At 37.8% G+C, this 72,089-nt stretch overlaps 2 protein-coding genes and 1 long non-coding RNA gene across 5 annotated transcripts; all 3 read left to right on the top strand.

The window, feature by feature from the left end:
* The first annotated feature begins 3,800 nt into the window (after nucleotides 1-3,800).
* Nucleotides 3,801-9,495, top strand: LOC110783802 (protein C2-DOMAIN ABA-RELATED 7). 2 transcript variants are annotated; one of them, XM_021988183.2, is made up of 3 exons: nucleotides 3,822-4,058; nucleotides 7,279-7,374; nucleotides 9,057-9,495. In XM_021988183.2, the coding sequence occupies exons 1-3, from the start codon at nucleotides 3,951-3,953 to the stop codon at nucleotides 9,354-9,356; spliced, it is 504 nt and encodes a 167-aa protein (XP_021843875.1). In that variant the 5' UTR covers nucleotides 3,822-3,950; the 3' UTR covers nucleotides 9,357-9,495. The 2 variants fall into 2 exon arrangements, with proteins under 2 accessions (XP_056684441.1, XP_021843875.1); XM_056828463.1 differs by lacking the exon at nucleotides 7,279-7,374 and having other exon boundaries at nucleotides 3,801-4,058.
* Nucleotides 9,496-10,409: 914 nt separating this feature from the next.
* Nucleotides 10,410-15,127, top strand: LOC110783810 (uncharacterized). Of its 2 annotated transcripts, XM_056830094.1 has the most exons (4): nucleotides 10,410-10,859; nucleotides 11,159-13,409; nucleotides 13,497-13,845; nucleotides 13,938-15,127. In XM_056830094.1, the coding sequence occupies exons 2-4, from the start codon at nucleotides 11,160-11,162 to the stop codon at nucleotides 14,585-14,587; spliced, it is 3,249 nt and encodes a 1,082-aa protein (XP_056686072.1). In that variant the 5' UTR covers nucleotides 10,410-10,859; nucleotide 11,159; the 3' UTR covers nucleotides 14,588-15,127. The 2 variants fall into 2 exon arrangements, with proteins under 2 accessions (XP_056686072.1, XP_021843889.2); XM_021988197.2 differs by lacking the exon at nucleotides 10,410-10,859 and having other exon boundaries at nucleotides 10,886-13,409.
* Nucleotides 15,128-51,614: 36,487 nt separating this feature from the next.
* LOC110783801 (uncharacterized) lies at nucleotides 51,615-53,015 on the top strand. Its single transcript, XR_002532178.2, has 2 exons — nucleotides 51,615-52,072; nucleotides 52,515-53,015. It is a non-coding gene; the product is annotated as an uncharacterized lncRNA (long non-coding RNA).
* The last annotated feature ends 19,074 nt before the right edge of the window (nucleotides 53,016-72,089 follow it).

Here is a 72,089-nt window from a genome sequence, read left to right as displayed (position 1 = left end):
AATGAAATGAAATGAAATGGAAAAAGTAAAGAGACCACTTAAATGAATGGGTAAAAGTGTTGCATATTAAATTAATGGATAAAAGTATGTATACAAAGTGTTATATAAGTATTGTCAACGTTTGCATAAATACTGTCATTGTTGTATTAAAATACGGTCATTGTTGTATTAATAACTGTCATTATTGCCGATACTTTGTATTTTATTTGACTTTTCAACGCATAGAGTAAAATACTATTTTCACCCCTGGGTACGGAGCAAAAAGCCGCTGGTGACCAGCGGTGTTGTCAACCTCCATTTGTCACACGAAGATAAGTTTTATACTTGTTATAACCAAACACGTGCCACAAACGATTGGGAACAAACTTTGCAAATACAATATAGAACAAATAGAAAAAAACAATAATAAAAGACACAAGTGTTTATGAAGAAATTTAGATTTCCTCTCCTCAAATATTATCGTATTATTAAGTTCCTGCAAAATAACACAATAACCCCTCAATTGATGATTCCTCTCACCAATGTATTTTTCCCTCTTATTTTCTAGCTAGGCCTAAACCCCTTTTTATAGGCTAAACTAGAAACCCACGTCTACTAGAATTATATTTGCTCCCCAAGTCTAAATAATTCTAGAGATTGTTACATACCAAAATATATCTAGTTTCCTAATTACAATTCTAATTAAACTAGGAAACAAGATATTAAATCAAACAAGTATGTTTCGTATATTTGTCAACTTAACTAAGTTGTGTTTATTTCCTAACAAACCTTCCCTTAAACTCAACTTAGTCTCTTCGCGAACTAACGAACAACTTTCGGAGCTTGCCTTCCTTTGAGCCAAAATTTGCCCCTCAATACTTCCTTCAAGTATGAAGAGATTTTGTTTGTTACGTTGTCCCTTCAAGATCACACTCCTAGCCTTGGTGACCTCCAAACGACCTCCCTCAATATGAATAACATAACCCAAGCCATCCAAACGACCCAAATATATAAGATTGCGATCAAGTCACGAAATGTACCTCACCTCTCGTAATTTTCGAGTCTTCCCATCACGTGTCTTGATCTCAACCTCACCTATACCCTCATCTTTAGCCTCTTCCCCGTTAGGCAAGGTAACACACAGCCCAACACTTTGTTTATAGGAAGTAAACCACTCCTTCCTACAACAAATATGTTGTGAGCATCCCGAATCTAAAATCCAACCCTCTTTTGGATCTTTACTCTCCTCCACCATTAGAGCCATATCCTCATCAATAGCAATAGTAGCAGCACCTCTAACCCTTCCGTTCCTCAACGCCATCAAGTCTTCCTTGTACCTAGGACACTTTGATTGTATATGTCCTACCTCGTCACAGTACCAACACTTGATGTTATGGTTGAAGGAAATATGTCCTTCACCCAAGGTGCATTAAGTCTAATACCAAGGTTCAGATTAATTGCGAATAATTAATTCAGTGAGATCAAGTGATCGGAACAGCTAGCTGGAGCAATGCTTCCGACCAGTGAGTTCTAATGAATATTAAACTCACAGCTTACTCTTGACTGAACCTACAAGGTCACACCAATGACACGTAACAGATCACCGTATTAAATGAATCGGAAGTTCATTTAATAGCTTTTCGGGAATTAGTTGGAAAACGTATTATACGATACGACCTTGCATCGGAATCGTATATCGTATCGCGAATATTCGTAAGCTGGGCGATACGAATAAATCGTATCGTACGACGGTGATTCGTCGTATACGAAATGATAAATAATATCGGAAAGAAATTAATCGCGAATACGAAGGGTATCAGAGTTGCCGGCCCGTCGAGCCAAGCACGCAAGCGTGCAAGGCCCAACGAGCCAGCAAGCTTGCGAGCAAAGGCGAGAAGCCAGCTCGCGTTGGGGCGCGAGCACGCAACAGCAGCGCAAGCAACACAAACGACGAGCGAGCAGGCCCATGGCCCAACTGCTCGGCGCGCGCGCGCTGTGGGCTTCGGCCTGTAGTGTGTGTTGTTGGGCGGTGGGCTGTGGTCCGTGTGTTCGTGTGTGTGGCAGGTCAAGGCTCATTAGTCTTGGCCGGTTACATCATTAATACAATAGGTTAATTGTATTTTTCAAAACACAATTAACACATACTCAAACCCTAGAGACTCAGAGAACCCTGATTCTTTCTGTGCCTCCAAAGTGAGTTCTTCCCAAAAGCAAACTATCTTGATCGATTGTCTAAGCTACGATTATCAAGACGGATCTGATCGTGTCGGTGAACCAAGTAGAGGAACGACAAGTGGAGTTCTAAGTTCGTGTTCGTTGACAGATTTGTGGAAAACACGCTTCAAACGTAAGTATGCTTAATCTGTGCTTTATACATGCTTCCTGGCTTTGGGGATTGTTTCCGCACATGTTATTATGTTTAACTGCATTCCCCAACAAGGTTTTGTATTTCTCGCCTTCTTCTTGCCTTTCCAGTTATTGCTACTACCCTCCGCTACCAATCCTACTCCTCCATGGATTGATGATGATCCCCCTTGATTCATGAACCTCTCCGCCTCGAGTAACGCCACCACAATATCGTCCAAAGCAATTGTTGTCTTTCCTACAAGTAAACTAGTTATCACCGAGTTATACCTTTTAGGGAGAGATGTCAACAATAAAATTGCTTTGTCCTCCTCCTCGATTTTCACATCTAAACTCGCCAATTGGGTGATCAAGCCATTAAACTTATTCAGATGATCTTGTAGTGTGTTGTCTTCCTCCATCTCGAGTGAATAAAGGTCCTTTTTCAAGAACAACATGTTGGCCAATGACATAGATGCATACATCTTAATTAATTTGTCCCACAACTCTTTTGGATTATTATCCTCTAAGACGTTGTACTTGATCTCCGGTGCAAGAGCCAATCTGATCGTACTAGTAGCCCGTAGTTGCATATCCTCCCACTTGTCCTTGTCCACCGAATCGGGTTTCTTATCCTCCAAAGTCTTGTGAAGACCTTGATGTATAAGAATATCCTTAATTGTACTTTGCCATAATGAGAAATTCGTCTTCCCATTAAAAAGTTCTACCTTGTACTTGTTCCCGAAATCATCCATGGCTAAAAAACTCAGCTCTTGATATCAGTTTGTTATAACCAAACACGTGCCACAAACGATTGGGAACAAACCTTGCAAATACAATATAGAACAAATAGCAAAAACAATATAAAAGACACAAGTGTTTATGAGGAAATTTAGATTTCCTCCCCTCAAATATTATCGTATTATTAAGTTCCTGCAAAATAACACAATAATCCCTCAATTGATGATTCCTCTCACCAATGTATTTTTCCCTCTTATTTTTTAGCTAGGCGTAAACCTTTTTTTATAGACTAAACTAGAAACCCACGTCTACTAGAATTATACTTGCTTCCCAAGTCTAAAAAATTCTAGAGATTGTTACATACCAAAATATATCTAGTTTCCTAATTACAATTCTAATTAAACTAGAAAACAAGATATTAAATCAAACAAGTCCATTTCGTATTTTTGTCAACTTAACTAAATTGTGTTTATTTCCTAACAATACTTATTTGTCATACTTGACAACTTTTATACCAATCTATCTAATGACGGTTAAGTTTTATACTCATTTGGCTAATTGACCCATGACATTAACCCTTATTTAGTTATTTGTAATGTTGCTATACACAAAATGTCTTTTAAGGATGACACAAGTGAAAATGTGCAACGCACATCGCCGCATCTCCCCCACTAGGCCACTACTATAATATATAACCTTTCACATAAAAATATTAATTTCTTAAATCTAACTTATTTTTGAAAAGTCGACCTTCACCTAAAAAAATGATTTAGAAAAAGTGTCATATAAAAGGAAGCAAATCGTTGAATTACTCAAACTCTTAAAAACTCACAAATAAATCATATATAGATCATCAAGGCATCTAAAGAAGCAAGGAGAGGGAGAGAATGAATATATTAGGCGCTTTGAAGATCACCGTGAAGAAAGGCATTGATCTCAAAGTTTGCGACGCTTTTAGTAGCGACCCTTATGTTGTCATCTCCTCCGGTTCACAGGTAACCATTTTCATCAAATTATATACCCAAGTCAACGTTTTATTAATGTATATTTGTTGGTTTTCTATTGATGTTAAATCTATCCTAGCTAATCTACTTGATCGACTTTACGTTGTATGATCCGGCATGTTTAATCTGATAATCCGTATTTATACTAGACTCCGACTAATTTAGATTCGATTAGTTAAGATCGGACACACAATCATGAAAAACGTAGTCTCGAGGCAATTCCTCAAGGGCTTTTATGCAGTTAAATGCACTCCCGTATATGTTTTCTAGTACGAGTTATTACCGTTACTCATGTTAGTTACATAGCTACTTTTGTTCGGGTCAATACAAATTTCGAAAGGAGAAGGAGGATGTCGAACTTATGACTTATACATGGTATACATGGTATAAGTCTCCAGTCTTAACCATCTAAACGACTAAACACCATTGGTACTTTGGTTTCTAAATACTCCATAGTTTGTTCTCATTTGTGTTATTGTGAGATCTAAATTTAGTTATAAAGTGCAATTAACCGATGGAACTCAATATATTTTTAGATCTAAATCCTTTATTCCCAAATGAATAGTCAAGTTAGTTATCCATTTTCTATTACTGGATCTCTCTTTTTAACGGTAAGTTATTCCTTTTACATTTTTTCGGATCACACTCGTCCGCCTTATTTTACCCTCTCTATTTTTTCACCCCTCTTTAAAATTGTGTAATATCTTATACTTTATGTTATCTTGTTATTAAGCATGTACGAAGTATATATTATAATATAATTGTGTAATACTTTCTCCGTTCTTTTTTAAATGACATAATTATTTAGGCATGTTTGACAATGCATGATTTCAAACATTAATATCTCTAATGGTGGATCGGAAAAAATTATAAAAAGTTGATATTTAAATAATATTTACTGATACGAATCAAATAAGACCCCACGCGACTATATTTTTTCTTACGTATAAACCACAAAAGGAAGTCAAAGGTGTTTGTGTGAATAGTGTCTAAAACCTCATTGTGTCATATAAATAAGAACAGCGGAAGTATCTTATACTTTATGTTACTGTAGCTTTTTATTAAGTATGTACGAAGTATATATTATGTTAGTTTGTTTAGTAAATCTCTATTATATAAAGGAACAACTGAGATTAAAATGGTAAACACACTTTTGGTGTCCCCTAAGAAATAGTCCATTATACCCATCCCTTCATAATTAAAAAAAAAAAAAAAACCAGAAATAATCCAACAAACGTAGCTACTGCAATTAATTTTATAAAAACGGAGGAGTTAAGTTTCGGGTTAAAAGTTGGGAACTTATATTCCTTCCCATTGCTCCCCTTTATTCAAACCCAGCAATTTTAATTTTTTAAATTTAAAAACAATAATCCTGAAGCTAGAATTATTATCAAGTGCAACACAATTTCTGATAATAATCATAAGCTTTTTGATTAAATGGCTGAGGATTGTTCCGTTGATGTTGATGATGTTGGTTTCGAAGAAGGATTGCCATGGTTACCTGCTCATATCCTTCATGACGCTTGCGGTGGCCAAAATTAATTTGATGTTGTCAGTGTTTATGACATTCGTTATGCAAATTCAAAATCTCACTCTCCTCTTCTTTGTTGTATTGGGAGGGTTTGGTTTCGAAATATTAGATAATTTACGGTTTTCAATGTTGAACTGTAAATTTCATCATAAATTATAATCGATATTATAATATAAAACCCTCCAAAAATAATTTCATGGTTATTTTTTTCAGACATCGAGAAATTTTTTAACGGAAATGATAAAGGTCGCAACATGCGACATTTAAGCCGTGTCACAGTGATGACATGGCAAGCCTACGTGTCATAAATATATTTGGAAATTAAAATATTTAGATTATTATAACCTATTATACATGTTACAAAAAAGGTAGGAAAATCTTAATATTCTACTTTATAAATTGAGTAATGTAATTTCTTATTCTAGAAAAATAATTCTCATTTGTATAGAAAATTAGAAAAAAATACTTTTAATTATTTATATGATATAGGAAATTAAAATAAAAAATGCATTTACTATTTTGTACTTGGAAAATAAAAAATACAGTATATTAGAAAGTAGAAGATTAGAAAAAGGCATTTCGTCTTAATTTGGTATATTGGGTTTGTTCTACCCTGGATCGCCAACATAATTGCTCGTTTATCAAGTCCATGACTCAATTTCTTGTGTTGATCAAGTCTATGACCCAATTCCAAATTAAACAAATATTTGTAATTTATAAAATAAAAGGAAATATATATCTACTATAAATATAATAAATATTTGTTTACTTATTTGTATCGACTACCTTATTTATATAGTTTCATAGTAAAAATATGGAATTGATGGTAAAAAATATAATTAATGACGCGTAGCTTACGTGGCGCCTATATGTACCAATAAAACGCCGACACGTAAGATTGCGACAATATTTTTTTGTCGCAACTTGCGACCTATATCATCGTCCATTTTTTAATGGTTAAAGAGTACTAAAAATGTTAAATATCGACCCGTCACTTACCATTTTTTTCTGATTTTGAGCTTTCTATTACTATCTCAGTTCCTAAATGATCTTTATGTTTACTATTTACACGGTATTAACAATGGAAAAATGATTGATTATAAATTGTCCAACAATGTGAGTGGATGAAAATTAAAGTATTGTGAGTGCGTAAGTTAGTAGGTCAAATGAGGGTATAAATGAAAAATTTATATGCTAAAAATGGAATAAAATAGAGTGTAAAGAAATTTCAGGAACAAACTGTAGGGGAATACATTTAACTACATATAACTTGTGCGGAAGATCCCCAAAGCCAGGAAACATGTATAAAGCACAGATTAAGCATACTTACATTTAAAGCGTGTTTTCCCGAGTTTACGATTCACGAACACGAACAAAGAACTCCAATTGTCGTTCCTCTATTTGGTTCACCGACACGTTCAAATCCGTCTTGATAATCGTAGCTTAGACAATATTCAAGAGTTTGTGCTTTTTGGGAAGAACATATCCATGGAGGCTAAGAGAGAATTAGGGTTTTTCTATCTTCCTTAGGATTTGATGTGTAAACTGAATTTTGTGTGTTGGAAAAGTGTACTAAGGTTATTAGAATAATGTAGTATTGTATACTAGATCCAGATACACGTGATTCACACTTCTTGGCTTAGACGGAAGTATCTAAATTTTGTTGTTTGGTTGATGCAGAAATTGAAGACTCGAGTGATAAAGAATAATTGCAACCCTGAGTGGAATGATGTTCTAACTCTTTCAGTGACTGATCCAGATATGCCCATTACACTAGTACGTTAAATTATTGGGAAATTCTCTCTGATAATTTTAAGTTTCTTATTTTTCACTTTGGTAAAATAAAAACAAGAATTTTCTGTTTGGTAACCTTAAGTTTCTATATATTATCAAAAAATGGTATAAATGATGGTTTAACTTATTATATTTTAAAAGGTCTTGCGCGTACAAGGTGTACAATAAATTTATTGTACACCAAGATAACTTTAACTCTTTTTTTTGTAACTTTAACCTAGTTTTGATTAATTTTTATATTATTAAAAATAAATTTGATAGATAAATATTTTAAAAGGTTAAATGATTAATTTTATACATTATTAGTTATTTTGAAGAAATAAGTTTTACTAAAATGAAAAAATTTATCATTGAAAAATAGATAACTTTTACATATATATGCTTAACTTTTAAGCATTTTGAGTTAACTTTTACACCGGTGTACAATATTTATTGTACACCTATTGTAAATAAGAATTTGTTATTATATTTATCTTGGTTAACATTTGAATGTGCAAAAATACCATTTTTAGTGGGCTAGTACACCATTTACGGTGCAAATATACTCATTGATTTCTCATCAATTAAAGTGTTTCAAACAAAAATCATTATATATCAATTGAAGTATTATCTGAATGAAAATGTAGGAAATTAAAGATGATTATTTGAAAACATTGCTTAATGTAAAAAAATTTATTTGAAATTCAACAATTCTGATAATGTAAAAAAATTTAACATTTAAACATTGCTTAGAGTACTTGGTTTCACAATAACGAGCTGAGTGTTAAGGTTTATCGATTCGGGTTTATAAGAGGTGGAAAGGGTTTCGAGGGAAATACTATTTTCTGTTAGGAAGGTTTAAGGGTATTTAGGTAACTTAATCGTTAACTAACGACATTAACTACAATTAGTCTAATAATATAGCCGATGACCAAAAAAATAAGATAAAACCATCATTAAAGCCATTGTTTTTTTTTGAAGGTAAAGCCATTGTTTAATTATGGTAGAAATTTAAGGTTACGGTAGATAAAATTCTGGTTTTCATTTTACCAAAAAGAAAAATAAGAAACTTAAGGTTACCAAAGAGAATTTTCCTAAATTATTAGCCAAAAGATGTTTTCATTTGCTTTTTACTTCTCAGCTGTTTGACTAAAATAAGTGATAGAGTTTTGATAACTTTTAATAAGTGAAGATAATTCTAGATAAGTGAAATGAGTTGAATAAAAAATGCATTGAAAACTGTGCAAAAAACAAATGGACTTATCTGTAAAATATGCATTGAAAACTATGGAACAACCAAAATATGTTTTGATAAGCAGTCCCAATAACCATTTCGGGGTATTCAGTCCAAATGAGTTAAAACAACTATTCCCTCGGCTCATTCCCTTTTTATTCTTTATGTATTTCGTTTTGGGTGTCCCTTTTTATTATTTACGTTTGAAATATTTCTTTTATATTGTAACATAAATGTCCATGATATTTTGTCAAAAATTGTATCAAATGATTATTTAGTCAATCAAATTCATGAGGCATTCAATCTCTCATATTTTACTATTAGGACATTAAATCACTCGCAAACGGTTTAATCACAAATGTGTTGACATATATGTATAAGATAATTGATGTATACTCTGTACTTGAGTTTTGCCTTAATAACATATTTTGAAATTACATTTTATTCACAGAATGTGTTTGACAAAGATAGGTTCTCGAAGCCGGATAAAATGGGAGACGCAGTTGTGGATATTAAGCCGTATATAGAGTGTATGCAAATGGGGTTAGAAGATCTCCCGATTGGAACTGCTGTAAAAAAGTTGCAGCCTGAAGAGAGTAACTGCTTAGCCGATGAAAGTAAGGTAATTTGGGTTGGTAAAGGCAAAATGGTTCAAGAAATGACTCTAAAACTACAAAATGTGGACAAGGGTAAAATACTAATCAAAATCGAGTGGCTTGATCTTCCAGGTTGCAAAGGATTACATTCTTGATATATATATTAATATATTATATCGTACTTCCTCCTTTCTATTTTAGATGTCTCAATTGACTTTTTTACACTATTAACGTATATTGTACTCGTATGTGTTATATTCCAAGTGTCATTATAATTTCCAAGATTTCTTTCAATCCTTTGGATTTGTGTTTTCTGTCTTGATTTGTCATACTTACAAATCTTACAATCCGTAATTGTTTCTTTACGTTAAATTTAAATAAGCTAGGAGCCTAGGAATATAATTCCAACACACGTTTGTCACCTAAGGTGGAAACTTTGTATTGTACGTAATAACAGTTTACTCAAATAATAATAACTTGGAAAATTTTGTCAATTACTATCAGATTGTTAGCGAGTTTATTATTTACTACATAAGTTGTTAAAAGTTGTCAATTACTATCAAATTGTTAGGGAGTTTGTTAATTACTACTCCCTCCGAATCTAAATGTTATTCTCGTTTCCTTTTTTAGTGTCCCAAAATAATCTTCCCATTTCTTTTGTTTCCTTTTTAATCTCTTCCTTGTAATTCTATTGGTTTATCAATAAAAAACCTTGTAGTCTCATTGGTTGGTTTAAGTTTGGATGAATTAATGAGTTGGCATTTTTATTCCTTAAATTCTATTGGTTCAACTATTTTGTTTTCTTGTGAAAATGGAATCAAAAAGCAACAATTGCCCATAAAACTACATTAATAATAGTTAATCTTAAAATGTTTCTTTTTCCCTAATAACCGCGTAAAATGACAAACGGGAATAACATTTAGGTTCGGAGGGAGTATATAAGTTGTTAAAAGTTGTCAATTATTACACACCTTTCGAACAACTGAGATCGATTCATTGATACCTTGGTCCATATTCCGATCAATTAATCCATTAATGATATCATAATTAATCTTTAATTTCAATATAATCTTTTTAATTAATTCACAAATATTAAAATCCCAAAAAAAAAGTTCCAAAAATATTTCCAAAGTTACCAAAAGTACTTAATGTTTTTTAAAGAAAAGGTTCTCGACATTATAAAAAACGGTTTTTTCATGAAATGCCCCTGAGGTTTGCAATAATGCACCAAATACACCTGCGCGTTTCAAAATTCATAAAATACCCCTAAAGTTCCGTACTGTTCATTAAATGCTCCTGGATTTAACGGACGTTAGCTTGCCGTTAGTGACGTTTTACCAATTTGCCCTTAATTGTTGTTTGGCGCGATTTAGGTAACAATTGTGACTGAAATTCCAAAAAAAAAAAAACTTCTCAACTTCTCTTCTTTCTCTCTCCTTTCCCCTGTTCTTCAACCCTCATCAATTCTACTGTAACTGACAAAATTCTGGGTAGATCTTCAAGAATTTAGTGAAATTTGTTGCGTTCTCTTTTGGCGAGTTCGTGGGTGTTCGTTTGGTGAATTCGCGACAAAAAGGGGGCAACTTGGAGGCGATTTAGAGCTTCGGGTGCAGTGGACGAACAAGGGCCCTTTTCCTAGTTGGATTATCTACTTCAAGGTAATAATCCCTTCTTCGCTGATTTATTTTGCTTGTAAAGTACAATTTTTTTCGCGAAATTGATTAGGGTTAGGGTTTTGCGAAATTGTCAGTGATTTTTTGAAATTGTCAGTTGAGATTAATTGATTGGTTAGAAGTTAGTTATTCCTTGGATTTGTTGTGAATAATTGTTTGGTTAGTTGTAAGTTGTGATTGTGACCTGTTGAATTTCATTGTGATCATGATTGTGGTTGTTTATTGATGAATTGTTGTTGGTTGAATCGAAATTCATGTTTTTTTTCCTTAAATTTTCCCTTTAGGATGACTGCAATGTGGTTGTTATTGCATCATGGATCACATAGCTTTGATGTGAGAGTTACAGACATGGAAAAGTATCGTCTTTTGAGGTTATTTTTGGATATTTTTGAGGAATCTGTTAGGCAGGATGTGTTTTTACCTAGTACATTTGCCCTGTTTATTGAGTCTCCCTGTGGTAGAGTTGAGTTGGTAGATGATAAGACAATGAAGATAATGTGGGGATGGAATTGGGGTAAGGACACTGCTGAAATATGGGTTGAGGGTACAGACAAACCAGGAGTGGTGTTTAGAAATGCTGTTGCCACAATTGAGCATCATAGGAAGGAGAGTGAGAGAAAGCTCAAAGAGAGACAAGATGAACTTCTTAGGGCTCAAAGAAAGGAGGAAGAGGAAATGAGGAAAAAACAGGAGAGAGAGGACATTTTAAGGGAACTTCAAGAACAAATGGAGTACACAATAGCTGTGGAGGTGCCTGTGGTTGATTGTGAGGACTTAAGCACTGAGTATGTGAGGATTATAAGCAAGGATGGTGCTGATGAGGTGTTTCCAGGAGCCTCTCAACCACAACCCACACAAGAATCTTCACCCTCCAAAAAACCTACTTCTCCTAAACCAAAACAAAAGGCCAAAGTCAAGCCAACTACTCCAAAAGCTCCTAAGGTTCCTAAAGCCAAGAAACTGACCCCTAAGAGGAGACCCACCCCAACTCAAAAACAGGCCACACCAAAGGCAAAAAAACCCACCCCAACAACAAAAAAGCCCACCTCAACACCACAGCAACCCACCCCAACTCCAGAACAATCAATCCCACCAGCACAGCAACCCACCCCAACAACACAGCAGCCCATCCCACCACCACAGCAACCCAACCCATCACCACAAACACACCCCACCCATTCCCCACCACCACAGAACACCCAAAATGATCAACCACCCCATTCCCCACCACCACAGAACACCCAAAATGATCAACCACCCCATTCCCCACCACCACAGAACACCCAAAATGATCAGCCACCCCATTCAACACCAACACAGAATCAGTCTGAAGCTGTTAAAAGGAAGGGGGCCAGAACTAGACCTACAGGGTTCAGGGTGAACAAAGTGACTGCCAAGAAAGCTGGAACTTGGGTATCCAAAGGGAAGGGCATAGGTAGGAAGGGTACAGGGAGGTCAAAGAGTGCAAGGGTGTTCACTGATATTGAGGATATAGGTTCAGAAGAGGAGAGTGAGGATTCAGATTGGGAGGAATCTGAACCAGACTCTGAACTAGAGGAGGATAAACTTGATGATTGGGTTGACTCTGATGTGGAGGCTGAGGTGATAACAGATGATGTGCCTGACTTATTGTTTGAGGAATGTTTGGATGGTTCTAGTAAGATGGATAAGGCCTACAAGAATGGAAAGATATGGACTCATCAACCATATGGGTCCATCAAATTAGAACCTTGGTTGATCTTTCCAGACAAGTCCACTTTCCTAGATGTTTTGAGGAGTTTTTGCATACAAGAGGGGTTTGGACTAAGTGTTGAGAGGGCTGACAGTAAGAGGTACACTGCAGTGTGTGCAATAGAAACTTGTGACTGGAGGATACATGCAAGTAAGATGTTTGACAGTGTCAGTTGGGCTATTAAGGGGATCAGTGGGTGCCACAAAACTTGTGGGAGATTGGAGGAGAACCCTGTGGTGACCTCTGAGTGGCTATGTAAGAACATGATGAGTCTAATTGAGGCCAACACTGAAATTCCTGTTGAGACATTGAGAAGGTATGCACAGGAGACATTTCAATTGAGGGTTAAAAAGAGATTGTTGTACAAAGTAAGGAGTATGGCAGTAGAGAAGATACATGGTGGTTGGGCTGAGGCTTATGAGTTGCTTCCTAGGTATGCTGAGATGATTAAACAGACAAACCCAGGAAGTTATGCACTGATTTCATGGGGTGCTACAAGTGGGGATGTGAACCCCAAGTTCAGAGCTTGTTTCTTCTCCTTTGCTGCTCAAGTCAAGGGGTTTTTGAGGGGGTGCAGGCCTATAATTGGAATAGATGGGGCTCATCTAAGTGGGTTTTACAAGGGAATCCTACTCACAGCTGTTGGCATTGATGGGAACAATGAAATATTTGTTCTGGCTTATGGGATAGTGGACACTGAGAGCTGTGATAGTTGGACACATTTCATGAGATGCTTGAGGCAGATGTTTGAGCAAGAGGGTTGCAACAAAGATGATTGGACCTTCATCAGTGACAGGATGAAGGTATATGTTTATTTTGCTCCTTTTTTGTTTCAATTTTATAATATTGCAACAGATATGATTGGCCTAAAATGAACATATCCTGTGTAGGGAGTTGACTTGGCAGTGAGAGATACTTTTCCTAGAGCTACTAGGAGAGTTTGCTGCCAACACTTGTACATGAATTGCAAAAACAATGGATTTAGTGGATCTGCTTTCTTCAAACTGTTTTGGATAGCTGCAAATGCACACAATGAGTATGTGTATGGTAAAGCATTAGAGAAGATCACTGCTCATGATCCAAATGCTGCTGCATACTTGGACACATGCCAGGAGCAGTGGTCCAGGCATATGTTTGACCCTGCTGTTTGTTGTGATCACAACACAACAAACTTTGTGGAGTCATTCAATGCATGCACAAAACCATACAGAGACATGCCTGTATTCTCATTGTTGGAAGGTATAGCTCACCACTTCATGTTCTGTTCCTTTATTTTGTGATGTTTGTGATGTTCTGTGTATAATGTTGTATGTTGTTGTGTTGTTGTACAGCAATCAGAAAGTGGTGTATGGAGAGGGTTGGGGCAAGATTTGACATGGCAATTGATATGGAGGATGGTCAGTTGACTGAGTATGCCAAGAAAGAGGTGGATGAAAGAACAGGAGAGTCTAGGTTCTGCTATGCTACAGCCTGTGGTGGGGGGGAATTTGAGGTCAGAGATGCACATGTGAACTTCCCCATCAGGTTATCAACTAGAAGCTGTGGGTGTGGGAAGTGGCAAATTTCTGGAATCCCCTGCAAGCATGCACTCAGGGTGATTTATGACCAAAGGCTGAACCCCATTGATTTTGTCTCCCCATTCTTCAAGTCTGCTGCATACAAGCTTACATATGCAGACCACATTCACCCCATGTCAGACCCAACACAGTGGCCTAACTTTTCTCTCCCTACCATTCAGCCTCCAGTCATCAAAAGACAAGCTGGCAGACCTGCTAAGAAGAGAAAGAGAGGACCAAATGAACCCAGGAAGGGGAAGAGAAACAGCAATGTGAAATGTGGAAAGTGCAGGGAGTTTGGTCATAACTCAAGGACATGTAAGAATGGAGGACCAAGCACTGGACCAAGCACTTCAGCAGCAGCAGGAGCAAGTACATCACAAGGGGGTTCAAGGGGGAGGAAAAGAGCAAACACAGCAACTTAACCATGCACAAAGTTAAAAGTTAGTCAGTTTTTGGTGAATTGTAGGTGCACAAAGTTAAAATAGCTTAGGCAATTTACAATTAGTATCACTTTTTGGAAAGAACACAATTGCTTAGACAAGATGTTTTTGTGCAGTTTCAGTGGCATTTGTCCACTTAGAAATCAGTTTTTGTAAAGCTCATATGCTTAAACAAGTGATGTTATTGCTTGAAATTTGTTACAACTCTACTTCATTGCTATCCAAATTAGAAATGCAAACATTATTACACCAATTTTTATTGCAAACTTGAATTGTTGTTTCTGTTGTTTCAGTTTCTTCTTCAATAGCTTCAACTCTTCATGCATTCCCCTGCTTCCTTCTTGCATTCCCCTGTTTTCTTCTTGCATTCCCCTGTTTTCATCAGCTCTGTTTCCCTTGCTTTGAGCTTCATCAAATGTCTGCTCAACAAAACCTTTGCACCACTTGAAATTATCACAAGGATCACACTTGTAGTAAAGCTTTTGCGGATTTTTAGCCGTTTCCGAGCTCCTAATTGCAAATCTTCTCCCACAATTGCAGTTTTTATTTGGAACTCTTAGGTATGACAAACTTGGGATGGAAGAGGATCCGGTTTTTGAATTAGAACTCATGGCTATTTAGGAAATAGAGGGCTAAACATGGAGCAAGTCAAGTGAACAACAGCCTTACTTATAGGCATGCAGCATGAACATAACGGCTATATTGAATTAAAACTAGCCGTTGGATTCAAATTATGAAGTTTGGGTATTTGGTGCAAAGAACTTTACAAATAGGTGTATACTATGCAAAACCTTTATATTTAGGTGCATTTTATGAATTTTAAACATGACTTAACGGAGGACTAACGGAAAGTCATAATAGGGGTATTTGGTGAACAGTTTTGAGTAAATAGGGGTATTTTATGAATTTTGAAACGCGCGGGTGTATTTGGTGCATTATTGCAAACCTCAGGGGCATTTCATGAAAAAACCGTATAAAAAATGTTCCGGATTTAATGTTGGGATTTTTTTTTACGAATTTTTCATTTTTTATATTTTATCCTGAAATTACCCAAACTTTTTTAAAAGGAAAAGAAATTAAAGATCCAATATGATTGATCCATAAAAAAAAATTAATTTACTTTTGAACTTTTGGATTTTTTAAATTTAGGGTAATTTTATGTAATTTTTAGGATTAAATTTTGAGTACCTTTTGGATTTTGATTTTTATTAATAATTAAAATGTTTAAAATTTTAATTAATTGCTAATTATGATTTTATTAGTGGACTAATTGAATTAAGGTAGCAATGACGTCAATTGCTAGTAAAGTAGATAGTAATTGACAATTTTTAATAACTAACCTAGGTAGTAATTGACAAACTATCTAACAACCTAGGTAGTAACCACAAATTCTCCCAAAAGTTATAATAAGTTCACTATTCATATAAATATTAAAAACCATACTTCCTCCGGTTTTATGTACTTTTGGCACCTTTGTAATTGCATATTTGTTAACATTAATATTTTGAATTATGTAAAAGAAAATTTTATAAAAAGTTTGTATTTTAGAAATATTTATTGATGTGGGCTTGGATATCTACACAATAAGGCCCAAGGGCTGAAGGGTGAGTACAGCCCACCTCCAGGTGACCCATGGGTCCAAGGCCTGGAAGATGGCTCAAACCTACATACTTAAAAGAACGATGTCTTTACCAAAAGCCCACTTTCTTTGTGGCCAGGCCCAAATTGCAAAGGGCCCATCTATTTTTACCCCTGGACACGTGTCTCTCAAATCCCAAGTAGGCAACACATCTTGCAGCTAGGGTTGTGGGATCAACTCCCAAGAAACCCTAGCCTTATAAATAGCTCAGATCCCAAGGTAAGAGGATCAATCAATTCATTCCCACCTACCTTAAACTACTTTTGCTCTGCCTTATCTCTAAAATTACTTCTCTCTCTAACCTATACTTACTTAGGCATCGGAGGGAATATTCCTACGGGAATATTCTTGTTTTGCAGGTTGCCAGAGGATTGTGCGAGCTCATACTTGATACCTCCGAGGAACGCGTGACACGTCATCACAGTAAAAGATCCCACAACATTTGGCGCCGTCTGTGGGGAGGTATAGTATCATGGACGAACAGCAATCTGAGGAGAGCGCGGAAGGAGCACGATCTGCTATCAACGAAGGGCAGCCCCCTGTTAAAGGCAAGACTAACAAGCATTGTGACGCCACAACTTGCCGTCCAGCTTCCGCGAGGTCCCTGCGGCACCTGTTGAATGGTCCCCATCATAACATCACGGATGAATGGCAAGAAGGATTTCAGCACGTCCTCCAAGAAGAAATCACCAGATACTTCAGCGAAGCCAACCCAGTGCAGGGAAGCGGCAAAGTGGTGGAGCCAGTAGCAGATGGCCGTGGCCCACCCAGGGAAAGACGACTCCTGAAGGAAGAAAGTCAACATGTAAGAGAAGAGCGTCCGGGATGGCGGACGAGCCTACCACCACGAGGGCCAGCTTGCAAGCCTCAGGATCGTTACTTCACAAGTACGCCTTCCACCATAACTCCCAGAAGGCGGCACGCAAACCTCACACGGAAAGAAATTGGCCGATGCAATGAAGTAGGAAGGAAACTAAAGAGGCCGTCAACGGGAAACCTGTTTATATACAACACAACTCTTGAAGATATTCTATTAGCTGAGGGACAGAATCTGGGAATAGAACAGTGGTCCCCCAAACGGCCGACTGCATCGAAACAGAAGACCCCGTTCTGTGCTTTTCACAAAGAGGAGGGGCACGACACCCAGAGATGTCGGATGCTGAGAAAGATACTGGATGGCTACGCGGCTAAAGGTGAAGGAAATATGTCCTTCACCGAAGGTGCATTAAGTCTAATACCAAGGTTCTGATTAATTTCGAACAATTAATTCAGTGAGATCAAGTGATCGGAACAGCTAACTAGAGAAATGCTTCCGATCCGTGAGTTCTAATGAATATTAAGCTCACAACTTACTCTTGACTGAACCTACAAGGTCACACCAATAGTACGTAACAGATCACCGGATTAAATGAATCAAAAATTCATTTAACAGCGCTGGCCCAAAGCCGAGCGGCTGCGTGTGCGCGTGGCCCAAGACTACAACGCAGCAGCAGCAGCGCGCGGCCCACGGCCCAGCTGGCTGCGTGCTCGCTTGTCGTATGTGTCGCGTAGGCTTGCTGGCCGGTCATGGCCTTATTGGGTTGGCCGGTTAGTAGGTTATTCTAATAACCTACACACCCAAGTTTTCCTAACACAATTCAATCAACACTCAAACCCTAGAGACTCAGATAACCCTAATTCTCTCTGTGCCTCCAAACTGAGTTCTTCCCAAAAGAAAACACTCTTGATCATTTGTCCAAGCTACGATTATCAAGACGGATCTGATCTTGTCGGTAAACCAAGTAGAGGAACGACAAGTGGAGTTCTAAGTTCGTGTTTGTTGACAGATTACTGAGGAAAACACGCTTCAAACGTAAGTATGCTTAATCTGTGCTTTATACATGCTTCCTGGCTTTGGGGATTGTTTCCGCACATGTTATTATGTTTAACTGTATTCCCCTACAGTGGTATCAGAGCCTTATGTATTCAAAGAAATTTTTAGCATGATTTATTTGTTTTTGCTGTTGTCGAATTTTTTGGAATTTTTGTTGAATTTTCGGATTTATTATGGATTATTGGAAGAATTGCGGAATAAGGTCTGATTTCAAAAGGATTCTATTTTTCGACTTCTCAAACCCTAATCTGACTGAAAATGATTTTCTAAGATCAACTCATGAGAACGGAAATGCAAAAACAGGCCTCAAAGTGTCGTTTTTTGGGCGTTTTTGCTAATTTTTAATAAAAATTAAAAGTGTCCGAAAGTAATTCAATTAAAAGTTCTACCTAAACAACTCGGAATTCCTTGAAATTTTGACACAATGTCACTGGGCATATTCTTGATCTATGGTAAAATTTTCCGATAAGTATAAACCCTAATTTTGCTTTCCCCAAATTCGTAAAATTTAGATCCTTAATTGATTTTTAAATAATTTAGAACTAATAATTCGGTTGATTTGGAAAGGGAATATAATTTCATGGGTCAGTGGCAAATTTTAAAAAAATATTGGATTAAAATTTTGAATGGTTTCGTTAATTTTAATCGCACTTAAACCTAATTATTAAAATCTGAAATTTAAATGTTAAAGAACGATTTAAAGTTTTGGATTTTATTATTTAAAAGTTCAAATTTTGGTTGATTCGTTCGTTCTCAAAATTTGAATAATGTTAGCCTTAATTTAATATTTTACGAAATTGGATTGTTGTTAAGTTTATTAAATCGTAAAAACCGTTGTTTTTCGAAAATAAAAATCGTAACTTTTTATGAAAAATAACATTAATGCAAAGTTCGTGAAATTAAAAATCTTTTTTTTTTTAATTAAGTTGGTCCGTAGTACGAACCAAAGGCACGAACACAAGGGTGTTAGAATTTAAAGATAGAAAAGCGCTCAAAACCTACCTGCCAGGTTTTGGAAAACCGACAGGTTTTCCCAAAACCTGTCTGCCAGGTTTTCCAAAACCGGCAGGTTTCGAGCGTGAGTTGAAAAACGGACTTAAAAGGCATTTTTTGAAGTGCACCGAAAACCGGCCGGTTTTGAGAAACCGGCAGGTTTCGAGATCGGCTCATAGTGTTGTCCGTTTTTGATCTTCTCTTTGGATTCCTCTTTTATGATAACCTTTTAAGTATGATTTATGGACAATTATCATTCTGATTATGATGATTAAGTTGGTCCATTATTTCTCTTGATTTAATTGGTGATTCAATACCATTGGATTCTTTTGAGTCCTTTGGTTTCTTTGGGCTGTTTTGTATTCTCCACTAATCCTATAAATACATGCTTCATTTCTTGATTTGTTTACAGAAAATCATTCCCTTATCATCTCCTTTTCTTCTTCTCTTTTGGGCATAAGTTCTGGTAACTCCATCTCACACCCAAGAGTGCCATTGTGTGTTGAGAGTTGTGTAAACCTTAGGGAACGAATCGGAGAATACAATTGTGCACCCCGGTTGCACCGAATCTCGTTTTCAAGGCAGTGGTTTGGTTACCACGGCACAACAAGTTTCGTAAGTCTTACTTTCTTGTTCTTCATTTTAGCCTTGAAAACTCTTAAACTACAACAATTTGAAAACGAGATATTATGTCTATTGTTATGGCTAACTCTATGATGAACAAGACCCTTCCCGACCTCTCTAAGTTGGAGCCTCTTGATGGCAAGAACTACAAGAGATGGTCACAAAAATTATTGATCTTTTTTGAGCAACTTGAAATAGATTATGTGCTCTATGAGGATGTGATTGAAGCAATTGAAGCAAGCAAGGCGGTAGCACTGGATCCCTCCCTTTCGGCGGAAGATGTCAAGAAGGTGGGCGAAGCATTGACCAAGAAGGAGAAAGACAACAAACTTGTTCGGGCTCACATTCTCCATCATGTGAATGGAATCTTGTTTGACTTCCTCATCACCAATCGGTCAAGCAAGTCCATTTGGGACACCTTGCAAAAGAAGTATGGAGCCGATGATGCCGGTAAGAAAAAGTATGTTGTTGGTAAGTGGATCAATTTCAAGATGACGGATGACAAGTCCATCATGGATCAAGTCCATGATTACGAGAACATCGTCACCGACATCTTGGGTGAAGGTATGAAGATGTGTGAAACTCTCCAAGCCAATGTACTCTTGGAGAAATTTCCACCATCATGGAATGACTACCGCAATTCTTTGAAGCACAAGAAGAAGGAAATGAACCTTCAAGAACTCATTGGTCATATGAGGACCGAAGAGGCTAACCGCCTCAAGGATAAGTTTGAATCCCTTTCTTTGAATTCTTCTAAAGCTAACTTGGTTGAATCTAGTGCTCCTATGGCTAAAAACAGGTTCAAAGGGAAGAAGAAAAATCATTCAACCAAAGGAAACTTCACTAACAACCACAAGATTCAAAAGACCAAAGGAGCTTGCTATGTGTGTGGAAAGATAGGACACAAAGCCTATCAATGTGACCACCGCCACAAGAGCAACTCCAATGGTGCCTCCCAAGCCAACCTTGTTGAAAAGAATGAGGTGATAGCCGCGGTGGTGGTTGAAGCAAATTTGGTGGAGAACAAGGTAGAGTGGATCTTGGATACGGGAGCATCAAGACACTTTTGTGCTAACAAGGCTATCATGACGGACTTTGAGGATGCTACCGATGGAGACCATGTTTACATGGGAAATAGTAGCACCGCCGGAGTTCTTGGAAAAGGAAAGGTCCACCTTAAACTCACTTGCGGAAAAACTTTGTTTTTGAATAATGTCTTGTATGTTCTCTCCCTAAGGAGGAATCTTATTTCGGGTGCCCTTCTCAACAAAGCCGACCTAAAACTTGTCTTTGAGGCGGATAAGATTGTTATCTCTAAGAATGGAGACTTTGTTGGGAAAGGCTACCTTAGTGAAGGCTTGTTTGTGTTGAATGTTTTGAACAATAATGAAAGTACTTCTTCTTTTGCTTACATCGTTGAGTCTATGGATGTTTGGCACAATCGATTAGGACATTTAAATGTTTCTTACATGGAAAAGTTAAAAAACATGAACTTGATTTCTTTTAATAAAATTGACAAAGCCTCTAAATGTCCTCTTTGTGTTGAGGCCAAACATACTAAGAAACCTTTTAAGCAAGTGACAACGAGAAGTACTAAATTGTTAGAGTTGATTCACTCGGATTTAGCGGACTTTAAAAATTGCACTACTAGTAGAGGAGGGAAAAATTACTACATAACTTTTGTTGATGACTTTTCAAGGTTTACTAAAGTATATCTTTTGAAAACTAAGGATGAGGCTGAAAGTGCATTTTTAAAGTATAAAGCCGAGGTTGAAAATCAACTTGACCTTAAAATCAAAAGAGTTAGAACCGATAGAGGTGGTGAATATGGAAAATGGTCTTTAAAAGAATTTTGTGAAACCAATGGAATTATCCATGAGCTAAGTTCTCCTTACACCCCACAACAAAATGGTATTGCCGAAAGGAAAAACAAATCTTTAAAAGAGACTATGAATGCCATGCTTCTAAGTTCCGGATTATCCAACAACATGTGGGGGGAGGCGGTTTTATCCGCTTGTTATGTACTCAATAGAGTGCCCCATAAGAAGTTGGATAAGACACCCTATGAGCTTTGGAAGGGTTATAGTCCTAACATGAGTATTTTGAAAGTGTGGGGGTGCTTAGCCAAGGTTGCTTTTCTAGATTTTAAGAAAACCACCATTGGGTCTAAAACTTTTGATTGTGTGTTCATTGGTTATGCTCATAATAGTGCCGCATATAGATTCATGCTTTTGAGTGATCATTCTATTTGTGAATCTAGGGATGCAGTTTTCTTTGAGCATATTTTCCCGTTGAAATCCTCTTTGTCTTCTCATGTGCATGAGTCAAGTGTTGATGTGCCTTTGGATGTTTCTTTGCCTAGTCCTAGTGTTTCTCCTCCTCCCACTATAGTGGAAGAAGTCCAACCTAGAAAGAGTAAAAGGCTTAGAGTAGAGACTACCTTTGGACCGGATTTCTTGACCGTTTTTCTTGTAGAAGACTTTGATGTGGATTATTTGAGTGAAATTGTTGTTTCTTTGTTTCTCTTAGAAGAAGACCCAAAGACTTATTGTGAAGCTATGAAATCCATAGATGTTAGTTTTTGGAAAGAGGCCATTAAAAGTGAATTAGATTCAATCATGTCTAATCATACTTGGGACTTATGTGATTTGCCTAAGGGGTCTAAACCCATAAGTAATAAATGGATCTTTACTAAGAAGAAGAAACCCGATGGCTCTATTGATAAGTTTAAGGCTAGACTTGTTATTAGAGGTTTCACTCAAAAAGAGGGAATTGACTTTTTTGATACCTACTCACCTGCGACTAAGATTGCCACCATTAGGACTTTGGTTGCTTTAGCGGCAATTCATGACTTAGTGGTCCATCAAATGGATGTTAAAATGGCCTTTCTTAATGGTGATCTTGATGAAGAAATTTACATGACTCAACCGGAAGGGTTTGTAGTTAAGGGTCAAGAGCATAAGGTGTGTAGACTTAAAAAGTCTTTGTATGGTTTGAAACAAGCTCCTAAGCAATGGTATGAAAAGTTTGATTGTACTCTTAGGAGTGATGGCTCTGTGACTAATTCTTCGGACTCTTGTGTGTATTCTAAAGTGTTTGATTCCTCTTGTGTTATTATTTGTCTCTATGTTGATGACATGCTTATTATGGGCACTAACCTTGAGGTTGTGAATTACACTAAAGATTTTTTGTCTACTAAGTTTGAAATGAAGGACTTAGGTGAAGCCGATGTGATCCTTGGTATTCGTTTGACCAAATCCAAGGATGGGTTCTCAATGAGTCAATCTCACTATGTGGAGAAAATCTTGAAGAAGTTCGATTGCTATGATGTGGAGCCATGTAAGACTCCTTATGATGCAAGTGTAAAGCTTACAAAGAATAAGGGTTCAAGCGTATCTCAAGAGCAATATGCCAAGGTAATAGGAAGTGTAATGTTTTTGATGAATTGCACACGTCCCGACATTGCCTATGCGGTAAGTAGATTAAGTCGACATACTCACAATCCTAGTAGTGAACATTAGAAAGCACTTCATCGATTACTTGGGTACCTAAGGGGTACCATGGAGGTATGTTTGCATTTTAATCGCTTTCCTAATGTTTTGGAAGGTTATTGTGATGCTAATTGGGTGTCCGATAATGATGAAGTGGTTTCTACTAGTGGTTATGTGTTTATGTTGGGTGGAGGTGCTATTTCATGGAAGTCCTCAAAACAACCATGTTTAGCCCGCTCCACCATGGAATCTGAATTCATTGCTCTTGAGTTGGCAGGTCAAGAAGCGGATTGGTTAAGGAGCCTCCTAGCCGATATCCCATTGTGGGGGGAGAGAACTTCCCCGGTATCCTTGCATTGTGATTCTCAAGCGGCGATTGGTGTGGTTAATAATAGCAACTATAATGGTAAGAAGAGGCACATACGCCTTAGACATAGTTCGGTGAGGCAACTACTCAAAAATGGAGTGATTGCATTGAACTATGTAAGGTCCGAAAGAAATTTGGCGGATCCTTTGACTAAGGGGTTGGAAAGGAACCAAGTTCTTGACTCGTCGAGGGGAATGGGGCTTAAGCCCATGAAGTGAATATGATAAGCATTACTAATATTCCATTCCTATGGCAGTTTGTGCTTGTAATGCTTAGTGTAGGTTGAATTCGTTGGAATTCTTAATGGATTTATACTTACGTGGTAGGTGCTCTAGCTAAGCATTTGAGAAATCCACCGTTGTAATTTATGTGGAGGTTGAGTTTGTTTAAACTCTTAATGAATCCTAAGAGATGGTTTGTGCTATTGAGAAGCACAGGGGATTCACCTACGTGGTTGTGAAGACTCGCCATCTTCCATGGAAACTTGGGCGGTTTCCTAGAGCTTCCATGAGAACTAAGGTAAACGCATGGCTTAAAACGCGTTCACTTTGCGGAGTTTACTAGATCTTTGGGGTGATGTATGTGTTGTGGGGGGCTTGACTTAAATCTTAGAGTTTCAAGGTTAGTCCACTCTTTGATCAAAAGTTTAAGGGTTTCAAGGTTAGTCCACCCTTGGACTTGTAAGTCATTGTTCCACTTCACTAAACATTTGGTTTCAATTTACTTAAATGTAACACCGAATGCTATGTATTGATCTCCTCTTATGCCCAATATTTTCCTCTTCCATTTGATATCTTTTCTCATCTTTAGTGGGGGATTGTTGGAATTTAAAGATGGAAAAGCGCTCAAAACCTGCCTGCCAGGTTTTGGAAAACCGACAGGTTTTCCCAAAACATGTCTGCCAGGTTTTCCAAAACCGGCAGGTTTAAAGCGTGAGTTGAAAAACGGACTTAAAAGGAATTTTTTGAAGTGCACTGAAAACCGGCCGGTTTTGAGAAACCGGCAGGTTTCGAGATCGGCTCATAGTGTTGTCCGTTTTTTATCTTCTCTTTGGATTCCTCTTTTATGATAACCTTTTAAGTATGATTTGTGGACAATTATCATTCTGATTATGATGATTAAGTTGGTCCATTATTTCTCTTGATTACGGGGGTTATAAACCCTTCATTATCATGGATTTAATTGGTGATTCAATACCATTGGATTCTTTTGAGTCCTTTGGTTTCTTTGGGCTGTTTTGTATTCTCCACTAATCCTATAAATACATGCTTCATTTCTTGATTTGTTTACAGAAAATCATTCCCTTATCATCTCCTTTTCTTCTTCTCTTTTGGGCATAAGTTCTGGTAACTCCATCTCACACCCAAGAGTGCCATTGTGTGTTGAGAGTTGTGTGAACCTTAGGGAACGAATCGGAGAATACAATTGTGCACCCCGGTTGCACCGAATCTCGTTTTCAAGGCAGTGGTTTGGTTACCACGGCACAACAAGTTCCGTAAGTCTTACTTTCTTGTTCTTCATTTTAGCCTTGAAAACTCTTAAACTACAACAAAGGGTAGGGTGGACGTGTGGCTCGACGAGCCACGCGGGCTGCCATGCCTGTGCCGAGCCGCAGCGACGCGGGCAGCAGTAAGCGAGCTGCGTGCCGCGCGCGCGCTGGGCGAGGAAAGGCCGAGCAAGGCAGCGCCTTGGCTTGCGAGTGCTGCGAGCGAAGCGAGGCACGAGCCTTGCGACGCGCAGCGCAGCGACAAGCACGACGAAGCGCGCAGGGTTGCGACGAGCTGTGGGGACGCGCGCGCCAGGCTACGAGGTGTGCGAGCTTGCTCGTGTGCCTCGTAGGCCACACAGGCGCAGGAATGGGCTGGGCGCAAGCCTAGCCCATGCATGCACTTGGACATTTTTCTTAAAAATTGTTTATTTCGTTGGGCTTGACATGTTTGCATTAATTTGGGCTAACGAGATATTTAATTTCATATTTTATTTACTTGGGCCGGGCCGCGAGTTTTAATTTAATCTTTTATAATTAATTATCCGGAATAATTATTAGTTTGAGTGGGAGCCACTAAATGAAATTAAAATGAAATAATTAATTTTAATTATTTTCGTAGGTCGCATTATTTTAATTAAATTCAACTTTAATTAGAATAAAGTCTAAAGATTAATAATTTGAAAATTGATTAATCTTTTAGGACGCGTTTATGTTAACATGAATTTTAATTAATTTACGTAAATACTGGCATAATTATATGGGCCATTCGTTTTAGCATACGGATGGGTGAATGCATAGAATATATATTTTATGTAATGCAAGTACTCCAAATGACTAGTATGGCCATTTAGGATAGTTAAATACGGTCTGCGAACCGTTCTATCTTTGAATGTAAAGTTTTAAATATGGTCTGCGTACCATGGAAATTTTGATGTAATTTTATTATTTTCAAGTATTTCTAAGTTTAGAACTTTAAGTTAGCATTTGAACGAAGATTCAAGACGATGCCAAGCTAACAAGATGGTGATGAAGATTGGATGCTTCAAGACAAGATGTTTTGGGCAATACTAGTTAACCAATTATTTATGCATTTTGATATATATTATGCTTGAATGTATGTACGTATACTTTGCATGAATAGGTTGTTTCGCATGACTCGATTAGATTAAGTTCACTAAATAATCGAACCAACATAGAAACAACTAGGTCCAAAGTAATATTGAGTTTAAAAATTGCCTTCCAAATCAAGCACTTGCAAAAATCTAAGGATCTAAGGTAGTAGGTTTACGCCAAAGCGAGGTGCTATTTTAGTTGACTTGGGTGGTAAGGCGTCCCAAAGGAGCACGTTGATAGTGGTTTCAACTCAAACAACAATGACATTATGTTGTGGCAATGGGATAAATTATGGTATTAATTTGTTAACCACGAGTAATTTGGATATTACTAGCAATAGGTTTTGCTTACCTAGAATCTTAAACTACTTAAGACATGCCAAAGCTGCTTAAGGATTTAGGACTTTTAGGGTCTTGGAATCGTTTCATTCATTTTTGGACCATGTTTTGCTTTTTGCATGAATTAAATGTTTAATAGCTTTAATGATTGCATGTTAGCTTTTCTTTTAAAGTTATTAAAGTTTATGAATGGTTATTTATTGAAAATTCTTTTCGATTGTAGTAATCAAATGGTCGGAAACAATAACACTTTCAACCTGCGTTCAATTCTCGACGAAGAGAAGTTGAATGGCAACAATTTCCTCGACTGGCAAAGGAACTTACAAATAGTTATAATGAATGAGGAAAAAGAATATGTCCTCGAGGAAGAGTTACCGGAGGCCGCCGGGCCGGACTTAACTCAAGCTGCCCTTAATCGTTGGATCCAGGCCAACAGGGATGTCAAATGTGTGATGCTTGCATCCGTGAGTCCTGAACTTCAGAAAACGTTCATTAACTCGGATTCTTACCAAATCATCTCGGAGTTAAAGAACATGTTTAAGGACCAAGCCAGAATCGAAAGATTCGAGACTTAGAGGTTGATCCTTGAGACTAAGCTCAAGAAAGGAGAACCAGTGAGCCCACATGTTCTTAAAATGATTGGACTCTTTGAGAATATGAGAGCTCTAGATTCTGACGTCTCAAATGAAATGGCTATTGATATCATTCTCCATTCGGTTCATAGTGGATATGATCAGTTCAAGTTGAATTACAACATGAACAGCATGGAGAAAACTCTTACTGAGCTTCACGGTATGCTGAAAACCGCTGAAAAGATACTCAAGCAAGAGAATAAGCACGATATGCTTATGGTGCGTAAGGGCAAGAACTTCAAGAAATCAGGCAAGAATAAGGGAAAGAAGGGTAAGGGCAAGGGTACGCCCTCATCCAAGTCCAACGACACCAGTTCTGGTAAACAGAAGAGGGGTACTCGTTCTCCTGCCGACTCTGAATGCTTCTACTGCAAGAAGAAGGGGCATTGGAAGAGGGATTGCTTGAAGAGAAAGGAAGATGAGAAGAACAGGAACGTTGCTTCTACTTCAGGTATATATTTTATACATTGTAATCTTGCTAATTCTACTTCTTGGGTATTAGATACTGGTTGTGGCTCACACTTATGTTCCAATTCGTAGGGACTAAGGAGAAGTAGAAGGCTTGATAAAGGGGAGATGGATCTACGTGTGGGATATGGAGCACGGATTGCTGCATTAGCCGTAGGATCTTATTTTATTTATTTTCCTAGTGGTTTTGTTTTGGAACTAGAAAACTGTTACTATGTTTCTAGTATCACCAGAAATATTATTTCCGTTTTAAGTTTGGATTCTAAAGGTTTTAGTTTTCAATTTAAAGACAATAGTTGTTCTTTTTCTTTGAATGGAATGTTTTATGGTTCAGCACAACAAGAAAATGTTCTATATGTGCTAGATACGAGCAAACACATTTATAACATAAATACTAAAAAGGCGAAAACTGGTGATTCGGATCTCACATTTCTGTGGCATTGTCGATTAGGCCATATAAACACAAAGCGCATGGAATTGCTTCAACGAAAGGGAATTCTAGAATCATTCGACTTAGAGAAGATTGATCAATGAGAATCTTGTTTACTTGGCAAAATGACAAAGAAACCTTTCTCAAAGGTGGGAGAAAGAGCAAGCGAACTACTAGGGCTAATACATACGGACGTATGTGGGCCTATGAGTACGAAAGCTAGAGGTGAGTTCAGCTATTTCATAACGTTTACGGAAGATTTCAGTAGATATGGCTATATTTACTTAATGAAACACAAGTCTGAATCGTTTGAGAAATTCCGAGAATTTCAAAATGAAGTAGAGAATCCACATGGTAAGAAAATCAAAGCTCTAAGATCGGATCGAGGAGGTGAATATCTTAGCCACGAGTTTTATGACCATCTAAAAGAATGCGGTATTCTTTCTGAATTGACTGCTCCGGGGACACCTCAATGGAATGGAGTGTCGGAACGGAGAAACAGGACCTTACTCGATATGGTCAGGTGAATGATGGGTCAAGCCGAACTTCCTTTGCAATTTTGGGGACATGCGTTGCAAACTGCAGCACTCACACTGAATCGTGCTCCGTCAAAAGTTGTTGAAAAGACTCCATGCGAACTATGGACTGGGAAACTTCCAAAGTTGTCTTTTCTGAAGATTTGGGGTTGCGAAGCATATGTCAAGCGATTAATTTCGGACAAGCTCGAACCAAAATCTGACAAATGTTTCTTCGTTGGGTATCCAAAAGAAACAAAGGGGTATTATTTCTACAATAATTCAGACAACAAGGTTTTCGTTGTTCGTGACGGTGTCTTTTTGGAAAGAAATCATATTTCAAATTGACAAGTGGGAGAATAATAGCCTCGAAGAGATTCGAGACGAACAACGAACTAAGAACTCTTTAGAAGCAGTTCAGGTTGATGAACCTCCAAGGTCTTTAGAAGAGCCAGTGGGAGTAGTTCCTCAAAATGTTGTTGCCCCTCGTAAGTCCAGTAGAACTATATTTCAGCCGGACAGATGGACAGGCGTCCTCTTGTCTGAAAACTTAGACGTTCTCATATTGGATAGTGATGAACCAATGACTTACAAGCAAGCTATGACGAGCCCAAGCTCCACCAAATGGTTAGAGGCTATGAAATCTGAAATAGACTCCATGTCTGAAAATCAAGTCTGGGATTTGGTTGATTTGCAGGATGGGTTTACACCTATCGGATGCAAATGGGTCTTCAAGTTGAAGAAAGACAAAGTTTGAATTGTATACATATACAAGGCTAGATTGGTAGCAAAAGGTTACAGGCAAGTTCACGGCGTTGACTACGATGAAACCTTTTCTCCAGTCACGAAGCTTAAGTCTATTCGGATAATCCTTGTGATTGCCGCATTTCATGACTATGAAATATGGCAAATGGATGTCAAAACTGCCTTCTTGAATGGTGTTCTAGAAGAGACTGTGTTTATGACGCAGCCGGAGGGTTTTGTCGATCAAAAGAACCAAGGAAAGGTATGCAAGCTTAAGAAGTCCATTTACGAACTAAAGCAGGCATCAAGGAGTTGGAATAAACGATTTGATGAAGCAGTCAATAAGTTTGGCTTCATCAAGAATCAGGTTGAATCTTGTGTATACAAGAAGGTCAGTGGGAGTAAAATTGCATTCCTAGTCTTGTATGTCGATGACATACTGCTTATTGGAAACGACATTCCTATGTTGGAGTCTGTAAAGACTTCGCTTGGAAAGTGTTTCTCAATGAAGGACTTAGGAGAGGCACAGTACATATTGGGCATCAAGATCTATAGGGATAGATCTAAGAGGATGATTGGACTAAGCCAGAGCACTTACATTGACAAAGTGCTAGCTAGGTTCAATATGATGGAAGCCAAATGAGGTCATCTACCCATGTCACATGGCACATATCTAAGCAAGAATCAGTGTCCTAAAACATCTGATGAGCGTAGAAATTGAGTGGAATTCCATACGCTTCGGCTATTGGATCCATCATGTATGCTATGATTTGTACAAGGCCGGACGTTTCGTTCGCACTCAGTGCAACAAGCAGGTACTAGTCAAAACCAGCTGAGGCACATTGGACTGCTGCCAAGAATATACTAAAGTACCTGAAAAGGAATAAGGATCAGTTTCTGGTTTATGGTGGTATAGATGAGTTAATTGTTAAGGGCTATACGGACGCAAGCTTTCAAACCGACAGAGATGATTTCAGATTATAGTCTGGGTTTGTGTTCTGCCTCAATGGCGGAGCAGTAAGCTGGAAAAGTGCTAAGCAAAGCACTATTGCGGATTCTACAACTTAAGCCGAGTACATTGTTGCCTCAGAAGCAGCAAAGGAAGCTGTTTGGATTCGGGAGTTCATCGAAGAACTTGGGGTTGTCCCCTCCATTAAAGGACCAGTGGCTTTGTATTGCGACAATAGCGGAGCCATTCCCTAGGCAAAGGAGCCTAGGAGCCACCAGAAGTCCAAGAACGTACTGCGGCAATTTCATATACTTCGAGAGATCGTTGAAAGAAAGGAAATCGAGATTCGCAAGGTTGGAACTGACGACAACGTCGCGGATCCATTGACTAAACCGTTGCCACAAGTAAAACACAACGCACATGTAGCAACCATGGGAATCAAGCATGTTGGAGATTGGCTTTGATTTTCTAAGTATTGTTTTAGAACATCTGTTAGATCTATGTTTAAAACAATTGGTTTAACCATTTCATATTTATGAATATTATTATTTCATATTCATTTAATTTTGGTTTAGTATTAAATGATAAGTCCATATGATTCAAATCATTCAAGTGGGATGTCAAGATGGATTCTTCGACAAAGAAACACCCATAAGTGAACTTGAATATTCAAGTCACAAAGGATCCCTAAGCCAGGTCATTGAAAGGTGGACGGCCAATGACTAATGAAGATTAGATTGCAAGTTCTGTTTTTTGAAATAGAGTGACTGAATGTCAGAATCTTTTGCATAGATACTTATTGGATCTTGTATCGGATTGACCATGAGAACACTTTAAGAGATTAAAGTCATGTCATAGGTAGTTCTCATTAATGGTAATTAGAAACCGTTCCTCAGAACATGAGCGATTATGTCTGCTCGTTTGAGAATTAGTTCGTTTTGATACTAGCTAAACGTCGCACCGTAAAAAGAGGCTATAAAAGCAGTTATTGGGCGTACTATGAATCAAAGTGAGTGTTCATAGATTGCAAGAGTGGATTGTCCTCCTATCTTTGATAGGATATGGTGTTGTTGTGTAACAAGGCCTATCGGAGAGTTAGATACTGTAAAATGCATGGCCGTGCTCAGAATGGTGAAGGCTTAACCTTCTGTAAAAGTTTAACAGTTGAACTCTGTAATCCGAGAAACACTTCTGGACCTAATAAGGATGGCTTGGATCTTACTATGTTCAGTAAGTAACACTAAGTGACAAAGGAATGTGAATGCACACTTGTCTGAATGACAAGTGGGAGACTGGAGGAAATATGTCCTTCACCCAAGGTGCATTAAGTCTAATACCATGGTTCAGATTAATTGTGAACAATTAATTCAGTGAGACCAAGTGATCAGAACAGCTAGCTGGAGCAATGCTTCCGATCAATGAGTTCTAATGAATATTAAGCTCACAGCTTACTCTTGACTGAACCTACAAGGTCACACCAATGGCACGTAACAAATCACCAGATTAAATGAATCGGAAATTCATTTATTAGCTTTTCGGGAATTAGTTTTGGAAAACGTATTATACGATACGACCTTGCATCGGAACCGTATATCGTATCGCGAATATTCGTAAGCTGGGCGAAACAAATAAATCGTATCGTATGACGGTGATTCGTCGTATACGAAACCATAAATAATATCCAGAACGATATTAAGTCGCGAATACGAAGAGCAGCCCACGAGCCGAATGCACGAAGCATTCGAGACCCATGGGCGCTTGGTGCTTAGCAACACGAGCACAGCATAGCTGACCCAAAGCCGAGCGGCTGCGTGTGTGCGCGCGGGCCAAGACGACAATGCAGCTGCAGCAGCAGCAGCGCGCGGCCCACGGCCCAGCTGGCCGCGTGATCGCTTGTCGTATGTGTCGCGTGGGCTTGTTGGCCGATCATGGCCTTATTGGCTTTACCGGTTAGTAGGTTATTCTAATAACCTACACACCCAAGTTTTCCAAATACAATTCAATCAACACTCAACCCTAGAGACTCAGAGAACCCTAATTCTCTTTGTGCCTCCAAACTGAGTTCTTCCCAAAAACAAACACTCTTGATCAATTTTCTAAGCTACGATTATCAAGACAGATCTGATCGTGTCGGTGAACCAATTAGAGGAACGACAAGTGGAGTTCTAAGTTCGTGTTCGTTGACAGATTACTGAGGAAAACACGCTTCAAACGTAAGTATGCTTAATCTGTGCTTTATACATGCTTCCTGGCTTTGGGGATTGTTTCCGCACATGTTATTATGTTTAACTGTATTCCCCTACAAAAGGATACATACGTCAGTACCTCTGTTTGACAGATGCGAATAAAGCCAACAAGAAAACAGGTGAGGAGTCGGGTGCCTCTCTCATCTCTAACAACAACAACAGTTATTTAGACGAAGGGTTCGTAGCAGTGATATCAGGAGGGATTGCGGCAGGAGCACCATCTAGAGAAGGACGGAAATCAAGTTCGTCTCATCTCTGCCCTAAGCAAATGGATTTACCTCCTGTGGAAATTGCCAAAGATGATCATATACAAGAATAATCCGTAAGGTTAATGTTATATTTATATTACTCGAAGTATATTTTTTAACCGTTAACAATTTATAATTAAAAATATATGGTACTTTTTTTTTCATCTGTATGAAATCTACCCATTTAGTTGATTTATAATTTTAACTAGTCTTATATGCACGCGATGCGTGCGAGATTGTATAAAAAACTAAAAATTGCGTTTGAGAAACTCATCAAAATCTACTTAGTATCTAGTTACATATTACATTGATCAAATTACAAGTGTTACGTTGGTGAGTTTCTACATTTAGCTACAAATGTGTAATTGGTAAGATATGGTTGCTCATGATCCGAGATTGTTCTTATTTTAGAAGACATGTTAATGCATAATAACCAGCAACATTGTACAGGTCCTCTGCAAACGTGCATAATGACATAATGACTTGGTACAGAATGATAGACCACGCACCAGTACGTGCATATTCCACATCATTGAAAGATGTGGAAGACTACAATTTATCAAGACATAGGACTAAGAGTGGTTGATAACTCAAATTAACCTTAGAAGCAACTTGAATTCATCAGCTACATACTAATGCAATTACACCAAGCAAACTCTTCCAATGACTGAAAGTCCTATAGCAACCTAGCTAGAAAAATACAACATATTTCCTTCATATATGAACTTGAAATTTCCAATCCCACGTTTAACAAATTTTCACTTTTCTTTTCTTAAGTAGGGAGGTGCGGTACACTCAAACACACCTCAGCCCAGTTTCTAACCCAAGTCCTAAAACCACTTGACAATTAACAAATAAACACATCACATAAAAAGTTTAGAGTTAATAATAAGTTTAGGCTCGGAAATAATAATCAACTTAATAATAAACCAATTTGAAATATCATACGAAGTATATAAGTTCCAATATCGTATGTCAAGATTATGGTAAACTTGGTCTTAACTTTGTTTAAACTAAAAGCAAATCAAAGCGAAGCGAAGCACACAACTGGAAACATAAATGCCACCTATAACTAAGGTTCAACAGTACCAAAGCAAGGAAAGCGGGCATTCCAAAGATCACTGAATTCTAGAAAAAGGCCTTCATTCATGGCTGCTGCAAAAGGTAAGAGGAATGAAATGCATTTCATATTACTCAATCAGTCAATCTGATACAGAAGTTAAAAACAGAAATAAGATCCACAATCTAAGCCAATTCCTTGAAAATAAATGAAGGACCAACAGCAACTTTCTACAGCTTCAAACACAGAGTTGTTGGTTGATCACCATGGGGTATCGCTTACGTTGAGAAATTTTGTAGGATATAAAAAATAGAAATAACTGGGAGGTGGAGAAGTACCTTAGACTGATCATGATTCTAACGAACCAGAAACCTACAGCGACAACCTCTTACATCATGTCTCCTCCTTTAAGCATCAAGGACATGAGCATCAAAGTAAAGTGTATGCTCTTTACCTTCCTGGATAAATAATTGAAGTACAAAAGGCAAAATGTTAGAATATTACCATGTAAAAAGATACATCCAAATCTATGTCAATTGAATGATCACGTCCTACCTGAAAGTAGAGAATGAAATCTCCAGGAAGAGCTGCAACACACTCTGATGATTCACATGGAAGAGACCTCTGTAAACTTCTTTACTAAACATGCTTAGATGAATGATCCCAATAAGGATGGGCAGCAACTGATCTCCTTGACATGGATGAAATGATCCTCTAGAACAACTTTGGAGTTGGGCTTGGGCGATACATTAGTTATGAAATAATAGCACGCGATTGGAAGTGCTTATGAAAATACACATAGTCCTGCATTCACCAATCCCTATCATCAGACTAAACCCACTCAAACATCCCACAAAAGTTCACACTAAAAGAAAGATAAATTCAGCACAAAATTAATTTAAAAATTCAGTACCCAGAAATGCAAACCAACTCCAAAGCACATAAATTTTGAAAAGTAAAATTACATCAACTAAAAAATTGATAAAAATACAATTTAACTCTTTTAATCAGTCAAAAATTCCAAAACCCACATAAATTATCACAAAAATCAGCACCTAACCAACTCAAAGCGACATAAAGTCGGAAATGTATATTGAGTAACTCAATTCATACGCATTTATAATCATTCAAACAATCCAACGCCTAGGTAAAATCCAACAAAAAATATTTAAAAAAAAATCATTACCTAAAACTTCAAATTACTTCAAAATCACATAAATTTGGGAATTTTTGGATTCGATGAATTCAAATAATTTCCAAATTAATAAAATGTTTACAAATATCCATTTTAAAATTACAGAAATCAAGCAAATATAAATTTAAAAAACTCAACAAATAGTGAAAAAAATAAATTAAACTCAAAGAGCTTTGCTTAAATTGTCAAGGAGCTTTTGATACGCCTGTAATCCCTAAGTCTGTTAAGGAAGTCAAATAAAATCGGAAAAAACACATCAAATCAACAAAAATCTCCATAATCGATTGGAAAAAAATGAAAATTTAAACAAAATGATTGAAATCTCACCCGTATTGAATTACGCATTCTCAAGTCCAATAGCTCGTATAGGAGGCTCTTTATGAAGAAACTGAGCAAAAATCAACAAATTACCATTAATTGTAACCTGAAAAACTGAAATAAAAAATTGAAATTCTAATTAAAACCCGAAAATTGAAATAAAACCCAGAAAATAAAAAATAAGAGATAATTACTTTGAATTTCGAGGAGGGTGAATTGGAACTGCAGGATACTCCATTGCGTTGGTGGCAGTGTATAGCGTTGAAATCGTTGCTCCGATGTGGAGGTCGTCTTTTCAACAAACTTGAACAATGGTGGCGACTACGATCTCCTCCGTCGCGGTTTCCGATGGAGGCGACGACGAGAGACGGAGGAGAGAACGAAGAGGGGAGAAGGTTTTGAAAAGTAGAAGAAATCGGAAGAAAGAGATAGGGAGATGGAGTAGAGAGAGAAAGAGCGAGGGTGCGGTTGAAGACCATCTCCGCGGGAACGGCGAGGAAGAACCCTAGGTTATTGTGGAGAGGTCTGTAATACGGGGGGGGGGGGGGGGGGGTATTTTTGTATATTAGCAGGTGGACACGAAAAGTTAAGTTACTAAAATGACCTCAGGAGCTGGCTTATATAATAGAGATTTTTCACTCACTTTCTCTCATTTTATTCATTTCCCTTATATCCACCCACTTTTTTACACTCGCTCACTTACTTGATCTATAATATTTATTTAGTTAAAACATATCAAGATAAAATTATTTATTTAGTACTCCTTATAAGATTTTAGGCATGCGATTATGTTAGATTAGTATGTCTATAAGTATGGTAACGTTGCGTTAATAATATTGTTGCTAAAAACCTAGTGATGTTCTAAGATTGCTAAGTATCCTTATTATGTGTTATTTTACTAGGGTTAAATAGTATTGTACTAGTACAGTACCCGTGCGATGCACGAGTTAAAATCTAAATTTAAATTTGCACGAAATCTGGTAGACAATTATCATAAATAATACAGAGTTTATAGACATTCTCCAAATAAAAATAATTAATGATGGATAAATTTGTTATTGCTCATTCGGTATCTTACTTATTCAAACAATTAAAACAAGTAAGAGTACATATAGATAAAATGATTTTCATTCTCATTCACCACTTGCGTCAAGCGTTAAGTTATCTCACCCGCCCTTCACTTCGATAGTAATACCCCCTTAATACTCGCACAGTCGTTGTAATACCTCGTATTTTTATAATATTTATAAGTATATTTTATTATATTTATAAAGCATTTTACGATTTATTAACATTTAAATAATATTTAAATGTATTTTATTTAAAGTATTTTAATTAATTAGAATATTTATTATTTTAATTAATTACGAAACGAATTTAATTCTTGAGTCGGGAAATTAAATGAGTTGCAAATTATTATTAAAGCTTTGGGTTTTAAATAAAAAGTCCAATTCGTTTTATTAATCGAGCCCAATCCAAAGAGTTTAAATTAAATCCTAAGCTAGCCCAATCATTTAATTCCCTAAGCCCAATTCTAATTTCTTAAGCCTAGCCCATCAAGGGATTAGGGAGCCTATAAATAGGACTCCCCCATCATTAAATGAGCCCCTAAAATTCATAAACCCTATTTTTGCGTTGCTTGCCCAACACTCCTCTCTCCCTCTCTTCTCTCGTCCGCACGCACTCATCCGTGCTCGCGCCCTCGTGCTGCTCGGCCTCACGCCCAGTGCGCTGCCTTGTGCCCTCGTGTGTTGTCGCGCCCCAGCGCCCAACACTCCCTCACTCCCTCTCTCGCCCTCGCGCGCCAGCAACCACACTCGCTCACTCGCTCTCTCTCGCGCCAGCGCGCGCTGTCCCTCTCGTCCCTCGCCCACAGCCGCAGCGTGCCCTCGTGCCTACGTTGCTGCTGTGCCTCTTTGTTGCTCGTGTGCTCAGCGCATAACCTAGCTCTCGCCCCTTCTCTCGCGTGCGTGCCCCAGCGTGTTGTGTGCCCTGTCCCGCGCGCAAGCCCCGCTGCGCCCTTCGCCCCTGCGCGCACACACGCGTGTGTGTGTTGTTCGTGCTCGTAATTTGATTTCTTTTTTTCCCAATCACATTAATTCGTGGTTGTTCCGTGCTATAGGCCGGATTGGTATAATTCTCTTCTTCCTTAGCTATTCTATTTAAATTCCGTATTTTAAATTATTATATTAATATTGTTTTGAGAAATTAAAATGCTGGGAACCGGTTATGAATACCGTGGTTTGAGGATTTGTGTGTTGTGATTCATTAGGTTGGTTTTAATTATTAAAGGAGGAATTTTCAGATTTGTTTATTAAATAAAGCATTGATTTTTATGATAATAAACTAGTTTTATTGTGATTTTCAAGTTAGGGTTTTAACCTAGACCTAATGAGTCAATTGATTAGCATAATTAGGTGATAATTTTAATTATGATAATCAATTATATTTTCAGATTTGAATAAAGGTTTAAAGTGTTGATTTTTATTGATTTTTAAGGCGGAAAAAGTATATTTTTGTACTTGGGATTGATTTTGCAAATTGAGACGATTGCATTATTGAAAAACAATTGAATTCTAAAGTTTAAAGGAGGTTTTAAATATTATAAAGTTGCTGGAAATTTAATGAACATGGAAATAATTTAAGTTTCATTATTTTGATGATAGGAGGTGATTTCTAGTTGAGTGCTCTTTATTGCAAAGTGGCCCCTACGCTTAGGTATTCAAGGTACGTACAAGTCTAGGGCGACCACACCTTTTTGTCAATGACATTATATGATTGTTGATGATGTGGATTATATTATGTGGATTCATATATGATTTGGTGAACGATTATGTGGATTAATATTATTAGAATTATTGAATTGTTGGTGGAACAAGCATGTTGAAATCATTATGAGTATGGATTCCATTGTCAATCATGTTGTTCAATATTTATGCATGTATGGTTTATTTCACATGCAAGGGATGGATTATTTATTTGTATGCTATTGTACGGGATGTCTAGCATACTTTGAGCCAATTATTCGTACCTCGTTGTACTATTTATTTTACCACATGTGAAGGGTTAGCTCACGTAAGCAACCGCACATGTAGGGTTCAGTTGGGAGTTTTATGTATGAAATGAATTAGGATTTGTCGTGCAAGGGCACAACCCTCATGTTAATATGCATGATGTGGAGTCTCACTTTGGTGAGGAGGAACATGGTAGTAATATCACAAGTGTCTTGCCTTGTTGATCACGAGTCCTAAAGCATTTAAAATAAGATTGTTTTGGTTGTTGTTTATTAATTGTATGTGTGCATGTTGTCGAGTCTTGAGTTTGCCTTTAATAAAATATTAATAAACGTAAAGTGCAACCAGAACAAGCTTCAAAACTCTTGGAACGTATATACCTTGAGTATGAACAATGGGGGGAGTCTTGCCGGAAAGCTCGTACTCCTACTAATGATACAAGACGTTGTTTCATTTATATTATGCGCAGGAATTCCGTCGGTATGGCCCGACACTCGGTATGGCTCGATTTTTTTATTTATTCTTTGGTGTATGGTTGGCTCCCATCACCTTTCCTTTATGGAATATTTCTTTTGCCCCGTTCGAAGCTTATTCTAATTAAATTGTGAGTCAAGAGTCGAGTCAAGAGTCGAGTCTTGCATTCATGATTGGTCGTTAATTATTATATGGCTTTTGCATGTTGATTAGTACTTAGTGAGTGATGCATGTTTTAGTTTCGTTTACTCTATGCTTGTAAGTACTCAACTTTTGCTGATTACGTTCTTTGTGTCGTCTGGTCATGGCCTTTGCCTTAATGACCCTATGATGATCAATCATTTGCACTTGCATTGATGGGGAGTAGAATAAAATAGCAGGTTGGTAGATCGGAATCATGTGGCTTGGGATGATCGAGAGAGTTGCATGTTTTCGTATTTTGAACTATTTAACTTTACTTTAATTATGTTTGAAACGTTTGAATTATTTATACTTTGGGTTTTGGGCCATTATGGTTCCAAATTGTAGGAGGCCTCAATATTTCATTTATTATGTTTTTAAAAGTTAGTTGACATTTAATTCCGCTGCGTAATTCTGGTAATAGCCTTAACCGTTATCACGGTGGCGGTAATGCTTTAGTAATTCCTTTATTTTAAGTTGGAAAATGGTTTTATAAAAGCAAGGAATTATTAGGGTGTTACAAAGTGGTATTTTCAGAGCTCTAGTTTGAGAGCTGCTTTGCATTAATTTATAGTGCAAAGTGGTAAATCCTTAAACTACGATTGCGGAACTTTAGGATTTTCGAAAATTATTTTCCTAAAATCAAAACGTATTATTTTGAGTACTCAATATTTTAAAGGTCAAATATCAATTATTTTGGGTCGTTTGAAATTAGTGGAAAAGTCGGATTATAATTTAATATTAATTAAATTTTATTTTTTTCGAAATTTTTTTCTTCCGAAATTTTTCGAATTAATTTCGGAAATTATTTTATTTAATTATCCGGATTATTTTAATCATTTATTTATTTTTATTCGAATATTATTTCGAATTTACGTTTAAAATTTTCTTTTTTTAAATTATCCGAAATTTTGTTTATTTATTTAATTAATTAATAATTCTTATTAATTTTCGATTTTAATTTAAATAATTTCAACAAAGTTGGGAGTTATTTCTTAATTAATTTCGAAAATTAATATTATTTTCAAGTGAGAAATGGGTAGACTAAAAAGGGCATATTAGTCTAAGAATGCATATTATGTGACAATGTGATTATTAAGTGCCATGTATATGTTCTAACCATGTTTTATATTGCTTCATGTGATTAATTGCATCATATTTCATGTTGAGCATATATTTGTGCATTGAATTTGTATGGCTCCACGAACTATTTATTGTATCCTTTTGGGGTTGGAATTTCTATGGAAACGCGTTAGTAAGACTTTTGAGTTGTGAATTTTCAGGAATTAAGGATGCTACCTTCTAAGTTCACCAGTCTAGGATACTTAGAGAAGATGGATAATGAGACTCCTCGCACGTATGTTCAGAAGATCGTGTTTGCTTGTGACTATTTGGCTTCGACCAAGAATATGCCCCACCTTAGGCACAAAGATATGATGGCTAGTATGGTTATACATTGTTTACCCCATAAGAACCCTTACATAGACCTTAAGAACAAGTTCAGTGACATGCATTTTGGTGATGGTACCCCTAATTGGTACAAATATGGGACTAGTGATGGTAGGTGGAAGTATGACTCTGAGGTTCTTGCTACTATCTTAGAGGTTGCAGAAAATAGCTATGAGGATGGGAAGTATTCTGCGGGTCTAGGTATAGCCTATGGAGGAGTAGAAAGTGATGGTGAGGATGACATGATCCATGATGAGCCAACTAGTGAGGTTGAGGAGGATAGTGATGATGATGTGGTAGAGATTGAAAATCCTAACCCTATAGTTCCTGAACCCACTATTGAGATATCCAGTGGATCTGAAGATGAGTTTGAAGAGAATAATGTGGTTGATAGTGAGCCACAGCAAAATGATGAGGCTATGGATGAAGACTCGGATCCGAAAGAAGATTTGGATGATCCTAATGATCAAGACTTTACTCTAGAGCAATACAAGGAAAGAAATGATCGTCGTGATGACGTTAGTCTCTAGAGAAATGAAATCCATAGTTTTATTTTCGTTGATTAATAAAGTGGCAAAGCTACTATTTATGGTTTTAGTTTTTATAGTTGGAGAATAAATGCTATGGCATTAGTGGATGTAAGACTTATTCATTGGAGTTTTAATAAAAGAATAGAATTTCCTTTTCGTTATCCTTTAAGTTTAATTCTCAATTCTAAGTCTTGTGGGTATCGCAAAGGGATTATTTGTTATTTCTTCAATGAAATTTTATGTGCAAGGTGGTTTAGTAGCAACCATCTAAATTTACTTGCATCGAATAGTGGGGTGAGAAGGCCCAAGAATGGCGCCAACTCTTCCCCTAGGTTGCGCTTAAATGTGTTCTTGTTGTGAGTAGGTTCGTTGTCGAACTAGTGCCTTAGTGATGTCATGTCCAACCAATATTAAAGTTAGCCTTTTTATTTATTCAGGAGAAGGGATATGGCTAACCAAGAGATTTCTGATGTGGTTAGACAACTAGCTGAGGTAGTTCGAGACCTAGCTCAAACCAGAGCCAACCCAATGCATGATCCGGCTGGGGAAATGTTTAAGAAAATAGCTCAAAGCAAGCCTCCACTCTATAGCGGAGAGATTGAACCCAGTGTGCTTGAGAACTGGTTGAGAGAGTTTGATAAACTCATTGTAGCTGTGAATTGCCCCGAAAACCCTAGGGTGAATAGTGTTGTGTACTACCTGAGAGGTGAAGCTGATTTATGGTGGCAACGATGTGAAAACACCCTTAGAGCCACACCTAACTTTGGATGGGAAGCATTCAAAACTGCACTAAGGAACAAGTTTTACCCACCTTATCTGAAAAAGCAAAAGGCGCAAGAGTTCATTGAACTCAAAATGGGAGGTCTGTCAGTGACGGAATACTATTCTAAGTTTATAGAGCTGTCTAGGTTTGCACCTGAAGTGGTGGCAACGGAAGAGCTCAGGGCTCAAAGATTTGAGAATGGTTTGACCATGGACTTACAGCTGTTGGAGAGACCTTTACCTCATTGGACACCCTGTACGGGAAAGCTGCTCACTTGTATGGGTTACAACAAAGGAAGAATGGTAGTAGGATGGTGGAAGCTCGAATCAAGGGAATAACCATCAGAATCAGGGGAATTTTAAGAAGCACAAAGGAAATGGGAATTTCCAGTTTAGGGCTAACAATGGTGGTAATCGCAACAACCAAGGTGGTGGAAATCAGTCTGGAAGGAATGGAGTACGGACCTACGAATGTAGGCGCTGTAACATGAATCACCCTGGAAAGGATTGTGATGGAAACTTGGTGACTTGTAGGTTCTGTCTGAAGTTAGGCCATAGGGAGTATGAATGCTATTCTAAGAATGGAAAGCCTAACCAAGGTAATCACCAAGGCAATAACCGAAATAATCAGAACCGGAATGGGGGAAATGGAGGTGGAAACCAAAGGAACTACCAAGGTGGTAACAATGGCAATAGCAATGGCAATCACTAGAACCATGGAAAGCCTGGAGGGAACCAACAGCAGAATGGGAACCGAAACAACAATGAGAACACCAATGGAGGTGGCTATAACAAAGGAGTTGCCCAAGGAAAGTTGAATGTGATATCTAGGCAAGAAGCAGAGACTTCCTCTGACGTCATAGCGAGTACTTTTTCTATTAATTCCGTTTTAGTTAAAGTTCTATTTGATTCTGGTACGACTTATTCTTTTATATCAGTAGATGCTTTGGGGAAACTAGGGTTGAAAGAGCCTGAACCAATTGAGGTACCCATAGTCATACCTACTGGTAGTATAATGGAGTGTACCAAAATTCATAAAGATGTGCCTTTGACCATAGCCAAGACCGTATTCTTATCTAACCTAATCGAATTTGAGTTAGGAGAGCTAGATGTAATTCTAGGGATGGATTGGTTGGCCAAGTTCAAAGCCAAAATAGATTGTGAGAAGCAGAAGGTTCACTTGAGGTCTAGCCTAGGAAAAGTAGTGTCATATCGTCGTTTTGGTAAGCCTAAGAACATAGGAATCATCACGGCAATGGAACTCGTGAAGCTAGTCAATAAAGGGAACCCAACCTTCTTATGTAATGTGAGGAACCTAGAGCATGTGATCAAGGATCAGCCTGAGGATATTGCAATAGTCAATGAATTCCTTGATGTATTTCCAGAAGAGATCCCGGGGATGCCTCCCAATCGACCTATAGACTTTACCATAGATTTAGTGCCTGGAACCGCCCCTATTTCAAAAGCACCTTATCGAATGGCTCCAGCAGAAATGAATGAGTTAAAAGGCCAACTAGAGGATCTATTGGAGAAAGGTTATATTAGGCCAAGTGCATCGCCTTGGGGAGCACCAGTGTTATTTGTGAAGAAAAAGGATGGAAGTATGAGGCTCTGTATAGACTACAAGGAGCTCAATAAGGTCACAATCAAGAACAAGTATCCATTACCTAGGATAGATGACCTATTTGACCAACTAAAAAGAGCAGGAATCTTTTCAAAGATCGATTTGCGTTCGGGTTATCATCAATTGAGAATCGCTGACCATGACATACCAAAGACCGCATTCAGGACTAGATACGGACATTATGAGTTCAGTGTTATGCCTTTTGGGTTAACCAATGCCCCTGCAATATTTATGGACTTAATGAACCGTGTATTCCATGCCTATTTCGACAAGTTTGTAGTGGTTTTCATAGATGACATCCTAGTGTATTCAAAGAGTGAAGAAGATCACGCGGAACACTTGAGATCGGTGTTGAGTACCTTGAGAGATAACCAGTTGTATGCCAAGTTCTCAAAGTGTGAGTTTTGGTTGGAAAGAGTTGCATTTTTGGGACATTTTGTGTCAAAAGGAGTGGCAGTTGACCCTGCTAAGATCAAAGCTGTTAGTGAATGGCCTACACCCAAGAGTGTGACTGACATTCGTAGTTTTCTGGGATTGGCTGGCTACTATAGACGCTTTGTGCAAGACTTCTCTAGGATAGCCAAGCCCATGACTACCTTGATGAAGAAGGAAACGAAGTTTGAATGGAGTGACCAGTGTGAGGAAGCATTCCAAGCCTTAAAGACGCGATTGACAACCGCGCCAGTATTAACCTTACCAGATGAGAGTGGTGCATACAATGTGTATAGTGATGCCTCTAGGAATGGTTTAGGGTGTGTATTGATGAAAAACGGGAAGGTTATTGCGTATGCGTCAAGGCAATTGAAGCCATATGAATCCAATTACCCTACCCATGATTTAGAGTTGGCTGCTATAGTGTTTGCATTGAAGATATGGAGACACTATCTGTATGGTGTGAAGTGTAGGATATTTACGGATCACAAGAGTTTGAAGTACATCTTCACACAGAAGGATTTGAATATGCGCCAACGAAGGTGGTTGGAGTTAATTAAGGACTATGATTTAGATATCCAGTACCATGAAGGAAAAGCCAATGTAGTTGCGGATGCCTTGAGTAGGAAATTAAGTCATAGTGTTAATGTGTTAGTAGTTGCTAACGAGCTGTGTAAGGACATGCAGCGTTTGAACCTTGAAATAGTGAGTGGTGAAAGCCTTGAGGGAATGATGAATGCCTTAACCATCCACCCGTCAATATTTGATGAGATTAGGGAGAATCAAGCTGGTGATGTGAAGTTAGAGCGAATCAAGGAAAAGATTTCGCAAGGGAAGGAGTTAGAATTCCAATTCCATGATGATGGAAGTTTGAGGTACAAAGGCAGGTGGTGCGTGCCTCAAAAGTGTGGAGAACTGAAAGAGAGATTGATGAAAGAAGGGCAAAATACGCCATATTCTGTGCACCCAGGTGGTGACAAGTTGTATAAGGACTTGAAAAAGGTCTGTTGGTGGCAAAGGATGAAGAACGAAGTGGCTGAATTTGTGGCTAGATGTCTGACTTGTCAGAAGGTTAAGATTGAGCATAGGAGACCTCAAGGGAAGGTCCAACCTTTAGAGATTCCAAGCTGGAAATGGGACTGTATTTCTATGGACTTCGTCACTTGTTTACCTAAGTCAAAGACTGGGAATGATACAATTTGGGTTGTGGTAGATAGGTTGACTAGGTCAGCAGTGTTTATACCAATGAAGGAAACCTGGAAGATGGAACAACTTGCTAAAGCCTACATTAAGAATGTTGTGAGGTTACATGGAGTTCCTAAGGATATCGTATTAGATAGGGATTCAAGGTTTCTTTCGAATTTCTGGAAAAGTGTGCAGAAGAGCTTTGGTACGACATTGAAAATGAGTACAGCCTTCCACCCAGCCACGGATGGACAAACTGAAAGGACTATCCAAACCCTGGAGGACATGCTTCGGGCATGCGTCATTGATTTCCAAGGAAGTTGGGAAGATAGCCTAGATCTGATTGAGTTTTTATATAACAATAGCTATCATGCTAGCATTGGAATGGCACCATTTGAGGCTTTGTATGGACGAAAGTGTAGAAGTCCACTTTGCTGGAACGATATTAGTGAAACCGTAGTGTTGGGACCTCAAATGATAGAGGACACCATGAACCAAATCCGAACCATCCAATCAAAGATCCAAGCAGCGCAGGATCGCCAAAAGAGTTATGCAGACTTGAAATGTAGGGATGAAGAGTTCAACATAGGTGATAAAGTGTTGCTCAAAGTGTCACCAATGAAAGGTGTCATGAGATTTGGAAATAAAGGGAAGTTAAGCCCTAAGTACATAGGCCCATATGAGATCTTAGAAAGAATCGGAAAGGTAGCTTACAGACTAGCCTTGCTTATGGACTTGCATAGAGTGCAAAATTTGTTCCACATATCTCAATTAAGGAAATATATCCCGGATAAATCGCATGTGTTGCAACCGGAGACCATAGAATTAGACCAAAGTCTAACCTTTGAGGAAAGACCTGTCAAAATCCTTGATAGCAAAGTGCGTAGTACGCGTACTAAAGATGTGAAAATTGTCAAAGTGTTGTGGTCTAATCAAGAATATGAGGAAGCCACTTGGGAAGCGGAGGACGAAATGAGAAAGAAATATCCCGAGCTGTTTCCCGAGGTTAGTTGAGTTACGGGGTCGTAACTCGTGTCTTTTAAGGGGGGTAGAGTGCGGTAGAATTTCGCGCTTTTTACCTTGTTTTCCCCTATTTTATGCTCAATTTAGTGCTTTCTATTGAATTTGCACTTATTATTGTCCTGTTTAATCATGTGAAGAGTACATCAACTTAAAAGTCTTGTAAATGAACGTATTGAAAGTCTTAGAAAGTCTCAAGTTTTGAGTTGAATTTTGATTTCCGAACCCAAGTTTCGGGACGAAACTTCTTTTAAGGAGGGTAGACTGTAATACCTCGTATTTTTATAATATTTATAAGTATATTTTATTATATTTATAAAGCATTTTACGATTTATTAACATTTAAATAATATTTAAATGTATTTTATTTAATGTATTTTAATTAATTAGAATATTTATTATTTTAATTAATTACGAAACGAATTTAATTTTTGAGTTGGGAAATTAAATGAGTTGCAAATGATTTTTAAAGCTTCGGGTTTAAAATAAAAAGTCCAATTCGTTTTATTAATCGAGCCCAATCCAAAGAGTTTAAATTAAATCCTAAGCTAGCCCAATAATTTAATTCCCTAAGCCCAATTCTAATTTCTTAAGCCTAGCCCATCAAGGGATTAGGGAGCCTATAAATAGGACTCCCCATCATTATATGAGCCCCTAAAATTCATAAACACTATTTTTGCCTTGCTTGCCCAACACTCCTCTCACCCTCTCATCTCTCGTCCGCACGCACGCATCCGTGCACGCGCCCTCGTGCTGCTCGGCCTCACGCCCTGCACGCTGCCTTGTGCCCTCGTGTGTTGTCGCGCCCCAGCGCCCAGCACTCCCTCACTCCCTCTCTCGCCCTCGCGCGCCAGCGCCCACACTCGCTCGCTCGCTCTCTCTCGCGCCAGCGCGCGCTGTCCCTCTCGTCCCTCGCCCGCAGCCGCAGCGTGCCCTCGTGCCTGCGTTGCTGCTGTGCCTCGTTGTTGCTCGCGTGCTCAGCGCACACCCTAGCTCTCGCCCCTTCTCTCGCGCGTGCGCCCCAGCGTGCCGTGTGCCGTGTGCCCTGTCCCGCGCCCAAGCGCTGCTCAGCCCTTCGCCCCTGCGCACACACGCATGTGTGTGTGTTGTTCGTGCTCGTAATTCGATTTCTTTTTCGCCCAATCACATTAATTCGTGGTTGTTCCGTGCTATAGGCCGGATTGGTATAATTCTCTTCTTCCTTACCTATTCTATTTAAATTCCATATTTAAATTATTATATTAATATTGTTTTGAGAAATTAAAATGCTGGGAACCGGTTATGAATACCGTGGTTTGAGGATTTGTGTGTTGTGATTCATTAGGTTGGTTTTAATTATTAAAGGAGGAATTTTCAGATTTGTTTATTAAATAAAGCATTAATTTTTATGATAATAAACTAGTTTTATTGGGATTTTCAAGTTAGGGTTTTAACCTAGACCTAATGAGTCAATTGATTAGCATAATTAGGTGATGATTTTAATTATGATAATCAATTATATTTTCAGATTTGAATAAAGGTTTAAAGTGTTGATTTTTATTGATTTTTAAGGAGGAAAAAGTATGTTTTTGTACTTGGGATTGATTTTGCAAATTGAGACGATTGCATTATTGAAAAACGATTGAATTCTAAAGTTTAAAGGAGGTTTTAAATTTTATAAAGTTGCTGGAAATTTAATGAACATGGAAATAATTTAAGTTTCATTATTTTGATGATAGAAGGTGATTTCTAGTTGAGTGCTCGTTATTGCAAAGTGGCCCCTACGCTTAGGTATTAAAGGTACCTACAAGTCTAGGGCGACCACACCTTTTTGTCAATGACATTACATGATTGTTGATGATGTGGATTATATTATGTGGATTCATATATGTTTTGGTGAACGATCATGTGGATTAATATTATTGGAATTATTGAATTGTTGGTGGAACCAGCATGTTGAAATCATTATGAGTATGGATTCCATTGTCAATCATGTTGTTCAATATTTATGCATGTATGGTTTATTTCACATGCAAGGGATGGATTATTTATTTGTATGCTATTGTACGGGATGTCTAGCATACTTTGAGCCAATTATTCGTACCTCGTTGTACTATTTATTTTACCACATGTGAAGGGTTAGCTCATGTAAGCCACTGCACATGTAGGGTTCAGTTGGGAATGTTATGTATGAAATGAATTAGGATTTGTCGTGCAAGGGCACAGCCCTCATGTTAATATGCATGATGTGGAGTCTCACTTTGGTGAGGAGGAACATGGTAGTAATATCACAAGTGTCTTGCCTTGTTGATCACGAGTCCTAAAGTATTTAAAATAAGATTGTTTTGGTTGTTGTTTATTAATTGTATGTGTGCATGTTGTCGAGTCTTGAGTTCGCCTTTAATAAAATATTAATAAACGTAAAGTGCAACCAGAACAAGCTTCAAATCTCTTGGAACGTATATACCTTGAGTATGAACAATGGGGGGAGTCTTGCCGGAAAGCTCGTACTCCTACTAATGATACAAGACGTTGTTTCATTTATATTATGCGCAAGAATTCCGTCGGTATGGCCCGACACTCGGTATGGCCCGATTTTATTATTTATTCTTTTGGTGTATGGTTGGCTTCCATCACCTTTCCTTTATGGAATATTTCTTTTGGCCCGTTCAAAGCTTATTCTAATTAAATTGTGAGTCAAGAGTCGAGTCTTGTATTCATGATTGGTCATTAATTATTATATGGCTTTTGCATGTTAATTAGTACTTAGTGAGTGATGCATGTTTTAGTTTCGTTTACTCTATGCTTGTAAGTACTCAACTTTTGCTGATTACGTTCTTTGTGTGTTCTGGTCATGGCCTTTGCCTTAATGACCCTATGTTGATCAATCATTTGCACTTGCATTGATGGGGAGTAGAATAAAATAGCAGGTTGGTAGATCGGAATCATGTGGCTTGGGATGATTGAGAGAGTTGCATGTTTTCGTATTTTGAACTATTTAACTTTACTTTAATTATATTTGAAACGTTTGAATTATTTATACTTTGGGTTTTGGGCCATTATGGTTCCAAATTGTAGGAGGCCTCAATATTTCATTTATTATGTTTTTAAAAGTTAGTTGACATTTAATTCCGCTGCGTAATTCTGGTAATAGCCTTAACCGATCACTTAACACCTATCTAGACTTTATTAAGTTAGAGATGATCGACTCTGGGGAGGGGAAAAACATGTGCACCCACCCGCTTACAATTCACATCTTTATCCCTCCATCCATGATAGACGATACCCACCCCTATCAATTCCCGTCTAGAGAGGTACAAAATAAAATCCATCCCCTCTTCATCACCCCCTTCCCGTGTATCCACACCCACCCCTGGACTCGAATTTTTTAATTTTTCTTTTTGGGAAGAGAATTTTGGGGTTTAAAACTCTATTATAGATCCGCTGAAAATTCGTTTGTCTGATTAGAGTTTTTTAATAAATAAACAAAACATTATAATATGTAAGTTAATAGTGCTTTTTTATACATTCATAATCAATCAGATGAATGATTAACGACTTGGCGGGTCTAATCTAAAACCCATTTTTGCCCCCTTCACCTGCGATGAATACATTTTTTAACCCCATTATCGAATAAACTTTCCTCCATTGTTGCCCACCACAACAGAGGCATCAGAGGGACCCTAAGGGCGACTGAAACCATATTTGATCAAGAGGGCGATTTTTGGGACAAAAAGGGAGAAAGTAGTCGCCCTCTTAGATAAGATTTGTTATAGGTACGGGGGGGTCTCCCAAAAAAATCTGCCCCACTGACAATCCGACATCCCTATATTCGATAAATAATCCAATTTTCCTTTCAACAAAATTTTAAATATATTGACATAAGTTTATTACAAAGTATCATAATTGACTGTATTAGCTATAATATTGAAAAATAATAATAAAATGTGATAAACATAATTAGGATTGGGTGTGTGTTCTAAAATCCAATCAATTCAAACTCCCCTAATCAGCAAAGTGGGTACATATTATCCTTATACCCATCAACCAAAATTCTCTTTTTGTTAGTTACCATTATTCAACCATCCACTTTTAACTTTGTCGTCAGACCAATCTAAAATCCAAACTCGCCCCATCATCAAATGTGATTCACCATTTACATAAATAATTTTATTTTGCACGAAATTTTAAAGTGATATTGCATTCATTTACATTAATATAAAAAGTATTTTGTTATTGCAAAAATATTAATAATAAGGAAACTTAATCATTTAGATGTTATGACTTTGGACATAGTTGATTGATATTAGTCAAAATTTCAATCAGCATGGTCTGAAGACTTCAATAATATGAGAGAACAAATTATTATATGTGATTCGTATAAAAATATTACGATAACTAAAATGTGAAAAAAGTTAATTTTGATATTTAAAATTAAGTATAATCTTCTTACTAAAGAAAGTATATGGCTAGGGGACTCATTTTGTTAGTTAACAAATGGACCACAAAATGTTAGAGACAACCCTATTAAATACATTAAATCAATAGTTAACTTTTGTCATGAATATCTGTATTCATCATATGACACAAATTCTTTAAAAATTGATAGTATTATAATAATATAATTGATAGTCCAAGCTAAACTATTTTAAGATTTTCTATATCAAAGGAACGTTCGAACATATTCGTACTCAGTATATGACACAATTTCTAAACGAAACTTGATAGTACTTACAATTAATCATTATTTATGTTATAAGAAGGCAAATCAGAGAATGACATTTGTCATCTTTACATCGATTTGCCTCTCTTTTAGTATATAGTACGGAGTATATATATATTTAAATTAAAATTTGTATTTACATGAGTAAGTAAGTAATTCGTAGAATTATCAATTATTATCATAAATAATTAGAAGATTTTGGGTAAAACATATACAAAGTATATTAATTATTTATCATAGGTGAGTTACCAATATTATAAAAGAGGCAAATCAAAGCGGCATTTGTTCAGCTCCACATCAATTTGCCTCTCTTTTAGTGTAGTACTCCGTATACATATGTTTGTTAAAAATCGATTAAAATATAAGTCAATTGTTTAACCTAAATTTTTGGAGGATATTTTTTTTAAGTAGAGAGGACTACGTGTTAGTCGGACATCATTTTTCTTGTTTACCACTTCTTCCATTTTTTTTTGGATAAACCACTTTTATTTTCACGGTTCTTAGTAAATAATCAACTATTAATATCTTAAATTATTAATTAGTAAAAATTATTATTAAAAAAATGGTAGTATTATGTAAGTATTTAGACAAATCCAACAAATGCTACTGAGTACATGACTATACCATAAAGTATTAATAATCACCAAAACACAAATGAGTAGAGGTATATATGAATATCATAGTAGTATAAAAATGAAATAGTTGCACTACTACATTTTTGAACTAATGCAACGGTTGAATAGGGGCTAATGCAACGGTAAAGCGAGAACCGTTGCAATAGAGAGGGCTAATGCGACGGTGCCTTGTATAACATTTCAGAAATCGTAGGTAATGCGACGGTATCTCCAAGCCGTTGCATTAGAGACCCTAATGCAACGCGTATCAAACTAATGCAACGACGAGCCAATTAATATTTTCCCGCCTACTGTATACTTTATTCCCTCCCATTAATTTTCCCAAATTTTCAAAACCGCGCACGTACTTGAAATTTTCCTTAAAAAAAATAAAAATAAAAATAATAAAAATAAGAAAATACACGCAAAACCCCTTTACGCTGAACACGTCCAATAATCCAGAAGAGAGGTGAGAGAAATTTTTCTCTACGTAATTAGGGTTCATCAAAATTTGGGCAAAGTCTAACGATTTGGTCTGCAATTCGCAATTAGGCTCGAGCTTGTTTCGAATTTCTTGCAATTGACTGCGAAATTCTCTGCGAAGGTCGAACGCGAAGTTCTCTGCAAAGTTCGAACGCGAAGTTCTCTGTGAAATTCATCGAGTGGGAGGGTTGAATTGGGGCTTTCCATTAATAATTCGAACAAGTTAAGAGGAGAAATTCTACTTCAACCATCTGCTACTATTCACGGTATGTAATTGATTCACAATTCAGGTTTATGTATTAATAGTATGAATTTTGGATAGTTTTGTGAGGGTTTGTTCTGTTTTTTTCCTTTTCTAGTAAATATAATTCAGGGTTGTTCTGTTTTCTCCCATCTGCTACTGTTTGATATTTGTTCTGTGTTCCCCCTTTGCTGGTAAGAATAATTACAGTTTTTTAATTTATTCATAGTTGATTGTGGGAAGATATTCTGTAGTATTGTAATAAAAGATAAATGGAAAATACAATACCCCTGTGACTGACTCGGAATATGAAGCTCTCCCATTTTCATACAATCGGAACATAAAATTGTAGTTCTATATGATAATTTATATTCAGGGTTAGCTACCACATCAAACGAGTTAACTTGATATCAACATAGTTTCCATTCTCAAGAACGTACAGCAATGGTCTAAACAAAAAATATTAGGTGAATCATATTGCAGATCCAACTGCAGTTAGACTTGTGTTGCCCTGATGACACGGCAAACTCCAAATAATGTACTAAGTGTTCCTGTGTAACATAAAGTTTCGGAGTAGAAACACTTGGTCTTATGTTCAGTATAGTCACAAGCATGGAAGAGATAAAGAAGACACTTAAGAGGAATCATTCAAAGGCAAGTTTTAGATCAAGTTCGCATTGTGAAATCAGGGCGACAGAAACTAGCTACAAGTTCCAGAGCTTGAACTTGCTACAAAGCATCAGAGATGAAGCTTCCAATGGTGCCAACATAAACACTTAAAATTAAAGAGTTTTGTTTTTAGGTTTATATAAGTGTTCAAAGAGGTTAAGTAATTGTTCTGGATCTAATGGAACGAGTCAAGTCCTAGCATGTTTTTAAAGGAAATTCCAGATTTCAGGTACTTTTGTGAAAAATATAACACAGTTTTTGTGTTGTAAAATAAGTACATTGGATTATGTTTTACAAAACGTTGTTCTACCAGGATTATTTCTCACATGCGTGTTCCTAAATTAAGTCTGACTTCTTTTCAAAGTCAAAACAATCTGAAATCTTTGATTTACTCTTCCCATGATTTTCTGACCTTACTAATCATGGACATCATGCTTGTTTGAGTGATTGAGTATTAGTTAGTTCAGAAAAATGGTGGAGATGACCTAGGTTAGTTCCTCTATAAAAGGCTAGCTTATTTCATTTGAAAAAATACAACTGGCAAGCGTTTATTTTTACGAAGAGCAAAAAGTCCAATAGAGCCAGTTAAGCTAAGTGAGTTCCTTGTTCCTACGGCTTTTTGACACACTAGAGTTCAATTTCATGATCTAGTTAACCTTTCAATAAATTCATGCACGAAGTCTGACTGATTACTTGCTGCTTCATTAAGCTCCTTTAAATTACTAAACCTGAGTTTTATACCATTTGACCTTAAAAGAAGCTGCTTGTCTCCCTCTGCTTCAATAACTTCACTCCTTGTGCATGTGCTGCCTTTCCTTTTCCTTTTTTTCTAGTTCGACTATCGGACCAAGCAACTTATTACTAGTACCTACATCTCTGGAGCACAAAGTAACTAGCTACTTCTGTGAATATAGTTGAGATTAAGATAGGTTTGGACTCTTGATATCTTCTATGCTAGGACAAATGCTTCATCTATCTGAAATATCATCGAAAATGGGATCAGTTTTCTGGCAGCTAAACATAATTGCAATTTGAGAAGAATCAATGGCTTTTTTGTTTGTTTGTCCCCCTTCCAATTTTTTTGCCTAAAAACCAACCCTTACTTTTTATCTCTTTTCATATCTACGGTCTTTCATTAAACGACCCATTCATTACATTCTGTTAGGAGACTTAGGACTGAGGAGTTTACCACCTATTTCCAACTATTCCATTTTTGAACATGACAAAATTGTGAAATCGTCCTTTTTTAACTATTGTTTACTCTTCGATATAATTAAACATTTGTTTCATTTTATGTGTTATCTAACAGAAAAATGGGAATTGGATGGTAGAATGCTAACAAATCACAAGTAACAGATAAGTGAATTCCCTTGTTAGTGCTTGTGTTTCTTTTGCAATACAATGAAATAAGATTCAAAGAGTGGTGAAGTACCTCAGTGATTGAAGGACTCATTGGTTTGTGAGTCATATAGATTTTTTTTTTTTTGACTAAAAGAGTCATATAGAATTGATTCTCTTTGTTTTCTTGCGATTAAGATGTAGGGGAATACAGTTAAACATAATAACATGTGCAGAACAATCCCCAAATCCAGGAAACATGTATAAAGCACAGATTAAGCAAACTTACATTCGAAGCGTGTTTTCCACAATAATATATCAACGAACACGAACAAAGAACTCCACTTGTCGTTCCTCTACTTGGTTCACCGACACGTTCAGATCCGTCTTGATTATCGTAGCTTAGACAATTGATCAAGATACTTTGCTTTTGGGATGAACACACTATGGAGGCACATGGCAATGTCATAATCATTTGCAAGATGACTAGTAGTTCTGTTTCTTGAACTATGTGGACATGGCAATGTCATAATCATTTGCATAGATACTTACTTTGGGAAGACTAGTATCGGACAAGACCTATGAAACTTTACTGTAAGAGATGAAAATCTGTCATAAGTGAATTTCATTAAAATTATTCGACACTAAATCCTCAATACCTGAGTGATTTGAGATTACTTGTTTGAGAACTGGTTACTTTGACGTTGACCAACCGTCGCACCGTAAAAGGAGGCTATAAAGGCAACGCTCAGGTAATCACCTATCAAACGAAGTCTAATCTCAAGATCGCAAGATTGGGATTGTCCTCCCATAAATCGGGATGAGATGCTTAAAAGTTGTACAAGGCCACTCGGAGAGCTAGAAACTGTGAAATGCATGGCCGTGCTCGGATGAATCATATGCTATGATTATCTGTTTATTTGATCAGTTGAACTCTGAAACCGAGAAACACCTCTGGACATAATAAGGATGACAACTCTTACCTTATGTTCAAGAGCAAGCATCGAGCGACAAAGGAATTAGGAAATGCACACTTGTCCCTAAGGACAAGTGGGAGACTGAAGGAAATAATGCCCTTGGTCCAAGTATGCATTCAATGTTAAGTCTAATAAATGCGGTTCAGTATTAATTAACAAGTTAATAATTCAGTGAGATCAAGTGAGCTGAATGCCTAGCTAGAGGCCGCTTCAGTTTAAGTGGAATTAATGATATTAATCCACAGCTTACTCTTGACTGAACCCGTAGGGTCACACAAATAGTACGTAAACGGATCAAGTATTTAATGGCATTAAATACTCCATCTATGGATATTCGGAATCGACGGATCTTGGTTTCAGTGGGAGCTGAGATCGTCACAGGCAAGAAATGAATACTCCAGAAACGATGATATTGCCGGAAACGGAAATATGGATCGTATCGGAAATATAAATATTATCCAAGTCGTAGATGTTGCCGGAAACGGAAACATGGTACGTATCGGAAAATATTATCGGAAATGGAAATATTGCCGGAATCGGAAATATTGCCGGAAACGGAAATATTGTCAGAATCGGAAATATTATCGGAATCGGAAAATAATTCCGGAAACGGAAATATTAAATATTTGTTCGAAACGGAAATTGATTCCGGAATCGGAAATGTTGAATATTGTTCGTATCGGAAATGAATTCCGAAATCGGGAAATTAATCGGAAGCGTATCGTACGAATTAGCATCGGACGAGGCCTGCCAGACGAAGGCCCAGCACGAAGCCGGGCCATCGCCCAGCAAGCCAGCGCGCCACAAACGCACCAGCCAAGGCTGCGCCAGGCCCACCGCAAGGCAGGCCCAGCGCGCGCCAAGGCTACGGCAGCGTGTGGGCTTGCGGCAGTGGGCTGCGAGCTCGCGGGCTGCGCGCGCGCGCATGGCGCCCCTCGTGGGCTGCTGTGCGTGCGTGTGTGTTTGTGTGCTACTCGAATCCTAAAGCTACCGGGATTTGTCATATGATTAAATCTAATCCTAAAAGATTTAGTTTATTTAATTAGAGTCCTAGTAGGATTATAATTAAATAAATTAGTATCCTAATAGGATTTCAAATCCTTTTCCATAACTCTATAAATAGGTGCCTAGGGTCACATATTTACATAGAGCATTCAAGTATTCAAAGTGAGTTTTTGAGAGCAAAATTCAGTCATACAATTGCCTATAAAGTGCCGAAAATAAGTAGTACCTTAAGGGCGATTCTAGTTGGTCAATCTTAAGGCGGATCCGGACGTGCTGTGGACTATCTACGGAGGGACGACACTTGGAGTCCTAAAGACTTGTTCTTGTTCGGTTCGGGCGCAGCTAGGGAAGGCACGCAACAAAGAGTATGCATCTAAACTATGCTAAATGATTATGTGTAAATAATATGTTTTCCTGGCTTTATGGTTTTTTCCGCATGATTTATGAATTGTCATATGTATCATAACCTAACACACAGCCCTCGCCTCTTGGGCCTCGCTGCTGCCGCGCTTTGCTTGCTCGCCTATGCGCGTGCCCATGGGCCTCGAGTGCTTCGTGCACTCAGCTTGTGGGCCGCTCCTTGTATTCGCGACTAAATATATTTCCGATATATTTATTTATCGTTTCGTATACGACGAATCACCGTCGTACGATACGATTTATTCGTACCGCCTAGCTTACGAATATTCGCGATACGATATACGATTCCGATGCAAGGTCGTATCGTATAATACGTTTCCAACTTAAATCCCGAAAAGCTATTAAATGAATTTCCGATTCATTTAATCCGGTGAACTGTTACGTGTCATTGGTGTGACCTTGTAGGTTCAGTCAAGAGTAAGTTGTAAGTTCAATATCCATTAGAATTCACTTGATCTCACTGAATTAATTGTTCCCAATTAATCTGAACCTTGGTATTAGACTTAATGCACTTTGGGTGAAGGACATTTTTCCTTCAATCTCCCACTTGTCATTCAGACAAGTGTGCATCCACATTCCTTTGTCGCTTAGTGTTACTTACTGAACATAAGGTAAGATCCAAGCCATCCTTATTAGGTCCAGAAGTGTTTCTCGGATTACAGAGTTCAACTGTCAAACTTTTGCAGAAGGTTAGCCTAACCATTCTGAGCACGACCATGCATTTTACAGTATCTAACTCTCCGAGAGGCCTTGTTACACAACAACACCATATCCTATCAAAGATAGGAGGACAATCCATTCTTGCAATCTATGAACACTCACTTTGATTCATAGTACGCCCAATAACTGCTTTTATAGCCTCCTTTTACGGTGCGACGTTTAGCTAGTATCAAAGCGAACTAATTCTCAAACGAGCAGACATAATCGCTCATGTTCTGAGGAACGGTTTCTAATCACCATTAATGAGAACTACCTATGACATGACTTTAATATCTTAAAGTGTTCTCATGGTCAATCCGATACAAGATCCAATAAGTATCTATGCAAAAGATTCTGACATCCAGTCACTCTAGTTCAAGAAACAGAACTAAGTAATCTACTTGCAATCTAATCTTCATTAGTCATTGGTCGTCCACCTTTCAATGACCTGGATTAGGGATCCTTTGTGACTTCAATATTCTAGTTCACTTATGGGTGTTTCTTTGTCGAAGAATGCATCTTGACATCCCATTTGAATGATTTGAATCACATGGACTTATCATTTAATTCTAAACCACAATTAAATGAATATGAAATAAATAAATTTCATAAATATGAAATGGTTAAACCAATTGTTTTAAACATAGATCTAACAGATGTTCTAAAACAATACTTAGAAAATCAAAGACATTCTCCAACATGCTTGATTCCCATGGTTTCTACATGTGCGTTGTGTTTCACTTGTGTCAACGGTTTAGTCAATGGATCCGCGACGTTGTCGTCAGTTCCAACCTTGTAAATCTCGATTTCCTTTAGTTCAACGATCTCTCGAAGTATATGAAATTGCCGCAGTACGTGCTTGGACTTCTGGTGGCTCCTATGCTCCTTTGCCTGGGCAATGGCTCCGCTATTGCCGCAATACAAAGCCACTGGTCCTTTAATGGAGGGGACAACACCAAATTCTTCGATGAACTTCCGAATCCAAACAGCTTCCTTTGCTGCTTCTGAGGCAGCAATGTACTCGGCTTCAGTTGTAGAATCCGCAATAGTGCTTTGCTTAGCACTTTTCCAGCTTACTGCTTCGCCGTTGAGGCAGAACACAAACCCAGACTGTGATCTGAAATCATCTCTGTCGGTTTGAAAGCTTGCGTCCGTATAGCCCTTAACAATCAACTCATCTGTACCACCATAAACCAGAAACTGATCCTTAGTCCTTTTCAGGTACTTTAGGGTGTTCTTGGCAGCAGTCCAATGCGCCTCACCTGGTTGTGACTGGTACCTGCTCGTTGCACTGAGTGCGAACGAAACATCCGGCCTTGTACAAATCATAGCATACATGATGGATCGAATAGCCGAAGCGTATGGTATAACAGCCCACCCTTAACGAGCTGCTTGCAAATTACAATTAACCTTGCTAAACGAACTTAACTCCTCAAACAACTTCAGAGATTTAATCACAAATTAAGTTTTAAACTTAATTAATTTATTAGAAATTTCGGCAGCACTTCCCCTAAATATGGACAACCTAAAAATATTGTTTAGGAAATTACGTCATATATATATATATATATATATATATATATATATATATATATATATATATATATATATATATATATATATTTTCACCTGCTATTACATCATTCCAACATATAAAAGTTCCCAAAACATCATTAGGGTGACACGAAACTCAACAAGGATATATAACCCATAAATAATAACCAAAAAGTCTAGAACGAAATAATACAACCCATTAATAAATTAGGAAAGACTTAAATACACTTGGAGAATCCATAAGCCCGCCCTGGAACATATAAGGCCCCTGGAGGACTCTACGCACCTTGAACCTGAACTGAGACTCGATTCTCGCTGCCTGCAAAACATTTTAACTCTGCACCCACCAGGACAGGTTCATTGAACAAAATCAGCGGAAATCTGAGTACACACATCCAACCTAAAATGCATTTGATAGATGGCTCAAATAATTTTATTTATAGTTTTTATGTTTTGTTTTGAAAAGCAATTTCGCTTATCAAACTTGATTGAAAAACATAACTTGATAAAACATTATAACTTCTTTGAAATCTATTTCGCGAAATCCTTATTATTCAAACAACGATTTGGAAAACGGTACACTAGCATTACTCGAAAAAGCTCCAGACTTTACTTACCATCTCATAAAGTTTCTAAATTTACGATCACATCAACTGAATTAGACTCACAACTTAAGATTCATCTTGTCATTCTCATACTCTTAATAATTTTCAATCATAACCAAATTCGACAATGACTCATAACGATAGCTCGAGTATTATAAGTATATCTTTTTCCCCAATCTATAGTTTTTGCCACAAGTGAAATACAAGATATGTATTCACAACTCAATGCGAAACTTATTGCCACAGTACTGCCAAAAGTCATGTAACTTTGCTACATAATATTACCACAAACACAATTCAAACTCACAATGCATATTCGATATAATTTCATAATTCAAAGCGAAAAGAAATAATTCATTTCAACATATTAGATTGTTGTTGGGGAAAGTGAACACGAATAGAGAGGGGTCAGCATGATCAGCTGCTCTATACGGTGGGGGTTGTCACCCTCCCGATTAACATACGCTTGCAAGACTTAACTAGGACATGTCCCTAACTACGGGTCTATCCCGCTTCTACGAGTCTACTTTTGTAGCACTCGCTTTACGGCCAAGCTGCTTTAACGGGTCTATCCCGTCGAACTACGGGTCAAGCCCGCTTACCACGAGTCTACTGATGTAGCACTCGCTTCCAAATATGGGTCAAGCCCATTTACCACGAGTCTACTGATGTAGCACTCGCTTCTAATGTTTTTCATCACCGATGCACGTGAGCACTATGCAACAAATACACGGCTACTTTCCCCTACTTAAGCATTTTATTATCAATTATCTTAATTCGTTGCCCAAAACTTATTCGCATTCCCTTATTCAAGTGTTAGCTTCATTCTTATATAGTTCAACTCAATTCCTTTCTCAGAAAAATTCTAAACCCAATTAATTATCATCCTCAAGACTCGTTGACTCTTTAACCTTACAACACTTAGACCATAGTGAACCGGTAGGACATGAGCGCCTTTCTTGATTCACTCCTTTGATTAAACTTTCTTAAACCACTAATCCATAATTCGACTTCTAATGTGATATCCTTAAACATAAATTAGCTTGAGACTCTAATATAATATTAATATGGCACTGTAACACCCTAATAACTCCTTGCTTTTATAAAACCATTTTCCAACTTAAAATAAAGGAATTACTAAAGCATTACCGCCACCGTGATAACGGTTAAGGCTATTACCGGAATTACGCAGCGGAATTAAATGTCAACTAACTTTTAAAAACCATAATTAATGAAATATTGAGGCCTCCTACAATTTGGAACCATAATGGCCCAAAACCCAAAATATAAATAATTCAAACATTTCAAACATAATTAAATTATTAAATAAAATAGTTTCAAAGAACGAAAGCATGCAACTCTCTCAATCATCCCAAGCCACATGATTTCGATCGTACTTGATCTACCAACCTGCTATATTATTCTACTCCCCAACAATGCAAGCGCAAATGATGGATCATCATAGGGTCATTAAGGCAAAGGCCATGACCAGAAACACACAAAGCACGTAGTCAGCAAAAGCTGAGTACTTACAAGCATAGAGTAAATGAAACTAAACATGCATCACTCACTAAGTACTAATCAACATGCCAAAGCCATATAATACTTAACAACCAATCATGAGACACAAGACTCGACTCTTGACTCACAATTTAATTAGAATAAGCTTCGAACGGGCCAAAAGAATAATCCACAAAGGGAAAAGGTGATGGGAGCCAACCATACACCAAATATAATAATAATAAAATCGGGCCATACCGAGCGTCGGGCCATACCGACGGAATTCCTGCGCATAATATAAATGAAACAACGTCTTGTATCATTAGTAGGAGTACGAGCTTTCCGGCAAGACTCCCCCCATTGTTCATACTCAAGGTATATACGTTCCAAGATTTTTGAAGCTTGTTCCGGTTGCACTTTACGTTTATTAATATTTTAATAAAGGCGAACTCAAGACTCGACAACATGCATACATACCATTAATAAACAACAACCAAAAGAATCTTATTTTAATGCTTTAAGACTTGTGATCAACCAAGCAAGACACTTGTGATATTACTACCATGTTCCTCCTCACCAAAGTGAGACTCCACATCATGCACATTAACATGAGGGTTGTGCCCTTGCACGACAAATCCTAATTCATTTCATACATAATATTCCCAACTGAACCCTACATGTGCGGTGGCTTACGTGAGCTATCCCTTCACATGTGGTAAAATAAATAGTACAACGAGGTACAAATAAATGGCTCAAAGTATGCTAGACATCCCGTACAATAGCATACAAATAAATAATCCATCCCTTGCATGTGAAATAAACCATACATGCATAAATATTGCACAACATGATTGACAATGAAATCCATACTCATAATAATTTCAACATGCTTGTTCAACAATTAATCCAATAAATCCAACATCACAAATCACATGCTCGTTCACCAAAATAAACATGATTCCACATAATGTAATTCACATCATCAACAATCATGTAATGTCATTGACAAAAGGTGTGGTCGCCCTAGACTTGTACGTACCTTGAATACCTAAGCGTAGGGGCCACTTTGCAATAACGAGCACTCAACTAGAAATCACCTCCTATCATCAAAATAATGAAACTTAAATTATTTCCATGTTCATTAAATTTCCAGCAACTTTATAAAAATTAAAACCTCCTTTTTACTTTAGAATTCAATCGTTTTTCAATAATAAAATCGTCTCAATTTGCAAAATCAATCCCTAGTACGAAAACATACTTTTTCCGCCTTTAAAATCAATAAAAATCGACACTTTAAACCTTTATTCAAATCTGAAAATATAATTGATTATCATAATTAAAATCATCACCTAATTATGCTAATCAATTGACTCAATAGGTCTAGGTTAAAACCCTAACTTGAAAATCCCAATAACACTAGTTTATTATCATAAAAATCAATGCTTTATTCAATAAACAAATCTGAAAATTCATCCTTTGATAATTAAAACAAACCTAATGAATCACAACACACAAATCCTCAAACCACGATATTCAGAACCGGTTCCCAGCATTTAAATACTCAAAACAATATTAATATAATAATTTAAAGTACGGAATTTAAATAGAATAGGTAAGGAAGAAGAGAATTAAACCAATCCGGCATATAGCACGGAACAACCACGAATATAATGTGATTGGGCGAAAAGAATTGAACAACGAACGAACAACACACACACACGACTGTGTGTGTGCGTGCAGCAGCGAGGGGACGAGGCACAGGGGCGCGCGCTGCGACGAGGGGACGAGGGCAGCAGGGGCGCGCGCTGTGCACGAGGAGAGAGCGAGAGAAGGTGAGAGTGTGGGCGCTGTGCGCGAGGGAAGGTGAGCGAAGCAGGGGCGCGCTGTGTGCGAGGGAGAGAGGAAGAGCGGGGGTGGGCGCTGGCGTGCGCGAGAAGAGAGCGAGAGGGAGTGGGCGCTGGGCGTGAGGCCGAGCAGCACGAGGGCGCAGCAGCACGAGCACGGGGCTGTGTGCGTACGTGCGGTGTGCCGAGCAAAGAGAGGAGAGGAGTGAGGTGCAAGAAATCAAAAAGGGGCTTTATGAAATTTTAGGGGTTCATTTAATGATGGAGGAGTCTATTTATAGGCTCCCTAATCCCTTGATGGGCTAGGCTTAGGATATTTGAGTTGGGCTTAGGAATTAAATGAATTGGGCTAGCTTAGGATTTAAATTAAACTGTTTGGATTGGGCTCGTTTAATAAAACGAATTGGACTTTTTATTTAAAACCCGAAGCTTTAAAAATCATTTGCAACGCATTAAATTTTTCGACTCAAGAATTAAATTCGTTTCGTAATTAATTAAAATAATAAATATTCTAATTAATTAAAATACATTAAATGAAATGCGTTTAAATATTATTTAAACGATAATAAATCGTAAAATGCTTTATAAATATAATAAAATATATTTATAAATATTATAAAAATACGAGGTATTACAGTCTACCCTCCTTAAAAGAAGTTTCGTCCCGAAACTTGGGTTCGGAAATCAAAATTCAACTCAAAACTTAAGACTTTCTGAGACTTTCAATACGTTCATTTACAAAAATTTTAAGTTGTTGTACTCTTCACATGATTAAACAGGAAAATAATAAGTGCAAATTCAATAGAAAGCACTAAATTGAGCATAAAATAGGGGAAAACAAGGTAAAAAGCGCGAAATTCTACCGCACTCTACCCCCCTTAAAAGACACGATTTAGGACCCCGTAACTCAACTAACCTCGGGAAAAAGATCGGGATATTTCTTTCTCATTTCGTCCTCCGCTTCCCAAGTGGCTTCCTCAGATTCTTGATTAGACCACAACACTTTGACAATTTTCACATCTTTAGTACGCGTACTACGCACTTTGCTATCAAGGATTTTGACAGGTCTTTCCTCAAAGGTTAGACTTTGGTCTAATTCTATGGTCTCCGGTTGCAACACATGCGATTTATCCGGGATATATTTCCTTAACAGAGATATGTGGAACACATCATGCACTCTATGCAAGTCCATAGGCAAGGCTAGTCTATAAGCTACCTTTCCGATTCTTTCTAAGATCTCATATGGGCCTATGTACTTAGGGCTTAACTTCCCTTTCTTTCCAAATCTCATGACACCTTTCATTGGTGACACTTTGAGCAACACTTTATCACCTATGTTGAACTCTTCATCCCTACGTTTCAAGTCTGCATAACTCTTTTGGCGATCCTGCGCCGCTTGAATCTTTGATTGGATGGTTCTGATTTGGTTCATGGTGTCCTCTATCATTTGAGGTCCCAACACTACGGTTTCACTAATATCGTTCCAACAAAGTGGACTTCTACACTTTCGTCCTTACAAAGCCTCAAATGGTGCCATTCCAATGCTAGCATGATAGCTATTGTTATATGAAAACTCAATCTGATCTAGGCTATCTTCCCAACTTCCTTGGAAATCAATAACGCATGCCCGAAGCATGTCCTCCAGGGTTTGGATAGTCCTTTCAGTTTGTCCATCCGTGGCTGGGTGGAAGGCTGTACTCATTTTCAATGTCGTACCAAAGCTCTTCTGCACACTTTTCCAGAAATTCGAAAGAAACCTTGAATCCCTATCTGATACGATATCCTTAGGAACTCCATGTAACCTCACAACATTCTTAATGTAGGCTTTAGCAAGTTGTTCCATTTTCCAGGTTTCCTTCATTGGTATAAACACTGCTGACTTGGTTAACCTATCTACCACAACCCAAATTGTATCACTCCCAGTCTTTGACTTAGGTAAACAAGTGACAAAGTCCATAGAAATACAGTCCCATTTCCAGCTTGGAATCTCTAAAGGTTGGACCTTCCCTTGAGGTCTCATATGCTCACTTTTAACCTTCTGACAAGTCAAACATCTAGCCACAAATTCAGCCACTTTGTTCTTCATCCTTGGCCACCAATAGACCTTTTTCAAGTCCTTATACAACTTGTCACCCCCTGGGTGCACAGAATATGGCGTATTATGCCCTTCTTTCATCAATATCTCTTTCAGTTCTCCACACTTTTGAGGCACGCACCACCTGCCTTTGTACCTCAAACTTCCATCATCATTGATTCGGAAATCTAACTCCTTACCTTGCGAAATCTTTTCCTTGATTCGCTCCAACTTTACATCACCAGCTTGATTCTCTCTAATCTCATCAAATATTGACGGTTGGATGGTTAAGGCATTCATTATTCCCACAAGGCTTTCACCACTTACTATTTCAAGGTTCAAACGCTGCATGTCCTTACACAGCTCGTTAGCAACTACTAACGCATTAACACTATGACTTGATTTCCTACTCAAGGCATCCGCAACTACATTGGCTTTTCCCTCATGGTACTGGTTATCCAAATCATAGTCCTTAATTAACTCCAACCACCTTCGTTGGCGCATATTCAAATCCTTCTGTGTGAAGATGTATTTTAAACATTTGTGATCCGTAAATATCCTACACTTCACACCATACAGATAGTGTCTCCATATTTTCAATGCAAATACTATAGCCGCTAGCTCTAAATCATAGGTAGGGTAATTGGATTCATATGTCTTCAATTTCCTTGACGCATACGCAATAACCTTCCCGTTTTGCATCAATACACACCCTATACCATTCTTAGAGGCATCACTATACACATCGTACGCACCACTCTCATCTGGTAAGGTCAACACTGGCGCGGTTGTCAATCGCGTCTTTAAGGCTTGGAATGCTTCCTCACACTGGTCACTCCATTCAAACTTGGTTTCCTTCTTCATCAAGGTAGTCATGGGCTTGTCTATCCTAGAGAAGTCTTGCACAAATCGTTTATAGTAGCCAGCTAATCCCAGAAAACTACGAATGTCAGTCACACTCTTGGGTGTAGGCCATTCACTAACAGCTTTGATCTTAGCAGGGTCAACTGCCACTCCTTCTTTTGACACAAAATGTCCCAAAAATGCAACTCTTTCCAACCAAAACTCACACTTTGAGAACTTGGCATACAACTGATTATCTCGCAAGGTACTCAACACAGATCTCAAGTGTTCCGCGTGATCTTCTTCACTCTTTGAATACACTAGGATGTCATCTATGAAAACCACTACAAACTTGTCCAAATAAGCATGGAATACACGGTTCATTAAGTCCATAAATATTGCAGGGGCATTGGTTAACCCAAAAGGCATAACAGTGAACTCATAATGTCCGTATCTAGTTCTGAATGCAGTCTTTGGTATGTCATGGTCAGCGATTCTCAATTGATGATAACCCGAACGCAAATCGATCTTTGAAAAGATTCCCTGCTCCTTTTAGTTGGTCAAATAGGTCTTCTATCCTAGGTAATGGATATTTGTTCTTGATTGTGACCTTATTGAGCTCCCTGTAGTCTATATAGAGCCTCATACTTCCATCCTTTTTCTTCACAAACAACACTGGTGCTCCCCAAGGCGATGCACTTGGCCTAATATAACCTTTCTCCAATAGATCCTCTAGTTGGCTTCAATTCATTCATTTGTGCTGGAGCCATTCGATAAGGTGCTTTTGAAATAGGGGCGGTTCCAGGCACTAAATCTATGGTAAAGTCAATAGGTCGATTGGGAGGCATCCCCGGGATCTCTTCTGGAAATACATCAAGGAATTCATTGACTATTGCAATATCCTCAGGCTGATCCTTGATCACATGCTCTAAGTTCCTCACATTACATAAGAAGGCTGGGTTCCCTTTACTGACTAGCTTCACGAGTTCCATTGCCGTGATGATTCCTATGTTCTTAGGTTTACCAAAACGACGATATGACACTACTTTTCCTAGGCTAGACCTCAAGTGAACCTTCTGCTTCTCACAATCTATTTTGGCTTTGAACTTGGCCAACCAATCCATTCCTAGAATTACGTCTAGCTCTCCTAGCTCGAATTCGATTAGGTTAGATAAGAACACGGTCTTGGCTATGGTCATAGGCACATCTCTGTGGATTTTGGTACACTTCACTATACTACCAGTAGGTATGACTATAGGTACTTCAATTGATTCAGGATCTTTCAACCCTAATTTCCCCAAAGCATCTACTGATATAAAAGAATAAGTCGCACCAGAATCAAATAGAACTTTAACTGAAACGGAATTAATAGAAAAAGTACCCGCTATGACGTCATAGGAAGTCTCCGCTTCTTGCCTAGATATCACATTCAACTTTCCTTGGGCAACTCCTTTGTTATAGCCACCTCCATTGGTGTTCCCATTGTTATTTCGATTCCCATTCTGCTGTTGGTTCCCTCCAGGCTTTCCATGGTTCTGGTGATTGCCATTGCTATTGCCATTGTTACCACTTTGGTAGTTCCTTTGATTTCCACCTCCATTTCCCCCAATCCGGTTCTGATTATTCCGGTTATTGCCTTGGTGGTTACCTTGATTAGGTTTTGCATTCTTAGAATAGCATTCATACTCCCTATGGCCTAACTTCTGACAGAATCTACAAGTCACCAAATTCCCATCACAATCTTTTCCAGGGTGATTCATGTTACAGCGCCTATATTCGTAGGTCCGTACTCCATTCCTTCCAGACTGATTTCCACCACCTTGGTTGTTGCGATTACCATAATTGTTAGCCCTAAACTGGAAATTCCCATTTCCTTTGTGCTTCTTAAAATTTCCTTGATTCTGATGGTTATTTCCTTGATTCGAGCTTCCACCATCCTTTCTCTTTTCAGCGCTACCATTCTTCCTTTGCTGTAACCCATACAGGTGAGCAGCTTTTCCGTACAGGGTGTCTAATGAGGTAAAGGTCTCTCCAGACAACAACAGCTGTAAGTCCATGGTCAAACCATTCTCAAATCTTTGAGCCCTGAGCTCTTCTGTTGCCACCACTTCAGGTGCAAACCTAGACAGCTCTATATGTTAGGTTATGATACATATGACAATTCATAAATCATGCGGAAAAACCATAAACCCAGGAAAACATATTATTTACACATAATCATTTAGCATAGATTAGATGCATACTCTTTGTTGCGTGCCTTCCCTAGCCGCGCCCGAACCGAACAAGAACAAGTCTTTAGGACTCCAAGTGTCGTCCCTCCGTAGATAGTCCACAGCACGTCCGGATCCGCCTTAAGATTGACCAACTAGAATCGCCCTTAAGGTACTATTATTTTCGGCACTTTATAGGCAAATGTGTGACTGAATTTTTCTCTCAAAAACTCACTTTGAATACTTTGAAACTTGTGTTATAAATTGTGAGCCCTAGCCTCATATTTATAGCGGTATGGAAAGGGAATCGAAAACCTATTCAGATACAAATTAATCAAACCTAGAATCCTACAAGAACTCTAATTTAATTAATTTATCAAATAGAATTAGGAATTTAATCATTAACCGAACTCTGCATGTTTTAGGAAACGTGCACGAACACAAACACTTGCACACACACACGCACGGAAGCCACGATGGGCCCCATGCGTGCGCGCGAGCAGCAGCCCACTCAGCGCCCGCGCGCGCTGCGCGCTGCGCGTGCTGTGCGCGCTGTGCGCGCTGCGCGCTGCGCGCAGCCTGCTGGGCCTGGCCTTGCGCTGGGCCTGGCGTGGCTGTTTGTGCGGCGCGCTTGGCTTGCTGGGCGATGGCCTGGCTTCGTGCTGGGCCTCGTCCGGCAGGCCTCGTCCGATGCTTATTCGTACGATGCGCTTCCGATTAAATTTTCCGATTCCGGAATTCATTTCCGATACGAACAATATTTAATATTTCCGATTCCGGAATTAATTTCCGTTTCGAACAAATATTTAATATTTCCGTTTCCGGAATTATTTTCCGATTCCGGTAATATTTCCGATTCTGACAATATTTCCGTTTCCGGCAATATTTCCGATTCTGGCAATATTTCCATTTCCGATAATATTTTCCGACACGTACCATGTTTCCGTTTCCGGCAACATCTACGACTTGGATAATATTTATATTTCCGATACGATCCATATTTCCGTTTCCGGCAATATCATCGTTTCCGGAGTATTCATTCCTTGCCTGTGACGATCTTAGCTCCCACTGAAACCAAGATCCGTCGGTTCCGAATATTCATAGATGGAGTATTCAATGCTATTAAATACTTGATCCGTTTACGTACTATTTGTGTGACCCTACGGGTTCAGTCAAGAGTAAGCTGTGGATTAATATCATTAATTCCACTTGAACTGAAGCGGCCTCTAGCTAGGCATTCAGCTCACTTGATCTCACTGAATTATTAACTTGTTAATTAATACTGAACCGCATTTATTAGACTTAACATAGAATGCATACTTGGACCAAGGGCATTATTTCCTTCAGTCTCCCACTTGTCCTTAGGGACAAGTGTGCATTTCCTAATTCCTTTGTCGCTCGATGCTTGCTCTTGAACATAAGGTAAGAGTTGTCATCCTTATTATGTCCAGAGGTGTTCCTCGGTTTCAGAGTTCAACTGATCAAATAAACAGATAATCATAGCCTATGATTCATCCGAGCACGGCCATGCATTTCACAGTTTCTAGCTCTCCGAGTGGCCTTGTACAACTTTTAAGCATCTCATCCCGATTTATGGGAGGACAATCCCAATCTTGCGATCTTGAGATTAGACTTCGTTTGATAGGTGATTACCTGAGCGTTGCCTTTATAGCCTCCTTTTACGGTGCGACGGTTGGTCAACGTCAAAGCAACCAGTTCTCAAACAAGTAATCTCAAATCACTCAGGTATTGAGGATTTAGTGTCTAATAATTTAATGAAATTTACTTATGACAGATTTTCATCTCTTACAGTAAAGTTTCATAGGTCTTGTCCGATACTAGTCTTCCCAAAGTAAGTATCTATGCAAATGATTATAACATTGCCATGTCCACATAGTTCAAGAAACAGAACTACTAGTCATCTTGCATTCTAATCGTCTAACGTTTTCTATGCGTCCAATTTTATAGAAAACTCCGACCAGGGACCATTTTCAACCTTTGACATTCAAGTTCACTTGATAGACATTTCTTAGTCACAGGACTGGTCCTGACAGTCTATCTTGAATATATCGTCAAATTTGAAGGGACTCATCATTTAATACTAAACCAAGATTAAATGGAATATGAAAATACATTTCATATATGATAAATGTTCAACCCCAATATTTTACAAGCATGGGCCTCAAACCCATCTTCTAAAACAGTTCATGGAATTCAAAGCTATGCTTGATTTCCAGTGCTACAATGTGAGTGTTGCTTCTCACTTGTTGCATAGGTTTAGTTATCATGCTTTGCCAATCTTAATATCCTTTTCATCGAATGTTCTTCGAGATATGATGATAAGATCTTTTCGAGTTTGTTTATTATGTGATCTAGTCTTTCTTACTTCGATGGTGGTTTTACTCATTTTGCAATGAAGAACCATCAAGTTAGCAGACGTTTTTCTTGCTTCAAGAGTGGTTCTACGCATTTTTCAATGAAGAATCATCAAGCCAGCAGATAGGTGATCTACCCAAGTTCAGTGAAGAACTTTAAACAACCCTGTTTTATTGCTTCTTAGGCAATAATTACTTTTACTTCAACTTTATAGGTTGCTAGTGATGCTTTGTTTGGAATTACTTATCCAAGCAGTTCACAGATATGTGGAATACTCTCAACTATATCTTAGAACATAGAAATCATTATTTTAATTTCCCACGCAACAACTCATGGTCTCCAACCCATGTTGCCATTTCAAAACACGATGCTCTATAGCTCGTCCTTGCCAATGGTTAACTCCAAAGGGGTCTTGCTTGATCCTTTGCCAGTGTTTCTGCGTGTAGCATCAATATTTAGCATATCTTTATTTCCTTGAATCAAGAACTATTCCTATGTACCTTTTCAAGTACCATAAGTATTCTTGATCTCAATCTAGTTGATCTTCACTTAGATCAATAGAGATTGGTATATGTTCGTCATGGCTAAAGTCATACGATACGTTTTTGGCGATCCTCATATTATATCATACATGATAAATTCTTTTGCAGAATAATTCCCAATTGAATTCTATTCATGTAACTTTAGCTTATTCAATTTCAGCAGATACTGAATCCAGCTAAATTCTTTGACATATAATATAGGTTAAGAATCTCATTTAGACTCTTTGATGTTTAACTTAGTAAATTCTTATACATAGTTCAAACATCCTTTACTTAGATTTATTCATATGGGTCGAATATCTCCAATGGAGACTTTCGTGTTTGATTTAGTAAATGCCATTACTTAATCCAAAACAATATCATAAGATTTTTGTAAATAGATCTTAATACCCAGTATGTACTAAGTTTCGCCATGGTCCATCATTGATGAATTATTTCAAATCTAAGTCATTAGCATTTGAATGTTATTTCACAATAGAGAGATATGTGTGTAATACACATAGGACCAATTAAGTTTTAAGTACTCCCACTAAACTTCTTATATATCTATAAGAATCATGTACATTTTATGAAACTAAAATACTTATTAGCTTCACTAAAATACATTTCTAATTCCCAATTGCTTGCTTAAATCTGTACTTAGATTTCATAAGCTAGCTTTCTTTTTCAAGCATTTATTTGGATCCACAAATCCTATGACATACCATGTACATAGTTTATTCCATCATTTTATTGAGGAATTGTTTTGTCATCCAATTGCTATATGTACCGATATGCAATCATTGCTTGAATTATAGACTTGAGCATTACGATTATGCATGAGGTTTCAACACAATCCATGCCATGAATTTGCTTGTAACCTTTTAGCAACTAATCTAGCTTTGTGCGTGAACACAATTCCATGTTTGATGGTTTTTATCCTTAAAACAAACTTGCAACCAATAGGTGTGAAACTATTCTTGCAAATCAAGAAAATTTCAATTTTTGTCATCAAAACATTGAGTATGTTTTATGGCCTTTAACCAATTAAACATATAGTCTATATATGGCCTCTAACCATTTTAGGGAATCTGGGTTTCGTCATAGCTTTCTTACAAGTCACAAACTCATTAATCTACATGATAATAGTTTGACTGTAAGTTGTAGGTTTCTTCACTATCTAATAGAAGAATTGCATAGTTACAGTGAGTTGAACTCTATGCCTACTTGGGTATAGAACATCAAACAATAGAATATCAATAGCCACTTGAAAGTCCTTTGAATATTCTGTTCTCCTTGAAGCACTTGTAAAGTCTTCTAAGAGATGTTTATTCTTTAAAGCCACTTGTAAAGTCCTTACAGAATAAGTTCGGATTTTCTGAAGCACTTCGAAAAGCCTCCGGAATG

Source organism: Spinacia oleracea, chromosome 5 (genome assembly GCF_020520425.1).
Source record: "Spinacia oleracea cultivar Varoflay chromosome 5, BTI_SOV_V1, whole genome shotgun sequence".
NCBI classification, from domain to species: domain Eukaryota; kingdom Viridiplantae; phylum Streptophyta; class Magnoliopsida; order Caryophyllales; family Amaranthaceae; genus Spinacia; species Spinacia oleracea.
The sequence above is the reverse complement of the archived record's forward strand: the minus strand, read 5'-3'. Positions and strand labels throughout refer to the sequence as shown.

Excerpts from the sequence above, each read along its gene's own strand:
- LOC110783802 (XM_021988183.2), top strand. The coding sequence starts at position 3,951 with ATGAATATATTAGGCGCTTTGAAGATCACCGTGAAGAAAGGCATTGAT. Across the intron at positions 4,059-7,278 it reads TCATCTCCTCCGGTTCACAG|AAATTGAAGACTCGAGTGAT; the intron begins GTAACCATTTTC and ends TGGTTGATGCAG. Across the intron at positions 7,375-9,056 it reads CAGATATGCCCATTACACTA|AATGTGTTTGACAAAGATAG; the intron begins GTACGTTAAATT and ends TTTTATTCACAG.
- LOC110783810 (XM_021988197.2), top strand. The coding sequence starts at position 11,100 with ATGAATTGTTGTTGGTTGAATCGAAATTCATGTTTTTTTTCCTTAAAT. Across the intron at positions 13,410-13,496 it reads TCATCAGTGACAGGATGAAG|GGAGTTGACTTGGCAGTGAG; the intron begins GTATATGTTTAT and ends TATCCTGTGTAG. Across the intron at positions 13,846-13,937 it reads TGTATTCTCATTGTTGGAAG|CAATCAGAAAGTGGTGTATG; the intron begins GTATAGCTCACC and ends GTTGTTGTACAG.